The sequence below is a fragment of the Apiospora kogelbergensis genome, assembly GCF_038363985.1.
Source record: "Apiospora kogelbergensis strain CBS 113332 chromosome Unknown utg000011l_segment0_segment0, whole genome shotgun sequence".
NCBI lineage: Eukaryota > Fungi > Ascomycota > Sordariomycetes > Amphisphaeriales > Apiosporaceae > Apiospora > Apiospora kogelbergensis.
Window position 1 is genome coordinate 6 of NW_027117428.1, and position 67,140 is coordinate 67,145.

The window sequence follows — 67,140 nt, forward strand, 5'->3', positions numbered from 1 at the left end:
GGTACATTCTTGAATCGCTTACTTATCACCCAAAGCAGTCACTAGCGAAACCTAGGTCCTCTTCCCACTCTTTGATAGGGACCCCCTTTGGCAGGGTAGCTGCTGACATTATGTACCCCTCCATGCTTGCAGGTATAGAGCCAATCTCTGCCTTTTTCTACTCCTCCACATGCACATCCACAAATCGATTACCATATTCTTGGATTGCTTATGCTCAACGAGCTAGTGCCAAAACCTGTTGACAGTCTAGGCTTCCTTATGGCACTATGTACAATCGTTCCTGTAAACAGATGCTTTGACCACAGATTCAGTCAACGTCGTTGTCGGTGTTGAGTTATGTATTGCAGTAACGCTGAGCAAATTCTGTCAAAAAAACTGTTTCGAGAATGACTACAGTGGCAGGTAGAGCATATACCACCTGTCGGCAGCTTTTTCGTCGGGGATAAGATAATGCAATAGTCTGATCGGGTTATGGACCCAGAAGAAAAAGATAACAAAGCCAAAAATCCAGCTCCGTACCTGCGAGCATGGCGGGGCACATGTTGTCAGCAGCTACCCCTGCAAAGTCGGTTCGGAATGAGAACGATCAAAGAGTAGAAAGAGGACGTAGGTTTCGCTTGTGACCATACCCTATTTCTCTGTCGGCCGCTCCTCTCTGTCAATACGTGCCTGTGTAGGGTCCTGTTAGTAGTATTCCCAGCAGACCGTGAAAACCGACTCTTGGCAACGAGGTAGTGCGGGTATCTGTACACGTAACGGCTCCTTCTGGAGTACAGCCCATGTTGGGACAGAATTTAGCCTTGGTCCGCTGTACAGATACCCTGCTCTACCCTCAACGATAAAAATCATTGATTAGAATCTAGACGCTAGACTTGGATTCAGCAATACTATTAGAGAATGGTAGACGGATACTGTAGGTAGCACATCCCATACCCTTAGGGGGTCGAAGCGGCTCTACCTTTTTCCTAGACGTTAAACAATGGAACAAAACCAACAACAACACCATGCGCCGCTTGCATCTCTTGTGCATTGAAGGGGATGCGAAATGGGGTGGTACCCAATTTGGGATTTCTGGCGCGTCGAGTTGCGGCTCAGGCATCTCTGGGAGGATGTGCTAGATTAGATTCCTATGGGAGGAATTGGCCCTTTTTGTCACCGTGATCAGATAAGTATTCTTCGGCCTGCTCACTTTTCTCTCACGTTTCACAGTTTTATGGCGCAAGCACTGTCGGGATTACAGAACCGCTCCCTGAATCTTGCGTAGCATCAATCGGGAATGTTCTTTCTCCAGCCAGTGCGATCATTCGTTGCTTTTGTTGGTGTATTTCTTTTCGTTCAGCTAGGACAACACATTGCTGCAATGACATTTAGCAAGAGAATGATTGAGACGAATTCTTCCGGCATCAATTCTGGTATTTCCAATAGCTGTTTGTCGCTGAAGCCATTGAAAGTCGAAGTCATCAACAACATCAAAGGGAGCCAACCGTTTGTCTATATAACAGGCGTCGATCAAGTTGGGGCCACTAAGTTCCTCACCAGATCGGGCACTTGGTTTTATCCCGTAGTAGCAGAGGATGCAGGTTTTTCGCCAATCGACCAGGCCTTGATCTCAATCCCAATTGCAGAGCAGCCCAACGTCTTCGCCGTCACGATTCAAGACTGTGTTGTTTCAGGACGGATCTGGATTTCTTTGGGCCAGCTTCCCTTTCATGTTGCGGCTTCCGACGGCGGCTCGCCTTATCTCATTCCGCCTTCCGTTTTAGATAGCACAAATACTTCAAACACGGTGGACTGGGGATTTGTCGAGCTTACGCACACTGATAGAGACGGGCTGTATGCCAACTTATCCTTCGTGGACTTTGTCGGCTTGATCCTTAGTCTCACTTTGACCCTCGAGCAAGGAGATGCGCAGAAGGTTATTGGTCTCGCAAGTGACGGTGTCTATAGTGTCTGCGAGCAGCTGCGACAACAAAGTCGATTAGACGGGCTACGATGGGACCAACTGTGCGTCACAGCACCTAGCGGTCGACCATTGCGTGTTCTTTCGCCGAACCTCTATGAGAGCGTACATCCGGGGGCCACGCAGGGGTACTACGCGCCCTATGTCAATCAAGTATGGTCAAAGTATACGTCTCGTGATCTTGTGATAGATACGCAGTCAAGCATGGGTTCCGTTACTTGCCGCGTTGGTCAAGACGGGCTTCTTTCTTGCGACGGGGACAATCGGGGATACGCACGGCCAAGCGCGTCAGATATATGGAGTTGTAGTACTGGACCTTTTGCGATCCTCGCCGACGATAATGCCGTGCACCGCTCAGTTGTGCCTAGATTATGTGCCGCATTCACAAGATCCACCCTGCTCATCGAAGGTGGCGAAACCCAGCCTGCAGTTGACCGTACAAGGTATTATCCCGGCAAAATAACAAATCACTACAGTCGAGCCGTACACCAATGCCAACTTGATGGGAAAGGGTATTCGTTCCCTTATGATGACGTGAGTCCAGCTCCAGACAATGTAGCCGGTGTGGTGGTGGGGAAAGATCCTCGTCTGCTGCAAATATTTGTAGGAGGACAGGGGATGCATTGATCGCCATGGGAAGAGTCTCAAATGGTTTTAGATAGTGATATAAGCACCTGGCAGTGAACATTAATAGGCTATAGAGAATATGCAAAGAATTGTAATAGTGCCTTTTCCAATGAGAATGCTACGGGTCCTCTTTCACCGTGATATTAAGTAGGTGAGTTACATGCATCAACTGGACTCTCCTCTTGATTTGTCACACAAAGGCCCCTTTCCATGCCCTGGGAACAGTGTAGAATAATCTCTTGGGCCCTGACAAGGTCGTTTCTCTCGTCGAGAGCTCTGACCTTTTCCGCAAGGGCGTCTTTGTGTTGGTCAAGCTCTATTTCGGTGATCTCCTGGCGCAATTTCTGTTCTTCTAATTCTTCCCTCTAGTTGAGAGAGGCGAAGTCCCATATCGTCTTTCTCAACCTCCAATCGCCAACACAGCTGTCGAAGTCCCTCGATCTCGGCAGCTTGTGCTTGTAGCTGCTGGCAAGTAGAGCACAATATCGGGAATTTAACTTTGTTCCTGGTTTATTAACTTAGATTGAATGCATGGGCAATGAATTGGGGATTCTAACATAGTAAATCGACCGGCATGTGCTTTGGACCCATCCCACATAGCAGTTAAACTAAGCGCTAAGTTAACCAGATAGACATATAAGACGACCTAATATAGCTACGACTGAGATTATAATGGAACAGGCGAACTGGGGACGCGGATGCAATGTTGAACCACTGTGTTATTCAGATCCAGAGGAGGCTCTATCACACAGCAACGTTACTTAATAGCGGTACAGTCTATGTAAGTGGGGATGAAGGAGTGTATTGTCTAAATACCTTGGGCTTCCACTCCTGAAGCCTGGTTGCAGGCTATGTCTTTATAGACCTAGTAAGAAATGGACAGAGTGTCTATAGAATGATCTAGATACATCTGGAGTCTGGTAGACTTGCAGAGAAGCGAGGAGAGGTATCTCCCAACAGGTTATTATTGGCTCGCATGGATATTCTGATTCTTATTCAAAGACCAATTCAAGTACAGTACAATGCTGTACTTCTGCACATATTGCACTATACAGTACTTGCTTGGATGTGAAGCGGAAGGTATAAAACCATGGTCAAGTTACGTCCCCAGGTGTCGAGGCGGAATCGACGGGGAAAAATGTTATAATTTAAATAGAGCTACATCATGGAGATAGAATAGAGGCTGAGTTGCTACTGGCGCAGTATGCCTTTGTAGTCAACACGCCCAACTCCGTCTATTGCCAGGCCAGAGGCCAGATTAATACTATGGACGAGTCTGGTCCTGTACTTCTCATACTCTACTTCAGGCTACTACACGCCGGTAGAGAATCAACCACAATATATGAAAGGGTCAATTCCGTTACACTTCAGTATACAGGCTCCACGCATCGATTGACGATTATCTTTTTCCCGTTGGGCCTGTAGAACTGATATGTTTGTGTTGGTGCCAAGAACATGAATCTCAAGGTATTAACATTTGAAACAGTAGATTGGTTTTATGATCGGCTCACCGAGGTTACAAGAAATAGATGCATATTTCGGTGTCAAACAAAACCGTAGTCTATCGATATATGTATCTATAGTTCTCTCTAACGTTTGAGGGCGTCTTCACCTTCCCGCCACAGCATATCGGGACTTGATTTTCACTGCCAGTCAAGTACAGGCTCAGATCCCCTTCCGGCTCATTCTGCTGTATCCACCTCCAACATGCTTGGTACCGGCTGAAGAGCGTCGTTCGTATTGTTCATAATATACTCTTGTGTTGGGGAAGCAGACCCCGGCGTAGCCGGTTGGGGTAGATATGCATCAGCTGATTTGAGGAAGGGGCTAGGACAGATCTGTTCGCTTTCCAAAGCCCGGATAAGCTCTGTCTGGCTCTGCACCGTCTGCTCTTGAAGATTGTAAACCGCCTGCATCTCTTCAATTTCCTTTACGAGTTCCGCTACTCTCATCTGCATTTTGAGCCCTGTTTGCGTATAGTCTCTGGATATGGGCTTGACTATTCTGAAGTTGCAACGCGAACTCTTGGACTGCCGAGCTTAAAACGCTTAAAGGCAACATCAGTGTTGATATAGGAGAGGATTGAGTGCAATCCATGATATCCTGGCTAAAGATTGATGGTCCAAACTAGTTGAGTGATGTGTTGTAGAGCAGGGTTATATACGGGTTACAGAGCCTATTTATCTGAACCATGGCATGAAAGCTGCTTTAGCCTCTCCATCTCATACCTTCAAAGTATGTACGATGTTTATCCAATATCTGCTCTGTCTGTCGAAAGACACCCTAGGACGTATTCTTCGCATCCATAGCAAGCTCCAGTTCTGGTACGAAATAGTTTCCGCTGTTTACTGATCTTCCAAGGCAAGGAGCCAGCGATGCCTGACACATGAGAGTGACCTACAAATAAGGCCTTGTTTCCAGCAAAATACCATCATTCTTACCACACTACCCACCATGTTCCAAGCCAGGCAAAAGGCTCGGCAACCGATAGCGCCTGTTGTTCGCAGACCTCGCCAGGTGCGAGTGCCTCCTGTGCAACGTAACCTTACCTTCCAAGCTGCAGCGAACTTCCAGCCAATCCCCACTGTACAGACACGTCCACAAAGTAACTTCCATTTACCAGAGTAAGTCAACACGGTCTGCATATCTGCCACAGCCAGGCTTGGTACTAATTGCCACATACTCTTAGTACACCCGACCATTCCAAAGCCCTCGCCGATGCTATATTCCAACTATCATCCGACCTTGACGAACAGTCTATCCAAGTTAAACAGCTTGGCCAAAGGTAACATCCGCTCACGCTATGCAATACCTTCCTTTTCCTCTTACTAATCATCCCTTCAGTATTGACGCACTGTACGTAGCTTGTGCCTATTTTCTTGTGGCTCGCACTGATTCTCTACCACAGCAAGCAGGTAGTCGACAATGGGTAGGCAGTTCAAAGGACTTACGGAAACATATACTGAACCGCTTCATAGATTTGAAAATATCAACAAAAAGCTGGACAATTGGTTGACGAAGCTAGACAATGTCATCGAGCAGGACTCTGTGGGCAAAAGTGCAGACGACTTGCTTGAAGAAGAGTTCTTGAGTTTACAATAGGCACATGGAGTGTCCTTTCGAAGCTTTCTAGTAGTAATAATTCAAGTGAGTATACCTTCATATTGGAAGAAGCATGTGCATAGACTACATGTTGCTCGTCACGTTCTAAATTCAAACTGGAAGTTCACGTAAATATTGTCCCATGTCTTAATATTTAGGTATTTTATCAAGTGCGTGTTGTCACACAATGAAATATTGATGTGCAGACAATATGAAGGACACGAAGCTTTTAGCTTCTTATTGTTTCTAGCTAGCATTGCATATATGCTAAGCTATGAATTCCTGCCACTCGTTGCTTTAGTTTAACGTTAGAGAGAAGGTAGTGATTTTGAATTGAAATCACGTTGAGCTTCCAATCCCGATTCACTCCTGGTAGCCATAAAACGGTCCTGCGTTTATATTGTCCATTGTTTACTCTCTGCCTGCAGTATCATATAGTTTGACAATAAGTAATAATGGACCTGATAGTTATATGTTGTATGCACTGTACTGTGTCGTGGGTGTATATAGCATGCACATTGATTACTGTACTGTGAAAAGTGAAAACCCGGTTCAGTATTTTAGATTCTTGACCACCAGAATTTGGCCTTTGTTCGCTATACAGATACCCCGCTCTACCTCATTGGCAAGAATCCTTGATTTGGATCCCGACGCTGGATCTGGATTTAACAGTACGAGAAACGTATATATGTACGGGAAATTAGAAATTGTCGATATCTAGCCAGCTTCATTTATGTTACATACTGTATTAGTAGCGATGCAGAGATTTGCTGATGACACCGGTCAAGAAGATAGGAATGGACGCTGGACGTACAGCTAGTGGTGCAGCCCATACCTGTCCAGGGCCATAGAGTCTGATATTCCCTCCGCTCCGCTTGTACCGTTTCGGCGTAGACGGCCGGATCATATTGGATTCAGAATAATCAGGCGATGTTATTCTCTTCTTGCTGCATCCGTGGAGAGCCTTCTAGATTTTCGTGGGCTGAGTTCGGACCTGGCTTCCATAGTTGTCGTGTAGAGACAGAAGAGTAGCTATGGCGCACGAGCGCCACTAGCGGGCCAGGTCCCTTAGAGAGTCGATTCGCGACCCCGCGTTGTCAGGACCAAAGGCGCCGGTTCTGTCGTACTTTACTTATGACTATGACAAACTGATCTTCGTCTAATGCTACTGTGACATGCTTAAGTCTTCCTTGCGCCACTACAGCAAATGCTGATAGAAATTGACGCTTGATAGCATCAAATGTTGAGAAGGCGATTTCCTAATGATCCAAGGCCCACTCTGGATGCTCCATCTACACCGAAATGTTCGTTTGTAGGGGGAGGGGCGGAGGGTTCTTTGCGGCGCAGCGGCCCAAGTAACCGTAGACCCACAATGACGCAGCGGCGTACCCGAGGAAGAGCCCTTGTGCATTTCTGGCTGGAAATCACAATAGCTGGTCGCACTTCAAGAGCCCGTAAGACTTCTGCGGCTCTAGAGGAGCGAACCAAATGCAGGCACAAATCCGTTGTAGACAGGTTGCACATGTGGGTCAACTTGGGATTAGGACTCAAGAGCGCGCTGGAATTAGATGAGGCATCGGCGCCCCTTGTAGCCAAACGTTGAGTCCTAATACAGCCAATTAGGCGTCGGTTTCCTCTTGGAAGAGCAATAAGCGGATGTTACATGCCGGCCGTCAGAGGCCGAGGCTGCCGATGCTAGTTACCGTATAACTGGATTAGGCCATCTGCGCAGCTTTTTGGGGTGATGCATTTGGTTGCAGGTAGTGCCACTTATTAACATGCATGACCAAATGGGGATGGTAGTTGGATCGTACATAGGTCTATCAGCAATAACAAATCGATGACATGAGAATTGGTGTACACTTGTAGTGTGAGCGTCAAGGCCAGCAAGTGATTTTTGTCTGGAATCGATTACTCAATTGTCTCAAATCACATTGTGACCTACGCAATGACAACCCTTGTTCATTACCAACGCCAACGCCCCAAAAGCTTGCCTAATAGCACAAAGCACCTTCGTTCCGTCTGCTACCCGCCGTGGCTGTAGTCTTAGATAGAACCTCACTACCAGCTATTATATGTCAAAGAATCAAATGGGATATAATAGGCAGCATTGAATAGATAAATAGTGGCAAGGATGCTATCTCTGAGGGAAATAACGAAAGAGACCTTCCAGTACTACGTGTTGGCGAACTAGACTGGCTACGAAGCGGGTGTACTGCTGAACTATGTTCATATGCCGATGAATCAACATTATCGTGGTCATACCTGGACCAATTGGAGCTCCGACATGTTGTTCACGTTGCTGCTATTTTCTCTGTTGGGGGATGCCACCCAGGCCAGTATCCAAGCGGCTCCCCCTGCGCATCCCTCAGTATGCCCCGCGCCCGGGTGCTTACCATTGGAACAATCAACTTGCTGTAAAGAGCGGGGTGTCCAAACCGAACATCCACACTTTCGTCGTTTCGTTTCTCCATCACTGCATCATCGCTTACCTTTCTACCCCTCTTACTATAGAAACACTGATCATCGTCGAAAGTCTTGATGCAGAAGTATTTGAATCCTCCCAGGATGGCAAATAGCGGTGCCATGAGGATTATCTGGACATACGACTCCCTCCTAGCGAGCACAAACATTGTTGCCACGACGTTGCTAAGCAAAGTTGCGGCAAGGACACGGTTGACGATGAACCCCCAGATACCACCGCCGGATTCGTGTTTTGTCACAAATACGTACCTGAAACCAAACGTGAGCGCTGAACACGCGTACAGTAAACAATACCAAACTTACATCAGCAGATACTTTTTCAGGTAGCTGTCCGTAGTAAAGTAGAAGGCGGTTACCGGAAGCACCAATGGCTGGAATGGTGCAAATACCAACGCAATGGTAACATAAAAAAGGAAATTATTATAATGGGATGCGTAATCGAAAGCAGGCGGCGCCGTGAGTTCGAGCAATTCCCGCGGCGTTAGATTCAAAAGCCTGCGCGACAACCAGTCTCTTCCTAATTTGACAAGCTGTGAGACGTCCAGCGCCGCACCGAGATTACGCTGCAACAAGTAGTTGAGCCAAAAGGGCGACACATCGCAAAAAGCTCCCATGAGGTTTTCGAATGGCTGGTTATCCTTAATAGCTGCCCACAGATTCTGATTCGACTGGGCTCGGATGACCGCAGCGGCATACTTCCAAGCGGCCGAAAAGAACGAGAAGACAATAAGGTTATTAAAGATGAAGAAGACATAGAGCTTGCGAGCCACACCTCTCTCGCGTTCCGTTTTAGAGAGATCGCCAGCATAGATGGAGAGACGCCGGAAGATGGTCGGCAGGAGTAAGTAGAACAGCGTCGTAACCAAGGGCGCGAGGATACCTTGTATTGCACCCCATGTTCGTGGATGGCGTTCGAGCTCGGCCTGAAAGGTGGGCCATATGGCACCAAGTTTCGACAAGTCGGCTAGGAAGACGGCAATAAGAGCATTAGGGACCGTCCAAACGGCGACCAGAGCAGATACCGCGATGTGACCCATAAAGACTCGCCGGCGTCGAGTTTCCTTGGGCAACGAGAGGTTCTTCCAGATCACATGGTTCGGTCCGGGAGCAAGCTGGATTTTGCTCCCATAAGGATGCTGCTTCCTCGCAGCATACGCGAGCTCGTGAGCCTGCTCCATATTTGGACATGTGGCAAAGCCGTACGGAAGCGCTTCCTTATCCGCTGTCGCGTTTCTGGTTTCGTGGATTCTGACTGATAGTCTGTGGGTACGCGAAACTAAGTACTCAATAGCATCAACTTTGGAACCTGGGGCGAACGATGTGTCATCGCCTTCCCGAGCCTTGCAAATAGGACGTTTTGCTGGCAGCCTTTTCGGGTGTCCTGAGTACTTTGAGAGTACTACTTCTAGTTCCCGAACGGCTCCCTCGTACGTTGTAATGAGCTCGGGGAGTTCTTTGAGACTATGTGCAATGGTACCAGATAGATCCCTTGATGTAGAAAACGGACGGACAAGTTCGACGATGCCTGCATCGGTGCGATACCGGTCTGGAATGTCAGTCACCTGACCAAAGATTAGTATTGGAACACCTCTAGGTCTCCGAGGAGCGACGCATTCTTTGTCGAAGGGGGATATAGCGAGATATTGCATACCATGAGCGTTCGAGAAAACGCCTTGTTTTGGTACTCAGAGCTCTCGAAATACTCGCACCTGATACGTGCTACGATCCTAGAGCTTTTCCACAAGAAATAGCAAATAACAATGTCGAAGGCATGCGAGGTGGCGACATATGCCCAACATGCCCTCCCGCCGACAGAATAGGGGGCGAATTTCATGAACGTATTGGAACCATCAGACGACCGGTTCTTGCTGTTCTCGACGATGTTAAGCGGGATATATACACCACAGCCAATTATAGATAGGAAAATCGTGATGTTGCGGCACATTGTGGTGAAGTGTAGAAAGACAGTTGCATCCTGGCCAATCTTTTCAACAAGCGTCTGATCCTAGTCTTGACCACAGGTTGGACCCAGCCAAACACACCATTTGAAACTGCTGGAGGAACACGCTTTCCATCCGAGATATGCTTCAGTCGAGGTGCATAGATTGTTTTATTGCGAGGTCGTAGAAGACAGAAGAGCACGGCGCAAAGCACTGCGCCACTTATGGAATAACCGAAGGACGACCAGAACGCTTTAGTCGTTAACTGTCACAGGCGGTAAAATTAGGAATAATATCTTTTTTCGGAGGTAGTATATCTACCTGTGTATTAAATGGACTCTGGATGTACTGAAGGAAGTCCTCGGGGTCGTTGTCGCGGGGCTGTAGCGTGAACATGGTGTGAGATGATTTACGAGCTGTATACGTTTGACCAAGCGGACGGCATCGTATCAAGTGATATGACGAGGGAGTCGAGACCGGCTGGCTAGGATTTGGGCTTAATATATAAAAGGCTCTGTTTATTACTGAAAGTACCTATCCAGCTCGTTGGATTGAAATGTGAGATCGCAAAGGTTTCAGTTGAGTCCAGAAACATCCAAATGACGCGGTGCGTTGAGTTATTCAAGCTACCGGTCTGCTGCTGTTCCAGCCATCCATAAGGCCCAGCGACGAAGGTAATATGGCCCCTGACCATTGGTCAAAACGTGCACTGTGGTAGGAGATACAGTATGGCACTTATCGGCAACGCGAAAAGCTGCAGTTATACCGTAGCTCAAATTTTGTTTCCTCGACTAAACTCATCCTTCTGTTGAGCAATTCCAATGTCGTATTAGACCCCATACTGTAAAAACCAGGTTCAGCTTCCGGATTCCAATCCAGGATTCTTGTCAATGAGGCAGGGCGGGGCACCAGTACAACGGATAAAGGCCAAATTCTGTCCCAACACTGGCTGTACTCCGACTTGACAAAGCCGAATTCAGCTGAATATGACTTATAACGAATGATTATCCGTTACGCATTAGGGTCGCAAGTGTATATCGAGAAGTTCCAAACAACGTTCAACCTAGTACTATGAAACCCAGGTTAAGCGTGCGCATTTCAATCTAAGATTCTTGACAACGAGCTAATGCGGGGTATCTGCACAGCGCATAACAGCCGTTTCTGAGGTACAGCTAGTGGCGGGACAGGATTTAGCCTTTGCGCGCTGTACAACCCCCGCTCTACCTCAATGACAATAATCCTTGAGTGGAATCCGGACGCTGGACGTGGGATTTGACAGTACTGTGAAAATAAGGTTTTGCGTCCGTATTTCAATCCGAGATTCTTTGGCAAGGTAGTGCGAGGTGACTGTACTGCGCGTAACGGGTGTTTTTGGAGTATTTGACCTTTGTCAGCTGTATAGATGACCAAATTATATCCTATCATGTTGTCCACGCTTTGCCGGACAGCGACAGCATTTACAGACACTGGTCATAAGCCACTCTCACGGGAGCCATTTTTCACGATCACTGGTAAATAGGACATACTCTAGCTCTTCACAAAATCTGTGGGAAGGAGCTTTACTTTGTTGGCTGTCAATCTCACAAGCTGTGGGCTAAAAGTTACCTGGTTGCTAGACTTGTGCTCTTCACCTTTCCAAATCAGTACACATCGGAGTTATAACTATACTGTTAAACAGTGTCTGCTACAGCTAGATACTAGCTGAACAAGAGTAACTCTTAAATCCCACGCGCTTCATATGTATATGTGACCTTTCAGCTTATCGTGGGACAACTTTTCTAGCATTGACTCATTTCCGGTTCGCAGCTTCTTGATTCTAATGACCTGAGTAACAATAACGATCATTACCCCTGCCACCTCGGCTTCTGCCGGAGACAAGGCCAGCTTCATATTACCGTGCAGTTCGCCACCCATTTCTGACGTTCTTTCTCCATTCGTATCTCACCCTCTTGGAAGATCCGAGTGAGATACAAATATGCGTCATTAATCTCCTTCATAATTCTATAGATATATTTCCAGACATAACGCAGATGTGCAACTTCCCGCTGGAGCTTTTTGTTTTCTTCTGTCAGCAAGGATATTTCGCGTCCCTCCTGTACTGATGTTTGTAAAGATAGACGAAATAACGTTCCTTCCAGACTGAAAGCGCCATCCTCGGAGTAAACACTAGACGCTCTTCTCGGCGGCGTGCACATGGTAGGATAGCGACTTAACTAGACCGCGAGCGAGATGTTGCGATCGCATGTGAACCCGTCAGGGAAACGCTCAAAGAAATTGTAAACAGAGCAGAGCGAGAACGACAGCTAGTGATGCCGCACGAGTTCGCGAACAAGTGCTAGTGAAGACCGGGATTGTTGTTGGCGTTGGAGAGTGATAAGCGTAAGAGGTATTTCGGTACGAGCTGCCAGCTGCAGGCTCGACAACTGGCTGTGAAGGGTACAAGGCTGTGTTGGTGCTCCAGTTGCTAATCGGCTGGACTACCTGAGACGTTGGCCGTAGAGGCCGGGCAGTGCAGGCAGTATAATCAGTTGGATATGGAAAATGGGCGTTTGTGCCTTCATAGGTTCTTGCCAGTGACACGTTAATGGACATGAAGGCACTAGCAGTGTGACGTGTGGCTTCCAACGATGTATACAACAGATGGGTGCTAACGCGACAAAAGAGCAAACAGAACTTTGGTAAGGGCAAACGAAGGTTAAATAGCAAACAAAGTGTTTGGGATTGACCGTATTTGACGTAGAAGCACGTGCGGCCACTTAAGACGATTAGAAACCGGTTTGAGAGCTCGAAAAAGACCTATCCGAAAGTACATCGCGGAAGACCATTACTAGACAAACAGCTCTATTTTTTCTTAAGCAATCTCATACGGTATAATGTCCAAAAGGGAATAACCCTAGTCAGAAATGGATCTGGCGGCCATACTTCCTCATGCGCAAAAGACGGCTCCAAAAGATAACGTATATAAGTTGCCATGAATCCTTAATACTGATGATGAGTGTGATACAAACACGACAACATGCGGCAGTGTAACCATTCTCACTGGCTTCAGCTATCACGAAACAATGAGGGCGCAAACCTGGAGCTGTCAGATAGACTCGAGAGATTACATAATCAACAAACTGCAAGCCATCGTTTTCCCGGATTTGCCATTTTATTGGGCAACCGACATAAATCATTAGCGCTGAGAAGCCTCGGAATAAATCCGCCTAGTTCTAGCAAGAAAAGGGCATCTGGGGACATCCATCTATTTTCTACTCCTGGCACCGTAACCCATCCTCTGCTAGTAGCTGATGGGGACCTCTTCTCTCGTGGGAAGTTCAACAAGGCTTACGGAAATCCAAGGTGCCATGAGAATAGTATGTACCAAAGTACAGTCGTCTCTCGGCTTCGAGAGCATGGAAAACACCGTTACTCGGCTATACAACCAGTTGCTTCTTCCCTTTTCCGACCTAGTCTGTCTCTTTGTCGAAGATCTCGGAGGTATGGCGAAGGTTACCGAGCACCTTCGAAGTTGGCTACACCCGGATCAGCAATCAGCCTTGACCGGAATTCAACCATGGCTTCTTCTCGTCGTAAGCAAAGACCTAGAGGTAAACGAACAACTGATGCTACGTGAACTTGTTCGGACGCAAAATGGAGTCAACCCCCGCTTCCGTGGATACCAGGTTTTCAACATTGCAGAGAGCGTGCGCCAAACAAGAGCGACCAAGGAATGCCAGAATAGGCCATGGAATAGACTCCAAGCCAAGATTTGGTCTCTGTCGAGTATTTCACGTCGGAGACGTGAGGGCTTGCTGTTCTCGGTCCCGCACTTCTCAAGTTTTATTCATTCTGCTGTCGACCGCTTTGTAGATCCAGGTAAACGTCCACTCGAGGTTGTTGAGGCATCACGTTTAAAGATGCCTGTTGCAGCAGATCTTGAAACGCATCTCATTACCTTTTTGAAAAGTATGCGAAGTACTGAGACCGTGACGGCATTGGGGATCCCTATTATAACGTCAAGTTTTATACTGGACCACTACCCACCTGGCATGCATCGTAAGTGTCGGCCACCTGCGAGGTAACAGCCGCTAATAATATCCAGAATTCAACCCTCGAACTGTCTTCATCAGGTTGTACCGACGTACAAGTAAACGAATCTATGATGAATGGCCACAACATGAGACTAGTTTCCCGTTGCCTACTTCCTTCTTGAGCCTGTTGGAGAACAATTTCCTTGAACAATACAGACGATTCCGACGTGTCAAGTCTGCTGCCGAGCTTCACAGGAGCAATCTGTGCCAATTTCGCAAAGAGTATTCTGGTTTGTTCTCAGACGTCACTTGTTTCAGCTGCGTTAGACGTCCTCCTCAGTTCAGCCTCCCTTGTGGCCACATGATTTGTGAGAACTGTGTGAGGGTCTTTGGTCAAGACACAAAAAGCCCGTGGGGGTTTTGCCTGAAAGCCTGCATCCTTTGCGGTAAGAGCGTGGGAGATATTGAGATCGGCATGAGGCCTGACACCGCGAGCGTACGTGTTTTGAGCATTGACGGGGGTGGTACGAGGGGTATAGCCCCTCTTGTATTCATTGAAACTCTACAAGAGTGCATTGGGTTACCTTGTCCAATCCAGCGCCACTTCGACCTTATCTATGGGACCAGCTCTGGTAAGTTTGGTTGGAGGCTTAGCTGCTTCTTTATACTAATATACGGCTGTGTAGGTGCAATAACGGCTGCAGCATTGTGGATAAATGGGTGGTCTCCCAGTAAATGCATTGCGAGCTTCGAAAATCTTGCCAAAGTTGCCTTTCAACCCCGATGGTGGTGGCCACGTTTACCGATCCTGTTGCCCATTTTCAAGCTCCTGGCTACCCTAGTACTAGACAGCCAGTATTCAAGCAAACCGCTAGAGGCCGTGCTGCTCCAGGTGTTCGGTGAGAAGAGTATACAGGCTTGTTCTCCAGCTACTGAACTTGGAGCCAAAGTCGGAATCACCGTAACTACGACGCAGGATGCAAGTGCATGTATCTTCACTACTTATAACGGTGTTGGACAGCGACGAGCAGATTCCGGTATGTGAAAAGTCGCCTTGGGTGCAATGATTCTAACCTAAAGCAGAGTACCATGTGTTCAAGCCTCAAAGCAGTACTGGCCAGATTTCGTTGTGGGAAATGTAAGTTGATGTCGCTCTGCGAGGCTATCGCTAACCTAATTCTAGTATACGCTGCAGTACCGCAGCACCTTAGTAAGTACTGTAGGATCGCACAGCCGATGTATATACTGACGCATGTTAAGCTATTTCAAGCCGAGGCGCATCGATGGGCTAGGCACATTTCAAGACGGCGGGCTTGCATTCAACAACCCTGCTGCGATAGCAGTTCAAGAAGCCTTTGCATCAGGGGCTGAACCTAGTATCATCGTGTCGCTCGGGACAGGCGCGGCGAAGACACGCAGCCCCGTACTTGGGGACTCGCGTCGGCTCCTACAAGACTCATTTCCGATGCGTATTTTCCGTGCATTTTGGCAAGGCAGTAGTTCCCATCGGGCCTGGCAACAGCTACTCCGCCACACCAAGTCTGATAGCCAAAGTAACCTTTTCCGGTTTGATATTGAGTTTGAAGGCCCGGTACCCGCTCTCGACGATGTAGCAGAGATGCAAAATGTGGCCAAGCTCGCCCGGGACGAAATTCTTCATTCACCATCCCTGGAACCATTGATACACCGTATCAAGGCGGAGCTGTTTGTCTTCGAGCTCAGTCCAGATGCCCCTTTCCGATTTCAGAATGGGGTCTATCTCTGTGCGGGGAGGATTCTGTGCCGCTTACAGCCGAAAACACCAGAATATAATGCATTCATGTGCCAGCTTGCTCAATCTTCGGCCTCACTTCACGTAGCCCATCAGCGCATCATCAAGGGAGTTTGGGGGAGCCCGACTTTGAACACACAAGAGCAATTCCACCAGGAAGTCAGCTTCCAGATTAAAAGCCGCGACCGGACTTTCTCCATATCCCTGGCTGTCGGTGACTATCAGAGTCATATTAGCGGATCACCTTTCACTTTGGAAGGTCTTGCTGAACAGCAGAAACTTAACTCCGTCTTCGGGACTGCTGACCACAGGAAAAGGCCTGTAGAAGGAGAAGAAGCCCAGAAGGCTAGTCCGAATCCTGCGAAAAGGCGTAGGACGTGTTATTGAATTAAAATACTGTATATTTCAATTGGCTAAGGGTTGTCCTGCGTGGCAATAGATCGCAAATCCTACAAGACCTTTGTAATGCAAAGCTGTTTACTTCGTACTCCAAGCATAATAATAATTCTCTTGCAACGCAGCTAGTTCCCTCACCACTGTACGGTGAATGCACAGCTTCCAAGAAGCATCCGGTGTTTACCTTTGCATGCTCACGCTCCAAGGTTGGTTAGATTTTGAAATAGGTACCCTCCCTCAGGTAAGCGTTTCCAAGTGTATGCCTCCTTTTCGGTGGTGATCAAAAGAAGTTTGGGTGGATTAATCTGCCACCAATGTGCTAGGCTAAGAAAGTTAGTGATCAATGCCTAATAGGAATTTTACGTGACGAATTGATGTGATTAGCGAGCATCGCCTTGCACTTAACCTGGCAACCTTGTCTTTCCCAGTTGCTGACTTTGGTAGCCTTTATGGGTTAATGTGCGATGGCGAACTGTATTTTACATGACTCACTTCTTGGCACGTTCACGGCTATGACCACTTAAATATAAAGACCATCTTACAATTTCTTCTCATATCGGTCATATTTCGCGGAAGAAACTTTCGTAGTGCTATGTACTTCAACGGCTCTACTTAGATAATATTCCATGGTACCGTATTTGTGTCGAGACATAAACCGGCGCCGGGTGTTCATAGTTCAAGTGACTAATGTGAAGAAAACGCTGTACCAGAAGTGAACTTGCATAACCTGAAAACTGCGGCGACAACTCGATGAGCCCAGATAAAACTCCTCCTGAGCCTAAAAGTTGTTTTTCGCCCTTTGAGTTCGAATTGCAGACTCTACCCTATTAGACTTGATTATTACGGTAAATTGAGATACTGTTCCAGACAGACTGTTCAGTATGCAGATCAAGTTCTACAGCAAAATTCTTTAAGATCCATAACTTACGTTTAAGAGCTAAAACGGCGCCATCTCAAGATCCATTTCTCCAGCCTCCATATTGGACTCAGTTTTTGCGTGGTGTTGAAGTTCACCAACAATCAGCAAAGCCAAAACAGGATACTCGTAGTTTACGTACGGCCGCGTGGCGTGAATTATAAGTACACCATTCGCTTCCGCCTTGTCCGATGTCAGAAAGATTGGAAAGCATTTTTGGGCTGTTTGGAAACTTACTTCACGAAACAGTCTGATAGCATATAGCACTGGCTCCCGTAGGATCAACGTCGGTATGGCGCATACTGCTCAAGATCCGATCGGAAAGTGCTGGTTAAAAGGTGAGATATGGGGAGAATAGTACTGTAGTATTTTTCTCCGAGCCCAACTTCTCAAGACACCACTCCACTAACTATAACTTTCAAAATGCTAACCCACAATCACAGAACTCCCGAACGAACTGCTCGGTTCCATCTTGGACAAAGCATCCCCCCAAGATGGCATCAGACTCGCTACTACTTGTCGCATGATGTGCGAAATAATATTACCTCGGTTTTATATACAGGACGTTGTTAGCTGCCCTCAGAACAGTGTACCGTTTGCACTTCAATTCAGTTGTTGGTACGGCATGCAGAAGACCTACGAGATGGCCATGGCTGCGATCCGAAATACTGGACAAAACGCGCCACAGGTATTGAACCAGTTATTCGATAACAGCAGACTGCAACTGTTCGTTTCCCGAGCATGTCCGGTGCGAAGCCATCTTTGCCCGACGGTGCCCTACTATCATCTCAGGAGTGATCGTTATACTCTAATGCATATCTGCGCTTTCCGTGCCAATACTCATATTGCTGGGCTCCTGATGGAAGAGAATGGTGTTGATGTGGACTCCCTAGATGGGCTGGGAAGGACTCCAATACATTACGCAGTCAACGACTCTGTTGTAAGCCTCTCCTCGACTTAGCAGTATAAGTCAAGTGACTCTTTTGGTTGATCTTCGCTTATCCAAATTTATTCTAACGTGCATTTAGGCTCGCATTCTCGTCCAACTGGGAGCCGATATCAACGGGAACATGAAATATAATGGAAGCGGGCCCCTCGTGAATTTGATATGTGATGCTGACGCGTCATATCAGCCCGTAGCAAGTCTTCGAGCTGCGTCGCCCAATGATAGAGGGTGGCGGGATGCCTGGCCACGGGTTATTATTCCAGACCTCTTTTCTACAATACAATACCTGATTAATGAAGGAGCCGCTGTGTCTTCGCCACTCAAGGACCCACAAATTTGTCCTCTTGCTTTTGCCATTCGCTTTGGCCATATCAAGACCGTGGAGGCGCTTTTAGACGCTGGGGCCGACCCGAACCCAACACGAACGGTACACGGAACTACTGAAACCTACCTTCTGCTGACAGAGGCGATCAATAGCAATAGGCCCGAGATAGCACGGCGCTTGTTGAAAGCCGGCGCACGGGTGGATGCATTACCCGGCGGCACTCAGATCCCCCCCCATCCTCGCGATAGCCACAGCATGGTTCTTGAGCAACGCAAGCCGCGAATCAAACTGGGAAGATGTCCTCGACCAAATCTGCGCAGCCTCCAAGGACATCAACCATCGGATGGAAGGACATAGTGCAATCTGGTGGGCCATCAAAGAAGGAAGGTTCGCCGTCGCCCGTGTATTAGCACGAAACGGTGCATCATGGGAAGGCAGGGGTTTATACTTGAATGCAACTGTGCTTAGTAAGTTGGTGGATGAGTTTAGCAGGTCCTGATGGATAAAACACAGGTATGGAAGCCAATATTCCAGGGTACTGAACGGTGACAAGGTGTTTCAAAAATTAAAATTTGCACTCCAACTTGATTCCATTGTGGATGGCAAAATGAACAATGGTATTAATTAACAATTTTCTGCTTAACTTTATTTGATCGTTGAAGAATATCGATTACGTGCGAAGCTGCGATCGTGGGATACGGAGCTGGGTGAAACGACTTGGGTAGGATGCAACTAAGACCACCAACTACACTAATTTGGAAGACAGTATAAAAGTTTATTAATGAAGCGGTACACAGTATTATTGTCTTGTAATCGATGTTGTTGTTCAATTTGATACCTCACTCGCTCGATGGCAAAGTATAAATTATGTACGAGCTGGTGTTCGCATGGTCGTATGCTTCCCTCAGCACTTCCCGTGCTTTATAATACAACATGTTGGAGGTGGAAACCGCGGATCAGCGTTAGCACAAACCAATTAACAGTCTTCCAAAACGTCTACTCGCCACAAAGAAACATGGGTTACCTCAATCCACTAAAGGTTGCTGGTAACAACTGCGGTCAGCCCTCGACATGGGTAGTCTAGAAGTTGAAACGAATATTCAATATAAAAAGGTCCCTCCCTCGCGCGTCCCGTTAACCATTTCTTTACCTTTTTTCTATTTGCTTCCAGGTCTCGCAACACTCCATGATGAGCTTTCAATTCCAGCCGCCCAAAGGCCCAGGGACCTATAAAATGGCAAAAGCTAAAAAAGAAGCATTTAAGACCGCCTTCGCTGGGATTGGGAATAGAAGCCCAACAGGTCCACAGGTTACATATCTTCGTAACCCCCTAACGGTCTTTTCTACAGACCAAAAGCCGACGGAGGACACGCAGACCCTGCCTACGGTATGAAACAATCGAACCATACTTTTGGTAGCACGCAACCATATCAAGGTACGGCTCTTACGATTTTGTGCAACCTGCTGATATGCCTTCACAATATCAGCCGATCTTTCACCGGCCAAAAGAACTCTTCGTAAGTCCATGCCATCATCGAGTCAAGACACAAAGCACCACCACGTCATCGGCACAGATCTCAACAGAAGCTCGGCTCATCTTGATGTTGCAATTTCTACACACGCTACGGAAACCCCATTAGCAAAGCCTAGTTTCCATACTTTGGCTAACACTATGACCGGCACGGTTGAAGAAGGCGGCCCAACCTTACACGGACTGTATAAGATGATCAACGTCTAAGACAACAAGAAAGCTGCTGCTTTTCCCCTGCTTTGCGGTGCAAACACTTTAACTGGACATAGACCTTCGCGGGATACAAATCACGGAACCTCTATGCCTACGATCACTACCTACCAATGGAAGGATAAGGCCGAGTCCCCCAAAAGGAAACCTCCAGAACCACTTCGACCTGGACCGAGGCCCGCAAAACGAAAAACGCACATGCCGGCCACACTTCAGGAAGCTAACATTCTCGGCGTAAAGCTACGACCGCAACCTGGGAGGCTCCCTCCTAATGCTAACGGCGAAACCTACGACGTGGAGTTGTTAGTATCTCACCGCATTATTGACGACTCCGGTGACGAATCCACTGAATACATAGTTATGTGGGAAGGCGACTGGCCTCTCGAACAGAGATACACCTGGGAGCCGGAAGAGAACATCGACGCTGTAAATTTAGTGGGAAGCTACTGGAGGGAATGGTGTAAACGGCTCACGGCCCGAGAATTCTAACACTCTCATGCTAGCGGTTCTATTTTGATGGGGGCTCTTGATGGGATAATACCTTGATTATTATTCAACACAATTTAACTGTCATTTTTGAAGGGTCATAAATCTTTGGCTTTGGTATGTAGCAGTCTACCACGTGTATCTTGGCTCCTCCCGATCAGGGCATGCCAGCAGCAATATTTGCATATGTACTGTCCGGATACTGCAGATTGTTCTGGCTCTGTCTAAGCGCACCGAGTGACAAGTAGCTTGTTCGAATGAGGCTCTCAGCGTCGTTCCGGTCCCCACTAGCCTCCCAAAACATGGCTCCTCCTAAGCCTTTGGACCTCAAGTAGTCTATCTTCGCCTTGACCATACCAGGCGTGTCGTAAGATATCAGCTGCAGGCTGTTATTGTCGTATTCGTACGTGGCCCCAGCGATGATATCTTCCTGTGCGTCTAGGTGAGAACGGGGCAAGGCTTTATAATCCCAAACTCCGTTCTCCCAAGACCCCTTACCGATGCCGGAATAAGGTTTCCCAAGGCCAGAAGTGTTTTCAAATGCACGTCCGAATAAGGGCATACCCAGAATGATCTTATACCTCGGGACGCCGGCAGCAAGGTATCCAGTAATCGCTGCATCCGTGGAGAAGGGAGTAGATCCCAGGTTCCCTGAGTTGGGATAAAGGTTGGCCTGGTGCGCACTCAATGGGGAGAAAGAGCCCGCGTAATCATAAGCCATGAGGTTGAACGCATCCACTATCTGAGCCATGTCGAACAGCGGCAGCTTGGTGTACTTGTCAGGACCGGCCGGCATCGCAGCCGTCAGGTGAAAATGGTACCCCGGCACGGACCGGGCGGCGTAGTCGTCCAGTTCGGCTCTTACTGCCTTCAACAATGCTAGAAAGTCTGCCGCCTCGTTGGCGTTCGCAGGATATTCCCAATCAATATCAATCCCATCAAAGCCCCAATCCTTCATCAGTGATACCGACGATTTAGCAAACTGAATGCGCTTCGGCTCTGTGGATACAGCTGAGGCGAACCGCCCGTTCAGACTATATGTCCACCCTCCAATTGATAGATGAACTTTGGCATTCCGGTGGGCCTTTTTGAGGAGATAAAGCTGTTGGACGCAGCCGTAGGCATGGCTTGCAGAGGTTGGCGTCGCTTGGGGGCTCAGTATGTTTCTTAAGAGGCAGCTAGGGACTATATGAGCTTACAAGCATCAGACCAGTTTATCTGGATGTCCGCCCAGGGATCGGAAGAGAACCTGAAGCGCATTAGAGAAGGCGACTTAGAATGGACCTTACTTACACTGTCCCGTCGTCTTGAAAGTTTGCGAATGCATAGTATATGTTTGTCACTACATCCGCGGGTAACTGCTGAGGCCGATAATTCCTTGCATAGATACCCCTATTCCAGCATCTGTTAGCGGGAGGACTTTGAATGAGAATCATAGTACCAACCAATTCGCAAAATAGGCAGAATTTTCGTAGCCATCTACCCGTTTGTCCAAAGGAGAAATGCTAAGTGAAGTGCGCAGAAGTGAGCACGCCAGTAAGTGCTTGAGTAGGTTTGCCAACATCTTGAGAACCTCACGATGATGAACAAATTGATGTGAATGGCCTAATGAGAAAGTTAGCATTTGGCCATCTTCGACAGGGTACAATGCTTTATACGATAGGGACCTATAAAGGAAAGAGCGTAAGGCAGAAACAGATCGAACGTTGGTAACAAAGGTCCATGAATGGAAGCATATGTAGAATCGCAGGAACTGCTCTTTTGGCCCGGGCCAACAAGAGCAACATTGGCTTCAGTCGCGGTTAAGAGATCTAAGAACCTGCCCACAAAGAGAGTTAGTAGATTATATGCTTCGTCCAAAAAGGGAGTATTATAATGCGTCAAATATATAGGTCCAGCATTCTGTGTTTGTGATATTTGGCGTTTAGAATAACTCCACGCAGGTGAGTTGTATCAACTACACCATGGGGAACGAATCTACACCAATAGACGTTTCTTACTATCCTTTGACAGTCCAGGCCAGCGGAACCAATGATAACATCATAATTGGGCTGTTGGTAGGTCTCCTCGTTGGAGTTACTACCCTAGTTCTATTAACAGGCGCAATTCTGGTCTCCGTTATTCTGAAGAATGCCAAGCGTCAAAACGATACAAACGCGTGCAACTTAGAAGACCCGCTTGCTAAGAAAGGCGGTGGTAATACCGATCATTCCATCGATACACCTCAGAGAAAAAACGCAAAATGTACAGGATCCAACGCCAGTTCAGTGGATGCCCAACAACGTACACCCATTACAAATACAAGGACTGAACGGTAACTCCACAAACAAAGTCACCGGACCCAGGGAAGTGCCTCGCGTCTTAACTCCCGGTCGATGGGCACCCACAGAAGTTGAGAGTCGGCTGCCACCACAAGTGGACACTTGGCAGTATGGTCCGAAAGATGGGGATGAGGGTTTTCCGGTGCGTTAGCTTTCGCATAGAGGCATCGACAAGTCCTAGGCGAACCGGCAAAGGTACAGGGGCCAATTAGGCGTATAGACGAGGATCATCTTTAGAGAAGGATCTTAAGGGAGATGCATCAAACGTATGGTATGCCGCCGTTAGAACATGCATGATTTGCGTACTTCTTCATTAAAGCCCTGTAGACTGCTCAACCGCAATTCTGGTTGCCTCATCAGAACCAAAAGAGGAGGCCACGATTCGTTTCGAAAGCAGTTTGATGCATCCAAATATCACTACCAATTCACACATCAGAGGGCGCCTGTTTCACAAAAAAAGACTATCAATTCAATGAACCATCGTATTAGACATGCATTTATACGGCCTTTATTGTATGCAGGACTGTATATTTCTTTTCGGTATGCTAAGTGTGTCATACAAAGCGACTCTCTATATTTCTATCCCCCAAAATAGCATCGCAATAACATCCGCTGGAGTTAGCGCATAACCACGGACAGATATTCAACAAACATTGGAAACAGACTTTATACCATTGCTTCGTTTCGGTATAAAGCTGGGTACAAGGGAGCATAGGAGAGGTTTCTATAGTAGTGAAAACGCCAAAGGGGGCCGAGGATGAAACGGAAAGTCGTGGCCGTCGATTATTGTGGCTAGCGTTGGATCGCAACTGAAGCCAGAACGAGGATCAGTTGGACAGCGTTTAGCAAGACGGATATTATTCGCTGCAATTTGAAGAGGCGAAAAGTAATAACCAGTTGTGACTCAGGACCGTAAGCCCGAATAAGACGTCACTGACCGATGGCAGTTGATGCGTTCCTTTCACTTCAGGTGTGCTGCCTCTGGGTGCAATTCCGGGAACCAGAACAGGCGGGCATGGGCTGCACCAGACAAGCCGTACGTTACAGTATGTGTTTCCCAGTCCACGCTTCTGAAGAACTGGCACCTGTATAGTGTTATCGTCCGCCCCGGTTCTACTGTGAACGGCGGATCAGCAACTCTTCACTTCCCGAAGTCTATATCTACCTACCGTGTAGCCCATGTATTCTACAATGCTGTACGTATGCAAGCAAAGGGCACCCGATGCAAAGTGAGGATCAGTTTCTTCTGGAGCAGGATCATATTTCCCTAAGCGAAGAGACAAGAGCATGAAACTGAACGATTGATGACACTGCGCTTCCATTTTGGCCATTATACAGTTCGGCTTAAATACAGTCACTAGCGAAACCTATGTCCTCTTTCCACTCTTTGATCGTTCTCGTTCCGAACCGACTTTGCAGGGGTAGCTGCTGACAACATGTACCCCGCCATGCTCGCAGGTACAGAGCTGGACTTTTGGCTTTGTTATCTTCTTGCGAATCCATAATTCGATCAGACTATTGCATTACCTATTGTGTGTGTGTGTATATATTAGAACTTCACAAGGCTTCCATCACTCCACCTCCCCTTCCTGCCTGAGCTTTTTTTACTCATGCAAAACATCTTTCTAAACAAAATTGGCATATATAGACAGCATGTCGAGAAGGACAGCCACGGCAATGCCAGCTCACTGCAACACATTCCTTGATGATTCGGAAGCGGAAGACGACGACATAGGTAAGTCGATGGTTAAGCAAAGGATGGCTTTTCATTAACTAATTGATGTAGGAACGAACAGTAATTTATCTAGTGATGTGCTAGACAGCCCAGGAAGTCTCAAGGACTTCATCGATGACTCGGCCTCAAACGATAGCAGTTTCGCTATATCAGAGCAGCACAGCCCCTCGACCGGTGACGAGGGTAAGTCCAGCACGTCAAGATCCCCCCCCCAGAGGAGCGATCGTCCTCCGATGTTGGACATCTCTACAGGCTACTTGCAAACCTACATAAAGCACTTGTCCTGCTTCAGAAGTCGATGGGGGTCGTGGAAGAGCTAGTACTACAGCAGACAGCGTCGCCAATTTTGGCGGAGGATAAGAGCAGGTAAAGCATACGAAGCGCATAGAGGGCCATGCAGGCCTGGATATTCCCTTCACCAGACACATCCTGCGTTTTCGTTACTTCTAGGAGAGCGAGATACTATAGATTCCTCAATGGAACAGCTTAGAAAATTCATCGCAGAAGAGCCTTGGGAAGTTGTCACACATATCTGTCGTGTTTTGGCGACTCCGACTGCAAGTGAACTAGAAGCCTGGCCCCACGTAGCACAGCCAACCGCTTAACCCGCTTCTCCCACTGTCCAATCCCTCTTGTTGAAACGCAGGCACTCAAGGACACTTGTGAGATGCTGCGTACGACGATCGAGACAGTCAGGAGAACAGGGACGGTACTGGAGATAGTTCTCACTGGTGATTTTAATCGTCATGGCCAGCTATGGGGGAGATGAGGCACCAGTAGAGACAGGGAGAAGCGGATCCGACCATTCACCTTATGGCTGAATTTGGCCTCAGCCTGCTCCTCCGGGACACAAAGACGTGGAATGGAGGAGACTATAGCACAATCATCGACCTTGTCCTGGCATCGGAGGCGATAAAGGAGTCCCTGGTCAAGTGCAAAGTATTGGACACGGAACACGGGTCCGAGTAATGAGATGTGAAAGTGTAGGAGGGGTGAAGGAGTGTATTGTCTAAATGCCTTGCCCTTCCACCACTGAAGCCTGGTTGCAGGCTAGGTCTTTATAGACCTAGTCAGAAGTGGACAGAGTGTCTATAGAAGAATCTAGATACATCTGGAGTCTGGTAGACTTGCAGAGAAGTGAGGAGAGGTATCTCCCAACAGAAAGAGATGATCGCCCAATATAGACATGATTTATCGGCTTGAGTGGTATCCACGCCGACAATTCGCAATTGGCTCTATTGGGTCGCCACAATGCTTGACTCCCTCCATTTTACGTAGCTACCGAAAATGTTTATGCGTTTAAAAACGCCCTCCCTTCCTTTCTTTTCCCTCTTTCTTTTCCTTCTTTCATTTACTAAACTCGAAGAAGTGGTCTTTATAACCCAGATAGGCTCCCTAAAGCTGCATGACCGCCGTACAATGAATGTATACTATCTTACAGCCCTTCCGAAAAGGGATGCGGAATATTTCTCAAGTAAGGGCCTCAAGGTTCAAGGTCTCCTGAATCGATTGCAAGGAAATATGTTGAACTGAATACACCTAGTATCACCTACCTTGCAACCATGGAACATTCATAATGCATCAAACTCGGTCTCACAGGATCATACACAACAAACCAGCTATATAGCAGCTTCCGAGGACCACCGTAAAATTCCCCTGGGGCCAGCAAGTACCTCAACGACTTTCCAGGTCGGCCAATCAGAGACTCCTTACCCCCTTTACGGATCAGAGATGATCGGGAATGGTATTTTAAGGCGAGGTTTAAGGGCCGAGTCACATCAATCTAGCCATACAACGGTCTCCCGCCCTCCGACAATGAGCTTTCTTTCTGGGAATCAGAACGAGCGGTACTTCCCTGCTATAAATGACCACATCCTAACAACCCCATACGATTACGATATACGAAGTCCTGAGATACAACGAAGTATGGAGGCTATCATCTGCGAAAGGCTCGACACGCCGGCCATCCAGGTTCCGCCGAGAGCGCCTGAAATAGGAAGGCTTCCTACACCAGAGCTCGAGCCTTTATCACAAGTACGCCCATCATTATGTGCCTGTTGCCCTGATCCAGAGGCATCACGAAGCACCCGAAGCCGGAGTGACAAGATGGACAACCAATGTGAGTTGCTTACCAACTTGCTTCGACTGAGTTAGCTGACGGAACACAGTGAGTAATGCTAGAGCATATATAGCGAGAATGTCACAGGCTGCGTTGAAGGTGGTTTATTCCTTGAGGATAACCTGAGCCGAAATGGCTTTCGAGACTACGCAACCAGTATGCTTTCCCCTGCAGGCCACTCAGTTGCACCGATAGAGTACGCGCGGTAAGCTGCGAGACCAGTATATCCTACGCCTGCCGACCCAGCTCATGCCAGTCGATATTGTAGGCTGCATCACCATAGCTGTGTCGAAGGCAGTTGTTGAATATAGAGGTATTGCCACCCTTAATATCTCGGTGTAATCGATCGAGGTTCTCCCACATCTCGCAGGGGTGGGAACACCTATTCTGCCCATGGGCATCCCTTAGGCACTTATGAGTGTTTCCTGGTGGCCTCACCTTGGAGCCTCTTTTATAGCCGAAACTATGTTGATTTATGATCTGCAAGGAGGCACAGCTACGCTGTCACTGGTCACTAGGGTGCCTGTTGCAAGAGCTCGCCAGGCACAAAGGGGCTTGCATGGCCAAACGAAGAGCCCTGAGCCCTAACAGTCTGTTACCTTTGCATGATTTTGGTGCCAATCTGCTTCTAAATCTGGTATGAAACGGCTCTCTGGTAGATGAGTGAATGTCCCCTTTCATCCCATTCTCGCCATCTTTATTTCTACTGTCCATACATGACAACGACGCTTCGCATGATTACTCACAAGTGTCGGTTGTCAACGACTCTTCCGGCACTTGGGGCGCTCAGACGTCATGGAACGGTATGAAGTGAGCCTTTTGGTATCGTTCATAGGTTTCTTGTCTTAAAGTCCATAGTTCTCAGCAGGCCGCCTCCGACAAGCTGTCCAACCCATCCGAGCATATGGAGGGTTGCCAGGAACTTGTCGAGTCTGGCACCCCGACTTCTGTCGCCAGCTCAACGCGGTAGAAGGACCGACCAACATGGCCCACCGAAATAAACAAACCCGAGCGTTACGCAACCAAGCCTCTGCAGAGCTTCGAACAAGATGTCCAGATTGCTTGACTCCGAAAGAATGAGCGGGATGCGGACGAGGTTGGAAAATGGATCCAGAGTCAGGCCCAGGACGGCCTCTACGAAGAATCCGAGCAGATACGGAAAGGGAACAGTCCCCACTATGCATGAGTCTTTTCAATCTTCTCCATTGCATCCCCGCACAGTCATTGAGAGCTCATCGATATGATACCGCAGTCAGATAATATAGGCACGGCTCTTATTTGTAGACATAAGTAAAGGAGTGTATTCAGTGAGTCGTTTCTTTCAGCTCCTGAGCCCTCGCATAGAGAAAGAATGTAGCAGTTTCAGGTGTGGATAAAACATTTTAGACACATCTGGAGTCTGATAGACTTGAATAGGCGTGGAGATGCATCTCCAACGGTTCTCGGACGCCTCTAATCACCGTGCCCTCTCAGCCTCAGGGTTGTAGACCTTCCAAAAAATATCAGAATCACCATGACCTTTGGACTTGTCATGGCATCTCATAACACCAGAAGTGCCAGTATGACCATTGTGGTTGTGCTCATGGATCGTGGTATTGAGGATACCGGCCACATCCCCAGCCCCCACGCTGAACTTGGAAAAGTCCCAATTGATATGCGACCCTGGATTGGGAGAAAAAGCGAAAGTGCAACTCCCATAGCTCGTGACGGCTACAACGCGAAGGTCCGACTGGTTGAATCCTCCCTTCTTCACCCGGAACATCATGTTACGTGTCCGGCGATCATTCTCCATATCAAGTCGTAACTGCTCGCAGTCGGAGATGGTGGGAGACTTCTCGGGAATTGTCTCGTCGTTCCAGCTAGTATCGTCGCATATATCCGCCGCGTTTCGGAAGCTGCCATATTCAACACTGACGTTTCTGTTGTTTGCTTGCCTTTTTAGATTCTTGGCAGCTACAAGCCCGAGTAAGTACACGGCGCTAGTAGCCAGGCGCATTTTGCTTTATATAGGTAAGCCGTTTCGATTTGTGAAGCTTGCTGCTGATATATCGATTGGCTCGCTGTATTTTGTTTATATAGAGAAATGTAACTCCACATCTCGCCCGACCGGTCTGCAAGTTTAAGCATTATGGTGGAAGACTTAATTCTAGATTTCCCTAGTAATCAGCTGGTCTAGCATCACTTTCGCTTAGAGGCAAAATTGCCCTTCCACTCAGTAAGCGCTGCTGTAAGACTTCAGGCTCAGCTCTATGCAGATTCTAAGCTCTTTACGTAGAGGCCCGATCCACAACGGAACTATAGAGTCCAGTAGTGTACTCTCTTTCTGCTGCATCCGCTGAGACCTCGAAAATCCTCATGGACTGTTTTTCATCTTAGCTTCCAAAAAGAGTCGGATGAACAATTGCCGGTAGGCGTTGGGCCCCTACTGTAAGGATGCAGAGCCGGATACAGATCACTTAGAAGGGCTTTGCTACCAGAACCAACTCGCCAGCATTGCGTAAGAATTCATCCTCGTCAAGTTGATTCTGAAGGAAAAACCTGAGCCAGAAATTCGATCCGCTGAAATAGATTCCGGACCTAGATCAGCAGTTGTTCCTGTACAATTCCTAGTACCGCCCCCCTCACGCCCCTATCTAATGTGAGAAGCTCAAAGATACAGAAATGACGTCCCGTGAGCGCTTTCCCTCGTTTTCCGTACGTATGTTGCGTCAAACCCAGCGTTTCTCTGCATTAACAATATATGTATATCATCAAATCGTTGCAAGCCGTGATACTTTACAGTACTACTTAAACCTAATCTGAGTCAACTGTGTTCTGCTTGACACATATTCCATATAATCCTAAGCTGGTTTGGATGATATAGTTGGCCATGGCGATGTGTTCGGAGCCAGGCTCAATAATCAGCTGATCTACTACACTTGGATTCTCTACATCACTGCCTTCCGCAACCCAGTCTATGGATTGGCCTTCTTCATGGTCAGACACTCTGGTGGATACGACCTCGTCCTCGATCGCTAGTACAGTTACAGTATACGCAGAAGGAGCCAAAAAAGACACTACTTTGACGTCCGTCGTTGTTATAACTACAACAGCCGAGCCTCCGCCAGCCCCAACGAACGGTGTTTTTATAACGTTCATTTCCTCGAAAGCGACGAGCTTAGTAAGAGTGAAGAAGAATCCGGCCTGGGCTATGTTCGAGCAGAAACTCGCCGATCACTATGACGACATATGCGCTTGGCCCGCAGCAGCGACTGTTGCTGCACCGGAAGAGATTGGTTCCAGTGATGTTCCGTGGCCGCCTGATTTGGAAGCCGGTGAATCGAAGATATGGGGCCACTCTGGGTGCAAGTACTACAGCGTGAAGGACGGCGCAGGAAGCTTTTCATGTGACGGTGTTGAAAAGGTTCAATGTGTAGTGGATTCCAATGTCCTTGACCCCAAAGCGACAAAAGTCCTTCGCTGTGTTTACCCACTGATCGAAAATATGCTGGTACCGAAGGTCCGGTGCTTCATACGGTAGGATAACTATATCCTATATCTATCCAACTCGATAGACGACATCATGGGAAAACTTAATGCGTTAGAGTTGCCCTGTTGAGATATAACTACTTCGGAGCCAGTTTATTACACCGTTGGCCATCCTATGAATCATTTGCAGTCCTAAGCAGCTTGGCCATGGTTGGGAAGCAAATTGATACAATGATAAATTGATTGGGAAGTCATATCTGCCTTGCTGTAGTCGGCCGTGGCGACTTCGGCAGATCCAACCACAGCAAGCCGGCATTACTGGCTGGTGCTTTCTTGTCAGTCATCCTCTAACCACCGCCGCCCCATGGGCGGCCCCTGTAACATCAGTATGTAGGTGGGGTGAAGGAGTGTTTGCTAAAATGCCTTGGCCTTCCTCTCTTACAATCTAATACTAGGCGAGGCTTTTATACGCTACGCTGTGTAAGCATAGAATAATTTAGATCTATCTGGAGCCTGGTAGTTTTATGGGGAAGTGCGGAGAGATATCCCCCAACAGTATACGCGCTTTCTTTGTTATCAGCACCAAAACTCGTAGTTCAGTGTTCTCTATGGCTCTTGGGTGTCTCTCATTTACCGCCTCTGGATAATCTCGCACTTACCAATTTTAGAAGTCAGTTTCGTACCGCATGTACGCTACCGATACCTGGCTAAGCGTCATACACACACCTGCGCCACATCAGAGCCATTGGTAGGTGCGAAAAGTGGCTCACGAGGGGTGACTCTTAAGGGGCTCCCTTAGATTAGTAAGAGGCTCAGCGTACTATAAATAATCTCCTCCATGCTGTTCTTCTCTGTTAGTTCTCCAGCTTTCCCGTTTCTTCCACCGCCACTATGAGGTATCAGTCCCGACCCCAGTCTCGATCTAGAATGTGGGATCCTGACACAATACTCGAGTTAAAGCATCCGAAGAAAGGTGTGCACAGTTGCACAGGCTATAATAAATCTCGTGGAAACCCTAGATGCATGAATTCCGTGGGTTCCTTCAAGCACGGTTTCGACATCCTCTGCACCCTCGCCAACACCAAGCCAGAAGCCGCTGCATCGTCGCGCAGCTTAAAGACGGCAGCTATTCACACGCTATGTCACCTTCACCAGGGACAAATAGATGGCACGGTACACCGATGGAAGTTAGCCTTGGAGAAAATAGGCATAGACCAGTCCCAGGGCAGAACAAATAAAACCTCTCAACAATATTGGAGCTGTTATTCTACACCAGGCAATGGGAAATGGAGGTCTAGAGAGAAGGAGGGACGGGAGAGTCCCGGAAATTACACAGCTGGCAATCAACATTTCCGAGAGAAGGCGCGAAATGATGAAGAGCAACGAAAGGCGGCGGAGGAGGAAAGACGAAAAGTGGCGGAGGAAATAAGGAAAGCGCGGGAGAGCGCTCGTGAGAGACTGCGCCTCGCCCAAGTGGAAAGGGAGCAGAAATCAGCTGCCGAATGGACAGAAGCCTTGAGTAGATACCGCATGCGTTGGGCTGATATCAAATTCAGACATCCAGGCCAGGTTGGTTTGTCCAATCGCCGTCTTACGTGCTCTCTAACAAAACTTATAGGAAATGACGGGGAGAAATATTCCTTGGCCGGTCAAATCCGGCCTGTTGCCAGACGTGAATAGAGACAGCGTTTCTGAATTTGTTAAGAAAGCAATGAGCAGCGAAGATACGGCTGAGAAGAAGTTCATACTGATCAATGCAGAGACTAAAAAGTGGCACACTGATAAGGTTATGCAGCACTTTGGAAGGGACATTGTCGAAGGGGAAGTGCATGAGGAGCTGGCTACTGTTGCGAAGGTGATGATTGAGTTGAGGCAGGAGGCATCCCGACAAAGACAGCGCTAGACGGACACTTACCTAGATACGGATGAGCTTCGGGTTGCCGTAATTATATTAGACCAGACTTAGAAGATCATGTGGTCCTCCGCATCAAGCAGAAGTTGGGGAGGGACCAAAAAGCGGAAATAGGTCAATGTCTCTGTAGAAAGTTGATTCACTAAGAGCTCTCGGACTTGGCATTCGGCTTTTGACATCGCACTGGAATCCCGTCGTATTGCTGCTGAGGTCTCGTCCAACGACGTAATCATATTATCTTCGGGCGAGAGGCTGTGATTGGCAAGGCCTCTCTGCCGGCTGTATATTTTCACCGAGGCTAGACGACGCCCTCTATCCTTGATATAGGCTCTCATGATCTGCGTACACTAACCTGGCTCAAGTATGAGGCCTGCATCATCCCCCGCCCTGCAGGATTCCGTTGTCTAAGCCACATAGGCACCGCTGGGTATAAGTAGGGCACTGTCTCTTCTAGTCTGTCCCGTGTTGTTGGGACATCTTCCCACTTGAATTTTATAGGAAATCTTCCTTTATCACTCGCCAGTCACACGAAGCTGACCATGGATCACTGCTTACTACCACACGATATTTTCGCCGTGATCGCACGCCAGGCCGACGAAGATGCAGTACGCGGGCTATTGCTTACTTGCCGCGATTTGTACGAGTTACTCGTTCCGCTATTCTATAGGCGAGCTGTCCAGGACTACCCGCATCTATGTGAGAGGATCGTCACAGCAATTCGCTTCGATGTTGACGAAGAAGCGATCATTCGCTCCCTCAAGAGGGCTGAACGAGCCAGCGCAAGGTTCGACTTGTTTGAAGAGACAGACATTGAAGACCCCAGCCCGACGTTTATGCGTTCAGGGTGGCCAACTCGTGCTTTGAACCATCAGTCGATCTATTGTTCGCTGATGGGGCTCGCCGCTTTTTGCGGCTATAAGGACGTGATTTCTTTCCTACACCAACGAGGCCTCTCTGTCGATGCAGTCGAAGCCTCTGGGGCATCCTCAGGTACTAAACTATGCTCATCACCGCCGTTGTTTATTGCGCTTGCAAGAGGACATCACGAAGTGGCAAGGCACCTGCTTGGCCTAGGAGCGTCCCCAGCCCTGAGACAAGAAGCCGTGGACCAACAAACAGCCCTTCATCTTGCCGCTGCCTTGCCCTACCCCGATATCATCGAACGCATTGTGCAGATGGGTGCAGGTATCAACAGAAGAGACGAAAACGGCGATACCGCTTTAGTACATGCCGTCGCGTCACGTACATCGACCAGGGAGATCATTGCGTTGCTCGCCAAGCTAGGTGCGGACGTCAACCATATGACTTCCTTTCGAGGACTAGATACCAGTCTTCTAGGCTTGGCTTGCGCGCTAGAGCATTGGGAGCTGGCGGACGAGCTCCTAGACCGTGAGGCTGACGCCAATGGCGGTACCCGTGAGTGGCAAATTCGGCCTTTAGAGGTAGCATGTGGAGTATGGGTGCCAGATCACACGACCCAGGCTCGTCAGTCACGTCGCGCGCTCGTGGCTAAGCTCCTTCAGCGTGGGGCCAACCCTAACATACAGAGGGGTTACACCAGCTCTGGGCCATCGTTGCTGGCCTGGCTTATGGAGAACGGATGCGAATGGGAAGCCGAGTGTCTCATTCACTGTCCACAGATCAACATTGAGCAGGTGGATGGTTTGGGCATGACGCCTATTGCGCATGCTCTTTCCACGCACCATGGTAGACCAGCACTCGCGAAGCTGCTGCTCGACAAAGGGGCACAGCCTCCAGATGTCGAACTTGAGGATATTCGGCGTGTCGCTCAGAGAGTTCTCAAGGACAGGCGCAATAGAGAGATGCTATTGAGACAACATCCCAAAATTCGGGAACTTTGTGCAGTGCTTCTCGACTACTATACAAACCGTTCGCCGGAAGGGCATCATCATGATGCCACGATAACTTGGCTTCGCCAATTCTGCGCGAGAAGCGGCCCACGCGCGGGTACCCGAAGGGCACGAGGCATCGCGTGATGGGTATGTGCTCTGGTTACGATCTGCTAGCCACTGGCCTGGTCTGCGGTGACGGTTGGGCGACGCCTTTTTCGATCAGGTATAACGCTTAAGAATGGAGTATCGGAGTAAATGGGGCTATTCGCAGGCATAATGACTTGGCGCGGAATCGTATTGCCTCCTAGCATTGTGTGCCGACCGCTGGTGCTGCACTCCTCTGCCAATAGCTGACCTTTGTTGTCTCGTTGGCTCGGGTCTCTGTGAACCACGTAGTGGTGCTCGGCAGTCGGGTGGGAAATCGTCGGCGGGATGCGTCTATCATGCGATGCATGCGATGCATGCAGGTCGGTCGTGGCAATGTCTATCACGCTGGCCTTGTGAGGACTGGGTAGCCTCGTTGGCCTCAAGGAGTCACTCTGTACCGACGTACATCAGGCTCGATGGTCATTCAGAACAGTGAGTAACAACCGTGGGCGCTATGCTATTGTATCTTGTAACATAGAAGTGACGGTCACCTCAACCGGTATTCTTGGTAGTAACTGTCGTCATGCTGTCGTGCTCGAGTCGCCAGCTTGTCCCCGTTCCTGTTGTGCTCGCCGCCATGCCGTGCGGGTTTTGACTCATGTTATCGGTCGTCGGTCGTCGGTCATCGGCGTATGTTATGCGGCGCATTGCCCGCGTGACACGGATAATCGCCTTTTCGTGTCCTTCAATCACGTCGTTGTGTTGGATAAGAAGCTAATCATGGCATTTGTTACTGTTTCGAGCTTCGCTCGTAATTGAACAGGTAGCCCACCCCCACTATGGCACAGCCGCGTTTTCCTGTGGCTGACAATAGCCACCCCTTAACCCGCTTCTTCCACCGTCCAATATACATGCTCTTTTAGCACCTGAGCCGAATAGCTCGTTACTATACTATTGTCAGAATAAGATTTGATCGAAAGTTTGGTTCGACAATTAGTGATACTCAGTCCTATCTACCAGGCAAAATGTCAAAGGATACATCAGTGGTACATCAGGTGGATATTGAAGGTCGAATTTGGTGGGGTGTTGCCGGGATACCCCGCTGTTTGGGTTGCCGCCTCCAATATCAAGCTCCAGACGAAGGGCAGACAAAACCGCCAATAGCTCCAGGACGGCCGGTCTTCTCACGATAAAAATCAGGCATCCAGCACTGGAAATGATAGGGATTCATTTGATTCCAATATCGTTCTTTTAAAATTGTTTCCGCGTCGGCTAGGGCGAGCGTTCTCAAAGCTGTACCCTAGAGCAAAGGGGATCGCTAAACCCTAGGCGGTTTTCGGGGCATTTAGAAGGTCACCCCGCTGAAGAGGTAACTAACCACCTGTAAATACAGGGGCCCGTTTATGTTGCAATGTTCACTCACTCCCCTTACCATGACCTGCCTGACGCTTCCCTGCGACAGTGGAATCAGCCGGGATATAATGTTTTAGATCACTTAAAGAGGGAATGAAACTACGCCCAAGGTATTTTTTATAGCTCTAAGCTAAACAGATAAGCTATAAGTGATGCCGCTCCCTCTCCCTATTCCATAATCCCCTAACCCGACGTTGGAGTTGCAACTACTATGCAGTCTACATCTACATTCATTTGCTCTGTACATGATATAGGAGCGACGGGAGCGGCTGGTTCTAAAGGGTTTCCTACCAATGGTCCGGGGACAGGTGATGAAACCACCGCTGTAGAGGTAGGTCGCGTAGTGTCCCCCAAGTCTACTGCCGCCAGCGACGCGCTTCCTACAGTGCCATTCTTCTTTCGCACAAACAACCCATACAAGAATATACTTTGCGGCTTTGTACCCCGCGGGGCCTCACGATATACCCTTACGAATTACCATGCAGGTAGTTGGATCGTTGTCCTTCAGTCGCGCCGTGGTTCTGCGACACATCTAAAAGCCATAATTGCGTGCAAGATCGTCTAGCTGTGGACCCAATGGACGGGCTGTGATAACGGAGCTGCACATCCGCATTCGCTGTTTTTTTCAGTATCTAGGAACCAGTCGCATAAGACTGTTGCGTACCCCACTTCATTGGCTTGGGAGTCAGAGTAGAGGCTGCGCCCCAGTGAGCGCGCACCATGTGACGGAGCGCTGCCCGTGTCCCGCTGGCAGTGGTCCTACCATATTTAGCGGCATTCCTGCTCGATGGGCTGCGCTTCTCCCACCATGAAGCACTCACTCGCAGCTCCCAAGCTTGGTTTGGCTTCAAACCTCGTTGTGCGTCCTCTGCAACGCCAATCCGGTGGCAATTCCCGCTTGGCCAAGGATCTGGTCGATGCTATCCCGCCGTACGCTATCCTATCACATACATGGTTTGACGCTGACCGACCTGCGGGTCTCATAAAACGGTATATAGGACCTCACTTCCGATTGAACCAGGAGATCTGGCTTGCAATTTCTGAGACATGGTACTGATACCTGAGCGGGTGCGATAATGGTGCGACCAGGCTGGCTTCTGGGGGCCATGAGGGTACATGATGCTGTAGATGGAGACATGCGACGAGTACCTTAGCTCCATGGAGTCTACTCTCTTCCCTGGGACATCGATTATGTACCGGAAAGGCTGAATGACTGTTTTATGATACGAATCAGCACACCGGTGTGGGATATAGAGCTCCTCTACCTTGCGGTATTGTTAGATACCTCCCAGTATCTGGAAGATGCCCCACTAAGGAATAGCTTCAGCTTTGTATCTGGAGCATGCATTACATGGGCTCGATGTACATACGCACTCAAACTGCATTTCACGTTTCAGGGGAAGCCATCCGCTGTGGTCTTCAACTCCGTCGGATGCTTGTTGGCTTCTAAATCAGTTGCACAGCATTTATGCGGCCACAATGTCTCTTCGCCACCATGTCATCGTCACTCCTTAGCAAGCGGCTGAGACCTAGCCAAGTGTGGTGTTGCAACCAGTGAAAGAGACTATAAACTGGCAGGCCCAGAGAGTGGGAATGGATGTGCATACATGGGCAGCGGGATTGGGTAGGTCGGCCTAAGCAGCATGTGAAGGAAACACCCGGTCTCATCTGAGATTACATCTCATCCATGGCACAGTCAACTTACAAGCAATTACGACACGTCATCTCGTTATGTACCAAAATGCCACGTTTGGTATCGTAAGTCCTGAGAGGCGTTGATTGGGTGAGAGTTGATTTTGGGGGAGCTCGTTTACTCGCTGTCGTCTACATGCGGCGTTATGGACAACGGCCATGGGAAGTGATGGGTGTGTCGGTGTGAAAATGTGACTCACATCGCTCATTCAGTTGGCTAGTGGCAGCCCCGCAGCTAACGCATGTTGTGGAATTCAGATCTCCCATATATGTGTTACACAGCTCAAGAGCTGCAGCCTGCAGGTGGGAAAATACACCCGCTAGAAGACCAACGAGTATCAAGCCATGACTATCAAGTTCATCAAGTTCTACTGGCTACGGCCATACTGCTTCGTCAAGTTGGGAGTGTTGCACCAACCGTCGCATTTCAGTGTTCGATGTCAACAAATCAATTGACTTACGGCCAAACAATCCAGCATAAGGCATATGTTGAGTAACGGTGGTTGATAAATGCATTTCTCGTGCGTCGACGGGTAGGTACAGTGGCAAAAAAAGCAATAAGATGGCAACGAAGTCCAGGCGCCCCTTGCCTTATGGTTGACAGATTGACAGGAAATTCGCAAAGTGATTGCACGCAAGAGTTGTTTGCAACTACTCCCAACCCACCACCACACCAAAACCCCTATCGAGAGAAAAGCTATTCCCATCTTCAAAGCCCCTTTTCTGGTGCCTGCGCAATAACCTAACTGGAAGAATGGATGCGGCCGAGATGGCGGTACCATTGGACTCTAGGGCTAGTGGTGATGATGATCTTGTCGCAGCCTGGTTCGACTCTCTCAGCCCACTCAAGGTTGACATAGTAGGTGATTTTGTCGGCAAAGAGCTCTTTGCCATCGTTGGAGAGGGCCCTTCTGGTCCACTGCATCTTACAAGAGCAGGTGGATTTCCAAGGTGCGTCTATATGTCCATGCCATGGCATATCACCAGTTTCTCCGGTCTACTGATCTTGTGAGCTAGTTGGCTTCCAAGTCCTGCATGCGGTTCACGCCGTAGAGATTACTCTATCACGGATGAAGGAGCGTGGATGCAATTTCCATATCTTATGGTTTGACAGCTATCGAAACCTCTGCGTTCCTCCTATGGTGTCGGATGAGGTCGCTAGCAAGTACCTCCTCACGCGCGCTATCTTAATCAACCACCTTTCATTCGAACAGGACCCCCTCAGCTTCCAGTTCATGTCGACCAAGTGTGACAAATTCGAGGTGCACCGGAAGAACAACCCTCTGCAATTCGTCATGTGTTCAAATGGACGAGTCGCTGGAGCCGACCGTAGCGTTTCTTCTGTCGGCTGTCGGATGCATCTCCATCAAAGCCTTGGCTATCGAATGGCCAGCCTGGGATATCGTGTCGCATTTCTCGACAATATCGAGATTCGCAGCTCCAAGGTACGTTTTCAAGGATTTGAAGTCAAGATCTATATGTTCTAATTCAACTCTCCAAACTCAGGTCTTTACGTCTGTTGTAAACCCTCATCAGGACTTAAAGCCTCTCGAAGACGAGCAAGCCCTCAAACGTCAGGAAATCACCGTAGAAAGTGACATCGTTGCGGCACTGCCCGAGATCAGCACTGGAAGGGAACTAAGTACGCGAGAAATCGTCTCTATCTACTCTCTAGGGAACATCCTGTCGCCGTTGCCCGAAGTCACGGACGTCGCTATGGAACACGCAGCTGTCCTCCTGATCCAGCTAACCATCTTGCGATATCGCGAGATCTCGAGAAGGGCGCTGCCAGAACTCAAGCTCGACCTCGGCACTCAACACCACAACATAATGACAAACTTCTACCGGACTGCCTGTGTTATGCTCGAAAATTGGGATACCAACAAATGGCCGTCCGCTAAGTGGGATGCTTTCGATTTCTTTGACGGACGCGTGTTTGCGCATGCCCTTCAGTGTTTTCCCCACTCTCGACTTGTCTTCCCAGATCTACCAGGAAGTCCAGCTCTTGGCTCGAGTTCTCTACAAGCTCAGTGGGGTTGATGTGTCTTCGTACATACACAGTCAACCACGAGCTCATCGTCAAGCCAGTGTCTCAGCTGCTCTTCAATCCAGTCTCTGTTCAGGCCGGCCAATTGCATCCTCCGCACCAGGTGTTGCCACTTCTGGTGATCAAATAGGCCATGTATTACCTTTCAGCCATCCGGTATTAGATCAGCATCTGAGCAATGTAGTCCTTGTCACGAGGGATGAGATCGAACAACCTGCCAGGGTATTTTCGGAGCTGACTCATTGGCACAACCACACCAAGCCGATTGACCCGAAGCGTGTCCCGAAGGCCGCAGATAAATGGACTCTAAAACGAAATCAGAGGCACATGGCCAACGTAATCGCCTATTCGGCCAGTCTAACTGGCGCTTCTGGGAAAATCATCAATCCCGAAATCATTGTCGTGTCAAAGACTACATCCTCTGTCGCCAAAGAGGCGCTGAACAGAGGTAGTAAAGCCAAACAAAGGCCCAAGAGTGGTAAGGACAGAGCACTCGAGGCAGCGGCAGCCTTGAAAATGGGAAAAATTCACCTCAAGAACCAGAATGTCAATAGCTTCTGGAAAACCAGGTGCATAGAATTCCAGAAAGAGGGTTCCCTGGTCAAGAGGTACCTCGCCGTTGGGAAGTTTCTCTCTGGTCTTTCGCCAGAGCAGTTAAACCAGGTTGGTGCGGAGGTCTCGCTGTTCTTGTGCAGTTTGTTGGTTGAAATGCAAGGATCGAAAGGGATATCAAGTCTCCATCGTAAGCCGTCTAGCCTGTAAGACTTGGTAGCACTGCTAACATTATAGGCTCAAATATTTTGGGCATGCTTTGGTCTAGATTCGGCGAGTTACAGCGACTCCCAGTTACTGCTGCTGTGACAGAGCAGGTTGCTGGCCTCTCTCAGGCACTCCAAATCCCCATGAGCAACCTCGACAGCTCCTTGTCCAAACGTGGACTGCCTTTCCCATTTAGTTCCAAGGAAGTGAGATTACCAGACCCCAAAAGGGCCCGTCAATTCCAGTTGAACTTCTGTGGGCCTTACATGGATCGAAGCTTCGACTCGAGCCCTGATCCCCGAGTTCCTTTTCAGCCGGACGCCTGGCAGAAACGAGTTCTTGATGCTATCGACCAAAACAAGAGCTTGTTTGTAGTAGCACCCACATCCGCTGGGAAGACGTTTATATCGTTCTACGCCATGAAGAGGGTGCTTCAAACTAACGATGATGATGTCATCGTATACGTTGCTCCCACGAAGGCCTTGGTGAATCAGATTGCAGCAGAGGTACAGGCTCGGTTCTCCAAGTCATACCGCCACGACGGTCGAGGGGTATGGGCAATACATACACGAGATTACCGTATCAACAACCCCCAAGGATGCCAGATACTCGTGACGGTCCCGCATATTCTGCAGGTGATGCTGCTATCTGCTTCTAACGCGAAGACGCCAAAGTCATGGGCAAGAAGAGTGAAGAGGATCATCTTTGACGAAGTTCATTGTATCGGCCAGTCTGAAGATGGCATTGTCTGGGAGCAGCTCTTGCTTCTTGCGCCGTGTCCTGTGGTTGCCCTGTCTGCTACTGTGGGAAACCCTTTGGAGTTCAAGGAATGGTTGGAAGGCACCCAGCGAGCCAAGGGCTTTGAGCTTGAGATGATAACCCATTCATCTCGGTATTCTGACTTGCGGAAGTTCATCTACCATGGCTCTGATTCCGAGTTTTCTGGCTTCCATCCTGTTGACAATCTTCCGCTCCCGGGACTCGATTCTGCCTATGGCAAATCAGATAACTTCACACATATACACCCTATTGGGGCCATGAGTGGAAGGTAAGATACAATGGCGCAGACACTTTGAACGACCTCAGTCTCGAGCCTCGCGACTGCCTCGCTCTTTGGAATTGCATGAATAAGCATCAGACCGACAAATTCTTCGTTGATCCGTCCTTGGATCCCATCAGGTTCTTGCCCCGAGTCCTGAAGAAGTCGGACGTCGTCAAATGGGACAGAGCCCTCAGAGACCAGCTCAAATCATGGATGAATGAGCCCGATTCACCTTTCGACAAAGTTCGTCTGGAATTGCTTGGTGACAGATACAAGCAAATCTCGACAGTAACTACGTCTGAAGACGAACAGTCACCCAGCCAAAACACTACGAATGATTCATCGAACCAGCTCAATTCCGTGTTCTTCCTCATTCAGGACCTGCGATCCTGTGATGCTCTACCCGCAATAATGTTCAACTACGATCGAGTCAGATGCGAAAATATCCTTGAGGCAATTCTCATAAAGCTTCATTCAGCAGAGGATGAATATAGAAGCGGCCCTGTGTGGGCAAAGAAGATGGCCGATTTTCAGAGGTGGAAAAGAGTGCAAGACAAAAGCAAGGTGATGCAGAATAAGAAAAAGCAATCAAAAGCGGCTTCAAAGGGAACAGACGAAGCTGATAATGGTGCAACCAAACATGAGCTTTTACGAGAGAACATCGATTACGAGCCAAGTCACTGGACCAATTTTGACCCCGATGCACCTATCGCCGAGTTCACGCTTGCCGATCATACCAAAATCTCCAGGGATGAACTAAAGAAGAGTCTACGCGACTTGCAGTGGCTCAAAATTAGCACTCGCCTTATTGGTGCTTTGGAGAGAGGGGTGGGTGTTCATCATGCTGGCATGAACCGTCGCTATCGACAGATGTAAGTGCTGTTTGTCTCCACGTAATTTGCCGTCGGAAAATGCTGACATTGTTGTAGCGTCGAAATGCTTTTCCGAAAAGGATATCTGACGGTGGTCATTGGGACCGGTACCCTGGCGTTGGGTATCAATATGCCTTGCAAGACAGTGGTGTTCACTGGAGACTCTGTCTTCCTAACAGCTCTAAATTACCACCAGGGATCCGGTCGGGCTGGCCGTCGTGGATTCGATGTGCTTGGTAACGTCGTATTTCATGGTCTGGCCCCTCATCGAGCCCTATAAGTTATGTCAGCGAAACTGCCGGACTTACGTGGCCAGTTCCCAACGTCGGTGACACTGATACTGCGATTATTCCAGCTTCTCCATGGCACAGAGGACTGTGAGTACGCGACTAACGCCGTCCACTCCCTTCTCACTTAAACTCGTCTATACCTCGGTGGCCCCAAAGCGCAGATGTCCATCTACCATCATCTGAGATTCTCATCGACTACTTGCGGCATTGTTCAATGGCGTTTTGTTTAGAATTTTGCAGGCAAAGAGGTAGGCGGAAAGTTAGGCAGAATAGACTCTATCATTGATGCATTAAAAGCGTGTGCTTAGCGGAAACGTTCTTACCGATTTTCTTTCTTTGTTCTTGATCGCAATAGACGTTAACTACCAATTCACACATCAGAGGGCGCCCGTTTCACAAAAATAAACTAACAATTCAACGAACCATCTTATTAGACATGCATTTATATGACCCTTACTGTATTCAGGACTGTATATTTCTTTTCCGTATGCTAAGTGCAAGATGTTGTACAAAGCGACTCTCTATGTTCCTTTCCCCCAAAATAACATCACAATAACATCCGCTGGAGTTAGTGCATAACCACAGCCAAATCTTCAACAAACATTGGTAACCGACCCGAAATGCACACGCCGTTGCCGTTCGAGTGTTGGCCGGGATGCTATCTCGGCATTGTGTCGCGCAACTGCCAAGTTTCGATGCAATTGGTCATCTATGTCTTGCCGAGTGAGTTCTTTGTTGTTCGCTCCATCATGCAGTTGTACGTATTTCGGGCAGACATGATTACGTGAGCGAGAACAAACATCTCGAGGTGCTTGTCTCTCGTTCCTAGGGTGGGGATATCTACAAGAACATAACGAACAGAACTGCGTCGATGGTACGGGTACATTCTGCGGATCCGACGTTCCGAGTAATGTTTTCGCTTGGGTCGACTAGAGCTCCGAGTTCTTGGCATGGCCTTGTAACGGTTGCTAACTGCGTATTTCTCGTCTATTGTAGAGCGAGGACTCATCCCAAGGCAGCTTGATACAATCCCCATCGATCCTATGCTAACCGGTTTGCGTATACATATCCGAATGAAGTTTTGAGCCAACGATATCTATATAAACAAACAACAGGGTAATATTTAAGGGTCTTTTACTATTACGCCATTAACCGCTCTAGGTAGGTAGTCGCGTGAGACGGCACACTATAGGGCTATTACAGGACCATTACAGGACCAATTCAGTTGACCACGTGGAAAGAAAGTACTCCTGTGGTAGCCACAGACATTCTGACTCGGGCCAGATTCGACCAGCTTCAGACTAGGTCTCACAATAGTTTGGCACCTTTGCGCTTCACCTGAGGCGCTCCCTTCATCTAATGTTGTTGCCAGTTTCGCATCTAACGAAGCGAGCCTTAAGCATCTGCGAGCTCTTATCGGATGCAGCAGAACAAGAATACTGGATAGTTCTGATTCCGATGTGAATCGGCCGTTTACGCCGGAACGGTACAAGCGTAACAGTTGGGAATTATGACTCTTATGAGCAGGCGAACCAGAATAGACATGGGAAAGGAACCCTAAAGTGTTTCTTTATACAGTAAGCGGGCAGATGGGTATGTGATCTGAGAGAGCCATAACGGAGCATGAGTGCTGATAACGAAATCAATAGAAACACGTGGGTGGCCTAGGAGGCACTATTAGCCTAGCTCATCGATAAGCCGGAAGCAAGAACAATGATGGCATCAAGTCAGACCCCTCAAGAAGCGACACAATGGGCTTAGCAGGTCTTCAGCAAGATGATTTGAACCAGCTACGAAGCACTTCCTAATCGGGAAACCTATGAGTCGCATCGTGCTATGTTCGGTCGTCGATACAAGCTTTACGCCGCAGGTTCTCCAATCCGGGATCCGTTGGTTAGAAAAGCAGTCCTATTGCCAATAGCCACAAGTCTAACGTGTTTGGTGAAAGAAGAGCATCGGATCTAGAGAGAAGAAGTGATGTTTACGCCTTTAATAGGCCGAGGTTCTAGTCAACCCTGCGAACCAGGATGTCGGGACCAAACACATCAGAATATTAGTTTGATTGCTGAAAGAGGGATAAATCAGGACATGATCGAATAGAAAGCTAGGGAGCACCATTATTAGCATATAGTCGGTTCATGGCCCCGCGCCATTAGGGCCAACCCCACAACCTTCAGGACCACGCGAGCACTTATCTTCGTCAAGACACGGCGAAGAGAAGCTGGGTCCGAAATCCTTCTGAAACCCTCCTTGCAACATGATTCTGGGGCCGGATCAGCAGCTGCCCTGGCGATTTTCGCCGAACTCGAGCTCACCATGCCATCAATATTTCGTACGAACCCGATCCCAAGTATATTGCAGCAGTTCCCATTAGTGTGGGCTCATATTTGTGGACCGCCAATAGACATGCCGCCTAGAAGGCCTGGATGGCCTCCTCGACCGGGTTCGGACGGAGCACCCCGGCGTCAAGATGGAGATGGTCGGCTTTGGGTCTATTCCGCTGCGCGAGCAGATCGACGTCGCTCGCAAGACCGACATCCTCGTCCGGCGTGACGCATAGCTTATTCATCAAAGAGGGCCGCGGCGCCTTAGTCGAGATATTTCCATCGGACTTCCAGTACAGCGGCTTGCGAGCCATTGCCCCCGACGATTCTGGCATAGGGAACGGATGCAGGCGGCCCTGCTATGGCACTCCTTGGTTTCTTTTGTTATTTCTCCTTTTTGACTGCTTTTTCTTGTTGGGAAGGTCAGATGTCACCTCGTTCTTTCCATGAGATTGCGGGATCGGGCTGGAATATGTATAGAAGGATCTCGGGGCTCTCGGCTTCGATGTGGGAGCCTTTCTGTCGGGTATCCTGCTGGGGGCAGCATCTCTTGCTCTTAGCTTGGGCCAAGGGCCGGCCGTGGAGTCAGCCAAGGGTCGGGGGCCGCACAGGGCCTCCATGGATGCATGGGAGATATATTCACGCAAATACGTGTCTGGATTACATTTTAACATACGAATGCTAGGGTTAGTGTTAAAGTTAGGACTGAAACGATCGAATAAATCCATCTCACATCTTGCAACTAGTCCATCGCAAGGTCATGACAGGAGAGACTTATCGTAGTAGATAAGCTTTGGTAATGTCTGCTGAGTGCGAGCGCTTATTTTCAGCCGCTGGGAGGCTTCTCAATTCGACACGTAGCAGCCTGGATATCGTCATTGTCAGCATGTGTATGGCGTTGCGGTCTTGGCTACGGGCGGGCATCCTGCATGACGAAGAGGTTGACCAGACAGTTATCTCGGTAGCTGAACGCGTAGAACATGATGCCTTAGAGCAGTTGACATACGGTGAACAAGTCGCACGTGTTACGCAATGGATAGCGGAAGGGGAACCGCGACCCGGATCACGTAATAGGGGTGATGAAGAGGTTGACGATACCCCTGAATAGCTTCATTTTCGCACACCAAATCCACCTGGTGTACTCTTGATTTACACCTAATACACGTACACCCACCCAGCTTCGAATTTTATTAGTCAGAATCAACCAAATCCACCTTGAACCCTTGGTGTACGTTGGTGTGGTTGTTTCCAGCCTTGTGGCTTGGGCTATATAGATAGCCTATAGATCAAGGAGTAGATGAGAGACATGGTCTTATGAGTGAGGTAAAGCTAGCCTTGGAAAAGTAAATAGAAAATCATTTATCTAGAATCTCACAGAGGATTCTAGTCCGTCAAGTGACAGTTTGGTAGACGTATGTACAGATGAATGCCTCTAAAGTAAGACAACATCCCCCGACTTGCCAAGCAGTCGCCCAATCTCTGAAGACCAGCCACGCGAGCGCGACTGACAGTAGAAGTGTTGCACTTGCTAGCATGAATAGTGTCGTTCTGGGCTTCCTCAACAACCATCCTTCTTGTACCAGCAGGCCCGGAAACACCACTTCCTCGAGCTTCGGGCAATGGTGCTGCCTAATCATATTTTGTAGTGTCCTATGGGTTTACAGTGACATCTCAGCCGATAAATTCGTCCGGTATACTCTGCCCACTTACCAGTCTCGAAATAAAAGCTTGTGGTCATCTAAAGCCATATTCATCAACGCTAGCTCTGGGTGCTGCAGAAATATCTTGAGTAAAGGCCGCCTTTTTAGTCGTGCGAGTTCCCTTGCCGCCTCAAAGCTAATCTTGTAATCGCACTCGAAATAGTCCTCGGCGCCTGTGGGACAAGCGAAGTCGTGATCCCAAAGCCCGGTTTCGTTGTCTCGCTCACAGGAGAACTCCCAGCTGGTGAAGTTGAGGTCCATTCCTTGAAGCTTCTCAATTCTCGAGCCCACATCTTCTGGGTGGTGCATGCCTATGAATAATGGCGAAGACTCTGGATCTCGCATGATGGGTGTCGCCCGACTGGCAATTGTGATCTTCCCTTGGATCAGCAGGAAACGATGTCATATATCAACAGTGGGCCAAACCTGCGTAATTTCCACGGACGCTATCCCATACCACGGAAGCCACCGCCTCCAGACACTCTTTTCGGCAAGCCAGGCACGTCGCACCAATTCCCACTGGACGCTAGGTTCTGTGGCATGATCGATATAAACTGGTATCACATACGCGTTCGTCTCAGTTCCCCAGCATAAAAGTACTGTGGAGCTTCCCGTTTTGGTCAACGGTTCTAGATACTCGCCCATTCGTTTCACGCGCTCGAGGTGTGCCGTGACCCTTGAATCCGTATAGAATATTCTATCGTCTTCCTCTTCAATAGTTCCCTCGTTGCTCGCTTGAACGTTCGCCCCGGTAGTGGTGCCCTTAGCACCCTCAGCGTCTGGTAAATCGGGGGTTTCGCCGCTTCACTAGCCTTCTTCTTGCTTGCGTAGGCATGGAGGGGTTAGGTCGTGGTGTGGCATGAGGCAACGTATTGAAAGACATTGCGCGAGTTGGAGGACCTTTGGGATCAGGCTGGGAATTCCACTGGCTTTCAAGGTCATCCTCTCGTTGTCGTGGTCGGTAAAGTACTGGCGACGGGAACTCGAGAACCGACATGTTTACTAACCGATGCTGAACTGAAGAAACATAGAAGGGAAGATTCTGTAAGGTTTCATCCTGTGTCGTCTGTGATATTTATAAACAAAAAGCTTGTGCAGGGCCTGCATACGAGCAAGTTAGGCCAACTGCAGGGTGCGGGGGCATGGAAGGCGAAACCCCTCACTGTCTTTGGTGCCCGGCGCACTGTGGGATCCGGGGCAACGAGATTGCCGACAAGCTAGCCAAGAAGGGGCTTCAGAAGCCTCTCCCACGACACGGCCGGCAAGACCAGCTCGTATCCCTCAGCTGGCTGAAGAGCCAGATCCAGCGAAAGGTGAAAGAAAGATGGAAGCAGCTGTGGGACCTCGAAGAACAGAATGAAGACCATGGCCGGCGCGTTCACGGCCCGGGGAAACAGTACCGACTGCTGACTAGAAAGCCGCCGAAGTTTGCGATTAAGCCCTTCGACTACTCTGGATTCCCTCGGAGTGTCTCGTCCGCGTATATCCAGCTACGCACAGGCATAGGACACATAGCAACGTACCTACGTCTCATAGGGAAAACCGAGTCAGACGTCTGTAGGTATTGCGCCAGAACGAGGCAGACGACAACGCATCTCCTACTCTCATGGGGCTCCCCTCTCACGACTAGCGTTCTTTTCACCACCATGCGTGGAAGGGGGCTCTGCTCTCGTTTCTACGGGAAACAAAGCTTCCTTTTGCTAAGTTCACCGAACAGGCTGTGCATGGACAGCAAGTTGAGCGATGGAATTTCTGGATTTGGACTCTCCTGGCTTGAAAGGAGTAAGCCCTCATCAGGGCTAGGTTTGTCATAAGGTCTGTCATAGCTAGATAGCTGCATACGGACAATAAACTTGATTCAAAAAAAACCCTTTGATGGCATAACTCTTTGGCCTCGGCCGCTTTTGCTTGATGCAAAGGCAACACACCCATCGGCGTTCCCCCTTTTGGGCATGCTGGATATCATAGCCGAACTGATATACCCATTGACGCACTTGGCCGTCTCTCTCCGTCAAGGTCCAGCCTTTGTAGAGCTGAAAGAGTCGTTGATTGTCTTCTTCTGTACGTTCTGGAACGGGTGTGGTTGACTTGGTAGGATGAAGGGTGGCCATTTCGATTTGGGGGTAGTAAGGGCGTGAGTAATAGTAACCTCTCTTAGAACACACACACACACACAATTTATTAACGCCCGGGCGGCGAAGCTGAAAGGGCAACTATCGATAATCTATAGTACATTCTTGAATCGCTTACTTGTCACCTAAAGCCCATGCATGCTCCATTTTCAGTTGGTCACTCCACTTCCGTCAGCACGTTCCTGTTTAGGATCCCGTGTTAGTAGCATTTCCTGCCAGGCCAGCTTGAAGGCCCTTCTCCAAGTGTCCAGCATCCTATCCTCGGCAGCTGAAGCGGCGCCTGCAGTCTGAGGCACGGGTTGTTAGTAGTGGACGCGTTAGTGAGAAGACTGGTTCCTATCCAGCCGACCTGTCGCCATGGCAAATCGTATCGTCGCTCGTACGGCCTCCATGTCTGGGGCCCAGAATTCATTGTCTGAGGGTGACTTGCCACCCAAGTAAAAGGACAAGTTGCTCCTGTGGGTGTCTGTGCACTGTAGCATCTCTGTTCGGTATGTTGTCCATTTGTTGCATCGGAAGAGGAAGTGTTCCACCGTTTCTCTCGCTCGTCCGCATTCGCACTGGTCTGTCGGTGCCGCTTTGATCTGATATAGGTATTCGTTCAACCTCGCTTTCCCTGTCCGGAGCTGGGCAAGGACGCTGGCTTCTTTCCACGAAAGTCCGTTGTACAGCTGCCTCGTATGTTTCCCTGGTAGAGCAGTATCGACTCGTTTGGAGTGTTTCCCGACGCGTTCCGGCAGATTTATTTGAGCACTCCGTTTGGCCCATGCAAGATTCAGTGCTGTCGATTTTGCTCCTGGCATCTTGGTCCCTGGTTCGGCACCTAGCCGTGTCGAGGTCTTCGCTTCCTTCTTCGCGCGATCCATTAGTTCGTCCTCTTCATGCGTTGGTAGCCAGGCGACGACGATGTTGTTTCCTTCCCTTCGCAGGCTCGAAATGGCCTTGTAGGCTTCACCGATGTGTCGTTGCCCAGACTGTTGACGTGGCTTCCTCAGTGTAAGAGCCGCTGCTTTGTTCCTCGTCACGAGCAGGATCTTGCGGTACCGGAGCTTCGGCAACGAACGTAGGGTGTCGGCTATAGCGGCTAGCTCTCCCGTGTACGGGTTCTGCTCTGTTCTTTCACCGGGTGTAATGGCGCGGGCCAAGTGCAGGCAGTCCCCTCGAATCGAATTCTGTATTTCGATGGCTGCACCAAAGCCCACTAGCCCGTTCCTGGCTGAGCTGCTCACCGCAATGCGCACCGCCCAGTCTGTACGCTCGACGCTAAAGTCCGCTTCCGACTCGTCCGCGATCGTCCTTATCCGGCTCTCCCACGGGGCTAGTGCGAACGGTTCGATGGTTTCCAGCTCTTCCATAGGTATGTCTTTCAGCATGTCCGCTACTTGATAGAATGGCGATCGATGGTATCTCCGGAACTTCCGTATCCGCGCTGTGCTGCTGCGAAGAGGGTTTGTCGGTGGGAGGGTGTGGATGTCCGTCCACATTTTAATTGCCCTCCGCCAAAACCGGTCTTGGACCGCGGCAATGTGGGCCTCGGCTTCCGCCACGCTCGTAGCCACGGTCATGAATGTTCCCACAATTGCCTGAGCCCCTATCCTTTGGATGCGGTGGACGGGTTTCGCTGCCCTGTACCTGCACTCATGCATCCAGACGTTTGACGCGTAATCCACCACCGGCGCCACCGTCGCCGTGAAAAGCTGTCGCGCCGTGGCAGGGGAGAGCCCCTTGAGCCGTCGCAGTTCCAGGACGGCCTCCAGCCCTTTGGCCGCGGCTTCGGCGATGTGTTCCTTGTATTTGAGCTTCGTGTCGATGATGACCCCGAGGATCTTGACGTGTTCCTTGGGCCGTACATCCCGTCCTTTGATGGTGAAGGGTGCCGGGTCGGCTTTGTACGGCTGGCGCGCAAAGTGAATGATGGCTGTCTTGTCCGCTTCGAACGTCGCACCGCTCCTCCTTTCCCACGCGAGGGCGTCGTTGATGATGGCTTCTATCCCTTCGCGGTTGCTCCGCGCCGTTGGGCCTGTGACCCAAGCCGTAAAGTCGTCTACAAAGGCGACAGCGCCCCCGTAGCAGTCGATCCGCCGCTGTACCAGATCTGCATTAAAGAAGAGGAACAGGATCGGAGACAGGGGGACCCTTGGGGCAGACCCGCCTGTGGTAGGCTACGGCTTTCAGACGTGTGTCCGTTCACCAGGATCGTCGCCGTACGACCTGAGCAGAAAGCGCTGATCCATCGGAGCAACTGATCCGGTATACCTCGAGCTTTCATCCTTTGGAGTAGCCTAACGTCGAACACCCCGTTGTACGCCCCTTTGACGTCGAAGCTCACGAGGCTGAGGACCCTCCGGCCACGCCAGGCAGCGTAGACCTGCTCTTGCAGGAGCATGAGTGCTTGCTCTGCTGACCGTCGTTTCCGTGCCCCAAAGTGGTTGGTTGGAAGGAGCCCAAACGTCTCGACTAAGTACGAGATCCTCTCCGCAATGACTGACTCCATCACCTTCCCGAGTGTTGATAGCAGCGAGATCGGCCGCCAGGCTTTCGCTATAGTATAGTCTTCTTTGCCCGGCTTTTTGAGCGGTATGATCTTCGCATGGCGCCATTGGGTTGGTAGCTTTCCTTCCTCCAACGACGTACGAAACAGCGTTAACACCCGTTGCTTGACCACCGGCCACACTTCCTTCCAGACAGCTACCGGCAGGCCGTCCTCCCCGGGTGCTTTCCAGGACTTGGCTGCGAACAGCTGTCGTTCTATCTCTTCCATCGTGATAGCGCGCATCTCGATGGGCGCCCTCTGCGGGCGGTCCCCTTCGTCGGCAATCTCGCCCGGAAGCGGAGGAAAGAACTTGGTAAGTAGTTCTTCCGCCTGCTCCGTATGGTTGGAGGTGCTCGTCCCATCTGCCCGCACGAGTTGGGGGACTTTTCCAAATGCCGTGTCGTCGCCCGCTTTGAGGTATTTTGCTGCCTTCCAGATGTTGTCGTTGTCGGCGAGGAACTCGTTCCAGTGCTTCTTCTTTTGCTGCCGGATGGCATCGTGGTACTGTTTTGCGGCACCTTTTCGCCGTTAGATCTAGGTCGCTCCTGGTGCATCCTGCCCTCCTCTCGGCCCGGGCTCGGTTTCTCCAGTACGTGTGAATGCGCCGGAGTTGTGTTAGGTCCGTTGTCCACCATCGTTTCGCGTACGGCGATGGCTTGGCTTTGGGGGTCAGTGCGTGCACTGCTTCCAGGACGACTCCCATCAGCCGGTCAGTCTGCTGTTGGACCGTGCCACCCGTGGGCGTCGTAGCCAATGCCGCTGCGATCCGGGTGTTGATGTCCTTCCATGGGGCGTTCTTAAAGAGAAGTCGTTCTTGGCCCGCAGGCACTGGTGTGGTCGTCTCGAAGACCGTCTCGATGGTCCTGTGGTCCGACCCATGTTCCGTCTCGAGCACCTTGCACTTGACTAGAGAATCTTTCATCTCCTCCGATGCTAGGACGAGGTCGATGGTCGTGCTGTAGGCTCCGCCACTCCACGTTTTCGTGCCCCGCGGGAGCAGACTGCTAAGGCCGAATTCGGCCATGAAATGAATAATCGGATCCGCCTCTCCTTGCTTTTCTAGTCGCACCTCCTCTCCGCCCCAGAGCTGGTCATGCCGGTTGAAGTCCCCTGTGAGAACCACCTCTACTGCTGTTCCGGTCCTCCTTCTCACTACTTCGATAGCGGTGCGCAGCTTTCTGCACGCTTCTTGGAGCGCCGGGGGTCCTCCACAGGGACGTATACGGACGCCACCAAGATCGCATGTTCCGGCCGCCGCACGACTGCCGCGGTGATGTCTGGGGACTCGATCGGGACCTGTTCCGCTTCCACCTCCTTGCTGACCCAGAGCATGCTCCGGATCGGCCACCTCCCTTCTCTCCGAACTGATGGAACCATCTTGACCCACCTATGGTGTCCCATCGGTGTCGTCAGAAGCTTCCCTTGAACCATCCTCGCGTGCGGCTCTTGAATCGAGATCACTGTCGCATGCTGTACTTCTTCATCGTTGAGGAGACTGTCGTGTACGGGTCCTTGCTTCCTCACGTTGTTTTGAATAATACGGAACGGTTTAGTCATGGTTCGATGGGTATAGCTTCGGACAGTGTCGACTAAACGACTCGTGTGGTCCTCCGCACGGGACGCACTTTAGAACGGTTGCCTCGCAGCCGTGGTGGCTGTGTCCCTGCTTCGCGCATCGTCCGCAGGTCTGGGTGTTCTTGCACTGGAATGCCTTGTGTCCCACCTGCTGGCAGTTGTAACACTGCTCCGGCCGCTCTCGTCGCTCGAATATCCTCGTGTAGCCCGACTCGCCCCCGGCGTAAAAGAAACCCTCCTCAAGGAACTTCCGCGCCTCGGCCGCCTTCGTCAGGTAGACAACCATGGAGCCGTATGCCTTCCCGTTGTCCTTCCGGCTCAGCCATGCCACCTTGGCGACTGTCGTCTCGTTCTCTTGCCCGAATGCCTCGGCCGCTCCGTCTCGGATCTCGTCGTTTTCGTTGAGGACTGCCGTGCGCCTGACGCTGTCCACCTTGATCGGGTATAGCTCGTCTCGCAAGACGCGAGCGCCAGACGCGTTCGTCTTCTCGGCGGCTTGCTTGACTAGTCGGTGCTCGGTCTCATCTCGGCAGACGATTTTGATGCGTTGGGGCTTCCTGGGGTCTACAGTCACGGCACGGCATCGCCAGTCCTTCTGTTCTCCCGTCGCTCGTATCTCCTTCTCGATGGCGGCTCGAATCGTTCCGGCTGTGACCTTGGCGCGTCCCTCATCATCCATGTGAGAGGTATCAACAGTACAGTAGAGAGTGTCGGTAAAAGTGGAAGGTGTCGTGTTCATCGAGGTAAGCGTGCGTACGTTGCTCGGCTGGCTCGTTGGGGGCGTGCGTGCGATTTGCGCATAAGAGGCCTGAGGGCTCGTCTGGGCGCTACCGGCGAGGGCCGCGCCGTTCTTGAGTTCTTCCAATTGCTGGGTGACATTTTGAAGCTCGGCGGTGAGCCGCTGGATGATTGCCTGCTGGTTGTTGATGATCTCTTTCAGGTCTCGGATCTCGGTGCGGGAATCGTGGATCTCGTTCTGGGAGCTGGCCACGAGCTCGTAGATGCGCTGCAGCATCTCCGGTCCGACGACTCCATTGTTGCTCGAGCTTGTCTCTGCTCCATTGTCGCCTTCATTCGACAGTAGCGCCTCTCGTGCTTTGGCGCTGGGCTTCGCCCGCTTCGCTCTTTTGACCGACGTCGCGATAGAGTTTGGCGCGTCCACCACGATCTCCATCTCTGCACGGTCCTCCATTGTCGCGTTGGACGCCCGCCGCCTTTTCATCCAACTCCCCTTTCAGTAATGGAATAACAAATAATTGAACAATGATAAAATAAAGGTTCCCCCTCCGACTGTCATATATACCCGTTAATACATTGTGTGTCCAGGCAGGTACAGTCACTAGCGAAACCTACGTCCTCTTTTCACTCTTTGATGATTCTCGTGCTGGATCCACTTTGGCGGGGTAGCTGTTGACATCATGTACCCCGCCATGCTCCCAGGTACAGAGCCAATCTCTGCCTTTACTACTCTTTGTACATCTATGAATCGATTGCTATACTTACTCTTGTGTTATTTATGCTCAACGAGAGCTAGATCTAGAATCTGTTGGCAGTCGTATACATTCATTATGGCACTACAATTGTTATGTACAGTACTGTAAGCGTCTACAAACAAATGATTGACAGAATCCGGTCAACGTCGTTTTCGGCGTTGAGTTATTATAGTAACGCTGACCAGTTTCTGTCAAAACACCTGATTATAGACGCTTACAATAACGATTACAGCACCGAATAGAGCTTGTACCGCCTGTCAGCAGCTTCTTTTGTCGAGGATAAGTCGATTCGAGAGTATTGTAATCGGTTTGTGGATGTACATGGGAAAGAGACGGAAAGGCAGAAATTGGCTCTGTACTTCGCGAGCATGGCGGGGTACAAGGTGTCAACAGCTACCCCGCCAAAGTGGATCCAGAACGAGAACTATCAAAGAGTGGAAAGAGGACGTAGGTTTCGCTAGTGACTGTAAGCTAGTTCAGTCCTTACGACATACCCAGCGTTCGAGGGCAGCCGAAATGCATCTGGCCGTCTCGTACGTAGTCCAGGAGTAGCACGGGGTCACTGTACGCCGAATCCTCCGTGCTGCTATTCTAGTTCGTACTTTCCCGTACCTCTGGGTAAAGCACACCCATTTTGCATCGTTTCCTGATGATACTACCGAAAGCTACTCTGATATTCCAGGCTTCGTACCTCGAGGCCCAGTCTCCAGAAGAGACCAGTGCAGTACAGTACAGCACCTAACCTACCATTTAGGGGTTGATCATCTTGCGTCGCTATAATTCCCCCGGTTAGGAATTGCTTCTTAGCAGCCGATCTAACTATGTCGCGTCAAATTCCATGACGGCGTGGTTATGGTCCCGAATATACGTACGGTATTACAGTGTCTACTGAAGGAGCGGCTCTCGCAGCGCTTGTACCACCTACCGACACACATTGACATGTTGGTTGCCAGCGGACGTCTGAAAACAGACCTGGGTCATAGCCAGGAGTACCAAGTACTTCCAGCGCTGGATGGAGGTAGAAGTGCGCTTTCACGGTCATGTCTGGTCGTCCACACTCGTTAATTCGTTCTCCTCGAGACAGTATCTACGATGTGGACGTGTGATATGCCCTCAGTGTCCGCTTGCCACGCCGTAGCTACCGCCATACTGCTCATATAACCCATACCACTCGTGACACTTGCTGTCTTCCCCCGCCGTCGGTTCTGGCTGGCACAAGTCATGGCTCCATGCTGGACTTCGCCGACGACACGCATTTCACCGCTGTAAGTAGAACCCTAGTAGCTGCCGAAATGATTCTATGGCTCTGCGGTTTGGGCTAGTTCGGCCCGTTCACGAGAAGTAGCAGAAATGCATCTGGTTGTTCTCCCAGGTAATCAAATAGTAGCATGCGCTCCTTGTACCCTGAAGTCTCAATGCAGCCCTTCTGGTCCGTACTTACTAGTATCATAACTCAGTTATTTGTACCTGTTTCCGATCATGCTACCCAAAACTACTCCCGGTCCTATTAGCTTCGTACCTCAAACTACAGTTGCCAAAAATATACCGGTGCAGTACTGACGGTGTGACTTGTATGCAGTTCATCTTGCGAAGCTCGACTCGCGACCAGGAAATGCTTTTTCGTAGTCGGTTATCTCTCCTGCTCTGCGTCGTTAAGCGGCGGTAGGGCAGATGTAGACCTCAGGATGCACCATATTGATTTAGGTGTAGTTGTTGCCGGCCTTGACCGCACGAGACCGTGTCTTCTTTGTAGAGCCTAGCGAAAGTGCCTCCTATACACCAGTGAAGCCAAACCCGGCTCTATTGCTTGCCGGGCTCGGTTGAAGCGAGTGCCCTGTGGAGCGAAAGGGTATCACGTCCACAACCCTGGAAAGATATGTAAGAAATAGCTATAGTCATACTGAAAATACGACCCATTGGACCTGTGACACTCGCCGTCTTCTTCCGCGGCAGGTTCTGGCTGGTACGAGCCCTGATCCCATGTGGGTTTCGCCGATGACACTCCTGCGAAGGGGACAACCAGAATGCCTCCAGGTTGCTGTGTGTCCTATGGCCTACCCAACGCTTGTTCACTACCATGCGTGCAAGGGGATCTCTGCTCTCGTTTCTATGGGAAACAAAGCTTCCGTTTTGCTAAGTTCACCATTCTTGAAACTCCCAGTTCCCCACCTTTCACGTAGATGACCAGCACGACCGCGAAAGCGCATTTCTACCGCCAACCGCACTGGAAACATTCGGCCACCCATACGGCCCAGGTCCGTTTTCAGAGGCCCGCTAACAAACCACATGCCGAAGGGCGGCCAGTAAACGATGCAAACGTTGCGAGAGCCGTTTCTTCAGTACGTACTGTAATACGGTAGGTCGGCTATGGTGCGTATGTACAGGACCACAAGTACGCCGGCATGGAATGTGACGCAACATGGTTAGACCGGCTGCCAAGAAGCACTTCCTAATCGAGAAATCAGTAGCTTCGCAAGATGACCAACCCATAAATGGCAGGGTTGAGTACTGTACTGTATTGCGCTGGTCGCTTCTGGACGACTGGGCCTCGAGATACGAAGACTGGAATATCGGGGTAGCTTTCGGTAGCATGGTTAGGAAAGGATGCAAAACGAGTGCGTTTTGCCTAGAGATACGGGAAAGTACGAACCAGAAGAGCAGCATTGGAGATTGAGGGTACAGTAACCCCGTGCTACTCAAAAACTGCATATAAGATAAGCAAAGCCAAACATGGCGGGGAACATGGTATTAACAGCGGCGCTTGCAAGGTGGATCCAGAACGGGAACTATAAGAAAGTGGGCAGAGGACGTAGGTTTCGCTAGTGACTGTATGTTCAGCAAAATTCAGGCTCAGCGTCCGCTGCCAAGGCTTGACTGTCCTACTCAAATATTTGAACCCCCATCGTGCTGCCGTTTACCTTTGCGGACAACCAAAGCCGCCTGCTTCAACGCTCTCGTGATTCTCGTTGTCAAACTTTTCACAAAACATCCATCCCATAGCTGCCGCCCTAGCCATCCCACCCTCCGAATCACAAATCATGTCGTCCCTAAACCTTACTCCGCAGGACACCCTCTACGACAAGTACAAAAAACGCGGAGAGCAAATATATGCGTTGCTGGATCCTAAAAATCAGCTCCGAGGCCTTGGCTTACCTAGAGCAGCAGCGATCGTGACATCTCTCGTTGAACAGCTGCCGCCAGAAACGCAAGTACTAATGATTTCCATGTTCCAGGAGGCCATAGAGTGGCGCGAGACATGGGCGAAGCGCTACACATTCGCGCCAAAGTGGATGAAAGAAAACCATAAAACATACATCGACTTTTTTGAAGGGCATCAAGCGTCAGCTAAGCAAGAATCAGGGTGATAAAGCCGTCGCATTTGAAACTAACACACCTAAACTGGGGGTGGATGATACCACGGATGATACCGTGAACGATACAGCGTCCAATACTGCCGACAACGGTTTGACTGATCTGACGCCCGACCAGGTGGACTTTCTCGCTTTTCTGGGCGCCGTCCTGGCCCTGGCCCAAGAGGCCGCTGCGCTCTGGAAAGAGGTGGAAGAGGGTAAACTCCCTATTTGGACGGCTGCGGCTCGTAAGTGGCATCCCCCGAGACGTCTGACATGCTCCATGGTGCAGGCCACTCGCCACATATTTGCCGTTGCCCCTTTGGCTGTATCATTTTCTCAGTTCTAACAATGGGTATCTTGTGCCGACCGTAATTAGTGACCAACATCCTGCTCCGCGAAGCTGAGAGCCTGATCATGGTGACAAGACTCTTAGATGAGGAGAGGCCAGCATCGCAGTCTCCCAGGGTGTGGACCACCACCACCAAAGGTCGACGCAATAGCCAGGGCAAGGGCGTGTCCCCACCTCAGCTTGCGCAGGACTGGGTTGATGCGCTTGACAAGACGAGCGACGCAGGCGCCGTGTGGCATAAGCTGGCCACGCTCCCGTCACAAACATGGCCTTGCATTAAGTCATTTCTGTAAGCGGTCTAACTCTGACCTGCCCATAGCCCCCGTCGGCGAAACTACCAAAGATACTGACCATGTCTCCCCTGCAGCGCGCCGTTGACTAAGAACGAGGCAGTACGTCATGTTTCCGCCACCCACCGGCCGTACGTCTTCACTATGCTGTGCCAAGCCTTCGAGACGCTTCCCAACGGTGATCCCGAGTCGACAGCCCAGATCCCCCTTGTGACACTCGTCGCCGTCTACTTTTGCCTCCAGATTGCGAGCAAAGACGACGGCGGCGGGCTGCTCAAGACCGAAAGAGGCATGCTGACGGTGAACTCGGTCAATCTTAACGCCGCACGTCAGGCTGCGTGCGCCAATCTGAACGAGGGCCTCTCTCTCTTGCCCCGACTGAGCAATCAGGAGGCCCTGCTGGAGCATCAGACGGCCTCTTTCCGCAGGGTAGCCTCTCAAATGAAGGCGTGGGCTGAGGCATGCTCCGAGCCAATGAGCCTGGGTGCAATCCACGCGTTTTCCCGGGTGCAGTGGGTTCACTGGCATGTCCGCATCGTTGGCTCCAACAGCGTCCCGCTGCAGGTGTTCTTATACTTATGTGAGAAGCGGCGACTGCAAGCATTCAACGGGGCGGCTCCTGAAAGCGACTATGAGCATCTGATCGGCACCCTGCTGAACGACGTGCGTGTCACGCAACAAATGCTTGGTAACGGCCGGCCAAGGACGGTCTCTCAATGTATCAAGGCGCTGCGGGAATGGTGCAACATGCCGACGCGGAACGGGGAGACGCGGGAGGCGCTAGAGGGCTGGGATACGAGCTTCGTTCTGGGAAGGGGCAGGATCCTGCAAAACAGCAACCAAGTGCGCGATAGCGAGCTTTTGTACGCACGAATTGCGGGAAATAATTTCCATGTCACTAAGGACATGCACAACCTTATAGCCGCGAGAAAAGGGGAAGAGGTGCCCGCGAGCGGTACCACCCTCAAGTGCTACTTGAACTGGGAAATGAGCCCTCCGAGCTGCTTGGACCTCGAGGTCGCCCTCTTTCAGGCGGTCCGGGGCAAGCCCGAGTGGGGTAAACTGCACATGGCCGCCCTCTTGGGTGCGGTCCAGCATACGCCCGGGTGGTTAGAAGCGCTTCAAGACGCCTTGTGTGCCGGGCTGCGGAGCCTGCCCGAGCTTCAAAACTCGCCGGGAGCGATGTTAGCCTTCGAGCAGTCGTTTCAGGTCGCTATTCTCAGGGCGGGCCTGAAGAAAAGCGGATGGGAAACATCGCTGAAAGGCGCCATTGTCAGCGTCGTGCAGCGTCTACCTGGGTGGCAAGACACGTTTGCGGACAGACTTGTTAAAACGACTATGCCTAAGTGGGATCTCATATTCACTAAATTCAAGATTGACGCACTGTCCAGGAGCCTTGCTGTCCAGAGCTCTGCCTGCATTGATTACTTGCTTCCCGCGGATAGAGAGTGGCACAAGGGGGGGCGGAAAAATCAGAACGGCGTGGTAGGGGAGTTATTGGAAGATTTCCTCGCGAAAGCCAGAGCGACTCTCGAGGGAGCCTACGGCAAGAACCCGAACAATCTCCACAATGCAGAGAAGGCCGAAGCGTAGCATATCGCCCAATACCGAGTCTTCCAGCTTACGTGCGCGATGAGACCAATTTCGCTGGGTTTCGTACAGTCAAGATGACCAGAAAGCCCATCCAAAGGTGCTTTCACGTTTCGAGATTTTGGGATCGATGGGTGCAGGTATACCGGCGCGGAGTCAGCCGTCCCAGCTCTATATGGAAAGGGCAAACAGCAAAGGGTGTATGGCGATGATTTTGGGTTGTAAATCAGCACTAAAGTATATAGAGATCTCAGCACTGAGACATTGGACGTAGTACGGGAAGGAAACTACACGACCTTGGCAGCAAGTTTGTTGGTGGAATACCGAAATAGAACTTTACTACAGCGGGCGATAACCGTCCTTATAGTCTCCCTTTCGGACGTGTAGTAAAGTAGGACTTCACAAGGCAATAACAACCGTCCTTGGTGAGACAAGAGTCAAATCAATCACGAATGGCTTGCACATTTTCATGACAGGCTACAGGCACAGCCAGAGCTTGAAACAGCAACAAATACCATGGCTAGCTTCCATCCGACATAATTGAGCAGTCACGAAACGACGATTCTCCGTAAACGCGCTGTCACGACTGGCCAAAGATAGGAAAGTGGGCTTTCCAGGGCAATCAGCAAAGCTCTAGAAAACTTCGGTAGGCATTCCACAGACAGCCAACAACAAAAACGTCTGGGTAGGCGTCTCAAGCAAGCCGTGTCACACTGTTTGTCTATTTATTATTTCGCCAATCAGGACCATTCGCAACTGTAGTATCTTGGTTCTTGTGCTTGTATATTTGTGCCTGCCCCTAGTAAACACAGGCGAGCGGAGCTACCTGCGCTTGAATTTCTGTTTTTGAGGTGACCAAAAGATGTTTAGTCTACATTTAAGGTTATCTGAGGAAAGCGATCTTTAGGAAGCAATCGTATTCAGTTCCGTCCAGTCCAGAATGCTACGCACTTCCGACGTAAAGATTCCAGGCCATTCGAAATAGTAATTTCCAGCGACCCCATGATCTCGCAGCCTTGGCCACAAGTAAAGATCTCAGCTACTGACCAAGTGAAGCAGTACAATATAAAGAAAATGAACGCGGGAATCCACAAGAGTGCATATGTTGCGACAGTCCTAGCTCTTTTGAAGCATGTAGCTCTGATCTTGGAGGCTTTATGGGCCTTCTTTGTTGGAGGCTGGGTTTTTGTAGCCTTCTGCGACGGCGGGTAATTGCTTTTGGGGGCCGAAATATGATGCATGCCGCTTGTGGAAGTGTATGGTGGCGGTGGAAGAGTTGTGTAAGCAGGGCTTTGGAAACAGTCCGCCGGCGGCTGTCTAATGACTTCCGTAGGTTCTTGAGCCATGGTATTGGATTTCGATTTAAGTGGTTTATCGAATTATCTTGCAGCTTGTTTCCAGGACATGGAACCGAAAAAGAGCATTTGAGGAGATGTGTTTGAGGAGGCAGCGTGGAGGACTCCGAAGAATATAGTAGCTGAGGGGAAACTGCTCAAGAAGGGAGTGCTTGAAATATGGCATGGCTCTTATAAAACGTGAAAATAGTACCTATGGGCCTCGGCAATCTCATGTCCATCAAGCCAGCGCTTATTAAAGACAATCACCCCCTCCCTTGAGCTGTTCAGAGGCACTTGCGAGGAGGAGCGATGTTGATTGTTATTGTCCTACAAATGATACATCGTCTAGAAGGCTGGTGAAGAAGTCGAACCAACATGCATATGCATGAAAATACAATCAATGGACTAATCAGAGAGCTCCACGCTTCTAAACTTTAAGGCCCGTTCGCTGACGCCGGGCAGTAAAGGGGACCTGACGTGGAAGTACAAAGTCTCATCCTTCAATCATGCCACTTTGTTGGTAGGAGACGCCGGGTTGGCCTGGAAGCGACCTGCAAAAACGTCATTCGACGGATCTCAAATGCTAAGCCTGGAATATTTCGCTTGGTGCCATGCTGTAAAATTAGGGCATGAATAACGACAGAGGGCTATACAGCAGTTGGTTCCAGAGCACAGTTCTGGCGTGCCAACTACATATGTAGCTAGGCTATAAGCTCATGGAGTGGTTATGTATCATCTCTAAATGAATCGAGCGGCGTTACTTGGTACTACAACAGAGAAAGCCCTTCTCCGGGGGCACGAACAGGCCGGGTTTCAAGAGAATTGCGAAATCACACATGGGTCTTTCTACCCATTGAATCTTTTATTAGAGCTTGACTGGCTGGCCTGTGGCCTGTCATGGAGCTTTACAAGCTATTCTTGATTGATATGACGCGCGTCTCATCAGGGAGGATCTGCCTGAACCATTCGAGTTCTCAGTCAATCACAAAGTTGGTGATGCCGGAGCATACCATTGCCTTACGGTTGTGTCTAGTCCACCTGAGCAACGTAAGCCGTAGATAGTTCGTTACGCTCGGTTAGAAAGTAGAATTGCTGCGCGGAAGCGAAAGAATCACAACAAGGTATATGCAGTTCAGCGCTGGATTGTGATGAGCAAGGGTTTCCTCCAAAAGTGTGGTCACCAAAACGTCCTCTTTAATAGATATTGACAGATATACACGAAACTCAGCATTCTGTGGCTGTACAGGCTAAGCTGCGGTAGGGCAGATGTAGACCTCAGGATGTAGAAATGATAATGGGAGGCTAAACTACCATTCTGGTCCGCACCACCGTAGTCTCCCATTGTACCATTATCGAAGTGCGCCGCTTCCGAATGGAACCAGAATCATCCAGTAACATGCAGTACTGTCTTTTTGCTGCATCAGCTCGAAGAGTCTCGGGCTGTTTTCGGTCCTGAGTTTTGTTGGCCCTTACTGTGAAACAGAATGGGAACCGTTGCGCAAGTAGCACTGAGAGACGGAATGGACGCCGGACGGACAGCTTGTGATGCAGCCCATGTTCTAGTACGCAGGACAGAGCCTGATGTTTCCCCCGCTCCGCTTGTACCATTCCGACCTAGAGGCCGGTCGCCTCGGACCTGAATCATCCAGCAGCGTATTCTCCTTTCGCCGCATCTGTTGAGATCTCGAAGATCCTCGCGCGCTATTTCAGGTCATGGCTTCATAGTTGCCTGTAGATGTTGGAGTAGTAGCAATGGCGCACTAGCGCACTAGCACAACCAGTGAACCAGGTCCTAGAACCCACCGTTATTAGCGTAGAGCTGGTTCGCGACCCCGCGTCATTTTAGGACCAACTACCCAATCCTCCTGAACTGCGCAAGAACTTCTCCTCGAGACACGCCGAAGAGAAGCTGGCCCGAGATTCCTCTCGCCAACATGGGTCCCGGAACCAGATTAGCAGCGCTCCTGGCAAGGTTTATCCAATTCGAGCTCATCATGTCATCAACGTTTCGCACCCGCAAACCAGCACTTGCTATATCTACCGTTACGCGGGACGCTATTGTAGCTCAATGGACACTCCAGGAATATGCCCCAAGGGGTCCAACAAGTTGCCCGAACCGTATTAGGTAGCTAGGCCTTCTTCATGGCCCACACCAAGGCGCAGAAAGATAAGGTTCGCAAGAGCGGCTTGTCGCTGCAGAACAAGACACGGGAGCTCGGGCGGTACTGCGACGTCTTCAGCGTGCTTGCGTACTGGAACCCGACGCACGAGCGGATGGAGACGGCGATGCACGTCCCACGCGGGCAGCGCGTGCCGGACCTCAACAGGATTGTCCGTCCCCATGTCCCGGTTACCGTTCCGTCGAGTATATCCAGCTCTGTTACTAACAGCCGCAGTTTCGATAATCAGCCGCGTGCCAGTAGAGCGGCAGCCCGCCCGCACCGAGCCCAGCTTTATTACGGATACCGCGCCGACCGCCGCGACGAATGCAGGAGCTCGGCCAGCACCCACAAGATACGCCGACCACAGTGTGATGGGTGCGTCGTTGCAGGGAGCTGCACGTTGGGATAGCCAGGTGGCGGCTAGAAGGCCCTTGGCGTCGACCATGTCGACCCAACCACGGCAGTGCGCAAAGCTGTCACAGGCAGGCCGTCCAAGAAGGTCTGTGCAGAATGCGGCGGGGCACGCGCCATACTACTACAAGGACTACAGGCGCAAGTTACAGCGGGACACCCTGGCGAAGAAGATGGTGGGAATGCTGGAGGACCTTCGAACGAGTCTTGGCGGCATGCAGTTCGGCTGAAGAGGTAGCACATGTTAATGCGTCAAATACCACAAGGTAGCTCTGTGTATGCTTATGTTGAAGCATGTTGTGAGGTCTAATTCAGTAACCAACAATCTAACGCTACTGTTGTGCCTTTTGCTCCCGTGACTCCCTGGTCCTAGCCTCCACCGCCGCCAGACTTGCTTCGATGCGACGTGAGGTTGATCCGCGTTAACACGATTCGCTCAACGATGATGGGCTGCCGCTTTTGGCTCGACGCATCAATCTCCTCAGCATTTGGTCAACACATAGGAAAGCTGGCAGGCATCGCTTTCCGCCTTCTGAGTGTTTCTACGGTGATTCTGGTGTGAAGAAATAGTGCGCGAGGTACGGCGCACTTCTTGTGCAAGTCGGGATGGGTTGGGGAACATTCCTGCGGGGCTCGTCTTTGCCCGACTTTGTATCCATGGAGACCTCGTGCGGCCCCTGGCCCTTGCCTGATTCAACGGTCGGCCCTTGGGCGAAGCTATGTGATCCGCGTTTTTTTTGGAATCAAGTACATTGCATTCCTAAATACGAGGTGTAGATACAAATGCCAACTAACATGACCCGAAGGGCTTGTATTTCTGTTTTCATAGGGCAATGCTATTGGTGGATGCCCGTGCAGCTAGTGAAAGTTCCTCGTGGCTGCTGTCGGTCGTATACCAAGCCAAAGCATTCCTCAACCAAGCGCATCACGCTCACCTCCCTTAGCATTCCCCACGGGATCGGAAGCACAAGCCTCACGTCTTCGGCGCTTGATGGTGACTTGGAGGTCAGGGTGACAGACACGGTAGTGTCTCGTAAGGGCGTCGGCGCGGCTGAAAGTCTTCTCCTCTGTGCAAAGGTTGCACCGAGGCTTTCTTTGTGCCTGTTGTGAATACTATCCTCATGCCGAGTAAGATCGTAGGGCCGCGAAAAAACAGTGTTGCAGGGCTTTCCGGTGCTCGGGCTGATTTTATCGCAACGGTGAGGCCCAGACTGCCTGCCTTTGAGGGAGTTTGGACGATTAGGGGATGCAACAGGGGCACTTTGAGAATTGCTCGGAGCGGCTGCTCGGCGACCTAATCCGCATTCATGTTTTTGGGGCAGGCATATACCTTTCTTTGTAGTACTGTTTGTCGGTCCCTTTTGTGTGGATAGAACGGGATTAAATCCACCGCTGCCAGCCGAGCTGACATGTGGGAAGGATGGGTCTGAAATAGTTTGTTCTTGTAGCAGACCTCTTGGGGAATGGTACGGTAGCTGAAGGCAAAAGGGCATAGAGCTCGCGTTGAATGATCTCTGGAGATATGCGAGTGTTGGGGTCTGGAGGTACGGATCCGCTGTCCTATTCAACTGGTCCATTCCTGCTTCGTCGTTCTCCTGGCAAGTAAATTGAACCAAGTCTGGTTCCTCAGGCTGGTTGGACTTGAATAAGATATCCTTCGGCGACATTGTATTTGGCATACCTTGCTGCTGATTCTGGGTAGAATAAAAAGCTAGATGATGCTGCGATGCTCCCGAATCACGATCCTGCTTCGCCTTCAAATGGCCGGGCACAGGCTGATCGTGTGGCTGTTCCCATGAGCCTCTCAGAAACGGCGATGGTAGTGGAACCTGACAGAAAGGCGACTTACTCTGAACAGACGGCAGAGGAGAGCAAGGATCCAAATTTCGATCTTTCGTTGCTTGTGGCATCTCGGTAAATATCTCGCTCGACGGCAAAGCAGAAAAACATGTCTGGGATGCTGGAATCATAGACATCATTAGCGAAGATAGGCTGTAGTCTTCGTCGCTGTAGATGCCTGACTGGACGTATCCCAGCTCGAGCATGTTGGCTGGGTAGTCATGGCTATTTGGGCTGAAAGGATTATAGTACACGAGGCCCACCTCTGAGCCAGTAAAGGACATGGCGTTGAATGCTGGCATTGAATTCATATCGGTAGCTTAATCTCTCATCAACTTTGGACAGATTGTTGCCTGATGAAACGGAAAGTCGTGTTGGTAGACAGAAGATGTGAGAGAGGAAGAGGAAAACTGGCCAAGTCAGTGGGAGGTTGCTGAATTTATAGCTTGCTCTCTCCTATTACCTCGCATTGATGTGGCTACGTATCATAAATGCCTCGGTCATGCAAAAGATAAGACGAGTGTCCTGAACATACCTTGGCTCGTAGGATGTGGCAGCGTTGGTGATGCCGTGCTCGTACAAGGTCGACTCCTAACGTTTTCTTACAAAGCCATGACGTGCTGGCAGTGCGTAGTAGATAACTCTTTCCTTCTCCAGCTACTATCGTAGCTAGACTCTGGTCCTCGACCGAAATGTCCGAGCAATAAACATCTGAACTGGATGTTAGCTTGATGTACTGATGGAAACCAGAGAAGTCGAATATTACGGGTCGCGTAATGTCGGCGGAGTGGCTTATCTTCAAGCGGTCCTTTTTGGCAGTCGGGATACGGGCAATATTCGCTATTAGAGGGCTTGGGAGGGGAGGCAGCTTGTTCGTGGCTAGAACAACCAAGTTGCTCGTTACTAACGCCTTCACCAGAATTGTTTAAGGGAGGTTCGAGTATTTTGCCGATCAAGTATCGTATGCCAGTCCGCAAGACTATTAGTTCAACTGCTGCTTAAATGAGGGGGTTTGGGTTGCTAACTTGATGTTTGTGGATGGTCTCGATTGCAAGATCTATCTCAGTCATGTGAGCTTTGATTTTTTGGATTTCAGAAGAGAAGGGCGACATTTTCTGCGACAATTTCTCGGGACCAATGTGTGTAGGGAGGGAGGTGGGTGGGTGTTGTTGAGATCACGAAACTGGAAGCTAATCGTCGATTGCCACATGTTCAAGCTCCCGGTCCTACCTCGGGAAAAGCGCGATCAAGACCCAAACATTTATTATAGATATCACCACAAGCACCTTGCGTAACATAATTCTTTCACTCAGCCCATTCATCACAAAATTCTTTACAATTTGGCAACGGAACCCTGAAACTCTTTCCATCTCTTTTGATAGACCTGATACTCGCCTTACCATGGGTGAAGAAGTTTGTCCTGCCTGTGGTGGCAACCCGGTGGGCGTTGCCTGTGGGAACTGTGGTGCGAAGCCTGCCAAATAGGAGAGGCTTCAGAAACGTTAGGATGATAATAGCACGGAAATCCAAGGGCTTACAGGGACAGCAGGAGGGAGAAGGACTGCCAAGATCACCAACTGTACTCGCATTTTCACATCCATGCCCGAGTCATCAAGATCGCTTTCTTTTCGGTTGAAGCATATGCAAGGCGGAAGCACTCCGTTCCCAGGTAAGGCACCCATAAAAAGAATAACAAGAAGGAATGTTTATTAGTTAATCTGAAACTAGCTTCTCT

The 67,140-nt window shown here is 49.9% G+C and overlaps 11 protein-coding genes across 11 annotated transcripts; 8 read left to right on the forward strand and 3 right to left on the reverse strand.

The window, feature by feature from the left end:
- Positions 1 to 1,360: 1,360 nt before the first annotated feature.
- On the forward strand, positions 1,361 to 2,728 carry PG998_014318 (uncharacterized protein; the record flags this gene model as incomplete). The annotated part of the gene is made up of 3 exons (XM_066881134.1): positions 1,361 to 2,369; positions 2,437 to 2,494; positions 2,686 to 2,728. 3 exons carry the CDS (start codon positions 1,361 to 1,363, stop codon positions 2,726 to 2,728), a joined length of 1,110 nt encoding a protein of 369 aa, XP_066723665.1.
- A 2,313-nt stretch (positions 2,729 to 5,041) lies between these two features.
- On the forward strand, positions 5,042 to 5,689 carry PG998_014319 (uncharacterized protein; the record flags this gene model as incomplete). The annotated part of the gene is made up of 5 exons (XM_066881135.1): positions 5,042 to 5,211; positions 5,277 to 5,372; positions 5,432 to 5,443; positions 5,496 to 5,516; positions 5,566 to 5,689. The coding sequence occupies 5 exons, from the start codon at positions 5,042 to 5,044 to the stop codon at positions 5,687 to 5,689; spliced, it is 423 nt and encodes a 140-aa protein (XP_066723666.1).
- A 2,294-nt stretch (positions 5,690 to 7,983) lies between these two features.
- PG998_014320 (uncharacterized protein) lies at positions 7,984 to 10,509 on the reverse strand (the record flags this gene model as incomplete). Its single annotated transcript, XM_066881136.1, has 5 exons — positions 7,984 to 8,422; positions 8,477 to 9,735; positions 9,825 to 9,892; positions 10,216 to 10,378; positions 10,435 to 10,509. The coding sequence occupies 5 exons, from the start codon at positions 10,507 to 10,509 to the stop codon at positions 7,984 to 7,986; spliced, it is 2,004 nt and encodes a 667-aa protein (XP_066723667.1).
- Positions 10,510 to 13,508: 2,999 nt separating this feature from the next.
- PG998_014321 (acyl transferase/acyl hydrolase/lysophospholipase) lies at positions 13,509 to 18,837 on the forward strand (the record flags this gene model as incomplete). Its single annotated transcript, XM_066881137.1, has 10 exons — positions 13,509 to 14,151; positions 14,198 to 14,758; positions 14,813 to 15,163; positions 15,210 to 15,264; positions 15,310 to 15,336; positions 15,387 to 16,267; positions 17,467 to 17,547; positions 17,653 to 17,737; positions 17,822 to 18,149; positions 18,238 to 18,837. 10 exons carry the CDS (start codon positions 13,509 to 13,511, stop codon positions 18,835 to 18,837), a joined length of 3,612 nt encoding a protein of 1,203 aa, XP_066723668.1.
- A 1,474-nt stretch (positions 18,838 to 20,311) lies between these two features.
- Positions 20,312 to 20,710, forward strand: PG998_014322 (uncharacterized protein; the record flags this gene model as incomplete). The annotated part of the gene is made up of 1 exon (XM_066881138.1): positions 20,312 to 20,710. One exon carries the CDS (start codon positions 20,312 to 20,314, stop codon positions 20,708 to 20,710), a length of 399 nt encoding a protein of 132 aa, XP_066723669.1.
- Positions 20,711 to 20,864: 154 nt separating this feature from the next.
- On the reverse strand, positions 20,865 to 22,310 carry PG998_014323 (chitinase; the record flags this gene model as incomplete). The annotated part of the gene is made up of 4 exons (XM_066881139.1): positions 20,865 to 21,853; positions 21,907 to 21,956; positions 22,001 to 22,065; positions 22,149 to 22,310. Coding segments are annotated over 4 exons (1,266 nt in total), but the record flags the coding sequence as incomplete, so codon positions are not given.
- Positions 22,311 to 32,801: 10,491 nt separating this feature from the next.
- On the forward strand, positions 32,802 to 33,775 carry PG998_014324 (uncharacterized protein; the record flags this gene model as incomplete). Its single annotated transcript, XM_066881140.1, has 2 exons — positions 32,802 to 33,678; positions 33,744 to 33,775. The coding sequence occupies 2 exons, from the start codon at positions 32,802 to 32,804 to the stop codon at positions 33,773 to 33,775; spliced, it is 909 nt and encodes a 302-aa protein (XP_066723671.1).
- Positions 33,776 to 36,423: 2,648 nt separating this feature from the next.
- PG998_014325 (heterokaryon incompatibility protein-domain-containing protein) lies at positions 36,424 to 36,672 on the forward strand (the record flags this gene model as incomplete). The annotated part of the gene is made up of 1 exon (XM_066881141.1): positions 36,424 to 36,672. One exon carries the CDS (start codon positions 36,424 to 36,426, stop codon positions 36,670 to 36,672), a length of 249 nt encoding a protein of 82 aa, XP_066723672.1.
- A 1,404-nt stretch (positions 36,673 to 38,076) lies between these two features.
- On the forward strand, positions 38,077 to 42,307 carry PG998_014326 (DEAD/DEAH box helicase; the record flags this gene model as incomplete). The annotated part of the gene is made up of 7 exons (XM_066881142.1): positions 38,077 to 38,258; positions 38,422 to 38,752; positions 38,814 to 39,208; positions 39,261 to 40,096; positions 40,144 to 41,161; positions 41,200 to 42,027; positions 42,085 to 42,307. 7 exons carry the CDS (start codon positions 38,077 to 38,079, stop codon positions 42,305 to 42,307), a joined length of 3,813 nt encoding a protein of 1,270 aa, XP_066723673.1.
- Positions 42,308 to 46,199: 3,892 nt separating this feature from the next.
- PG998_014327 (uncharacterized protein) lies at positions 46,200 to 46,686 on the reverse strand (the record flags this gene model as incomplete). Its single annotated transcript, XM_066881143.1, has 2 exons — positions 46,200 to 46,266; positions 46,352 to 46,686. 2 exons carry the CDS (start codon positions 46,684 to 46,686, stop codon positions 46,200 to 46,202), a joined length of 402 nt encoding a protein of 133 aa, XP_066723674.1.
- Positions 46,687 to 57,330: 10,644 nt separating this feature from the next.
- On the forward strand, positions 57,331 to 59,659 carry PG998_014328 (uncharacterized protein; the record flags this gene model as incomplete). The annotated part of the gene is made up of 4 exons (XM_066881144.1): positions 57,331 to 57,360; positions 57,435 to 57,672; positions 57,804 to 58,065; positions 58,144 to 59,659. 4 exons carry the CDS (start codon positions 57,331 to 57,333, stop codon positions 59,657 to 59,659), a joined length of 2,046 nt encoding a protein of 681 aa, XP_066723675.1.
- Between the last annotated feature and the right edge of the window lie 7,481 nt (positions 59,660 to 67,140).